The sequence below is a fragment of the Mastacembelus armatus genome, chromosome 19 (genome assembly GCF_900324485.2).
Source record: "Mastacembelus armatus chromosome 19, fMasArm1.2, whole genome shotgun sequence".
Classification (NCBI taxonomy): Eukaryota; Metazoa; Chordata; class Actinopteri; order Synbranchiformes; family Mastacembelidae; genus Mastacembelus; species Mastacembelus armatus.
Genome location: NC_046651.1, coordinates 7,195,396 through 7,256,343, shown reverse-complemented (window position 1 = coordinate 7,256,343; position 60,948 = coordinate 7,195,396). Strand labels below are relative to the sequence as shown.

Below are 60,948 nucleotides of genomic sequence, written 5' to 3'. Positions count from 1 at the left end.
TTATTAATCCTCCAAAGAAAAGTTAAAAAAAAATTAGATGTGAAAAAATGTAATCTCAATTTGTTCTCATTTTACCTTTGTTTGGGATTTTGGTGTTTTTGGTTCTTGCTCACGGCTCTCATCTGTAGAGCTGCTCTTTATGACACATTTTAGATTATACAAAGGCATTTAAGCTTTTGTTAACAATAAAAGTTTGAATCGTCCAGCTTTAAGAGCAAAGGCAGGTAGGCACTTATTACAGAGCAAAGATCTGTACTGTGGATGCATTTGATTTTCATGTTGGGTGTAATTTATTACATTCAGACAACAGTGCGCCAACTTACTGACCCTATAGTTATATGCAAGTTTCTACACACGCGTCCAAGTAGAAGTCACACACACACACAGACTGTCTGGTAGAAGCTTGGAAGTCAACCTTTATTGATACGAATAAAAAAGTAAAAGTAAATTAACAAAGAAAATCATATACGTCTTTCATATTTGCTTCAGTACTGCTGTTTATACTGGTTAACATAATGCATCTCAAAGAATGACAACCCTGACAGCAATAACAACTGTAGAAGTTCCCTTTCAAGCACTGATCTTGCAGCTATGCTGCATTTCTACTGCAATTCTTGCTTTGGTGTTAATAGAGTTGACCTGGATTAGGAAAGATGTTCTGCTGAGACCAAGGTAGCAGTGTACTGCGTCTCTAGCCAAATTTCCAAGTTGAACCTTTCTCATCTGCTTGGTGTCATGAATAAATCTCAGCTTGGCATCTGGTAAACAGTTTAGTTTTATGAGGCACAATCAAATTCGTGGTCGTACCACGTAAAAGGTCATTCTACGTTTTACTTTAAGTAAATGACTGTCAGCCTGTTGGTTTATGACACATGGCATTGACACTGGGAAATTCTCTCTGTTAGAAGTAATTACATGTATAGTAATTAAAACTTTGCTTATTGCTTATTATCTATATAATGTGAACAACATTGTACATTTTTTCCTCAATTTCAAAAGAAACAGTTGTAGATTCGTAAAAAAAAAAGTCATTTATCCTCTTTGGTAATGAAGACGTTGTTTTATGAGCAGACGTTGCAAAGATAATAAAATGTCATCAAATATGATGCTGGAAAGTTATTATTATCTAGCCCAGATGGAATTTTGTTTATGGCTATTATAATAATGCATCAACATTAATGTGACAATTGTTACACAAAGCACTCTGTTATTAAAAGTTATTTCAACTTCAACACGCTAATAAGAATTGTCAGTGTGATAAAAAGGCACTTTCAGTGAAGATGTGGAATATACACATTAGTGAAGCAAATGATGTATGTTCATTTCCTTTTTCTCTGGAGTGGAACCACTATTAACGTGCTGTGATAGATTACGAATGCATATAGTAACACAACGGTACAGGACATAACCGAATGACGTACATTAAAATAAAAGTATAAAAATATGAAAAAGAAATTCCAGAAGGGTCTGGATGTAGAAGGAATACCAACATTTTTCAGTCTCTTTTCTACACACTAAAACCAAAATGTTCCATTTTTTTTTTTGTTTTGTTTTAAGCACATAGTCGCAAATGGCAGATTTTCTCTTGCTAGAAAAGATCACAATGCATGCCACGGTTCACACAGTTTTTGTGTGTGTGTGTGTGTTTTTTCCCCCAATTTACACAACATAAAATGTCAACTGGATCACTTTCAGTTTCTACAAATGTTTTTTTCAGTGTAGCTGAGGAGTTGAGAAACAATGGTAAGCCTTGTATGACTTTTACCTGGCTAAATTCTGCACACAGTGTCCGTCTTGGTGATTGGACACCTTGTCAATATTCAAGTACTCTCCTCTATTTCTCTCGGGGAGTAAAATAAATTAGATGCTCTTTGAACTGCCCTGCAGTTGCAATGTGACTAGTGATGATAAAACTGAAGACATAAAACACATATAATGCTATCAAAGTACAGTATCAGGTCTTGTGTATAAAACAATGTGAGGAGAGACATTAACCTGATTTCTGGTTGCTCTATTTCATGAGTTTCCAATGTTTACAGAAACAAATACATACTCTAGTTGTCCAGCAGTCTATGTGCGCAGATACCCAAACTGCCCCCCCCCAAAAAAAATAAAAACCAAAAAAACAAAATATGCATTGCTGTAACTTAAATTCAACTACATGAAAATGTGTTTAAGGATAAAATCCAAAGCCTCAAAGATAATCAACCAACTTAGCATTCAAAAACGCATCTTAAACATGTACTGAAAAAACATACTTTTCATTAAACATCTGTACACTTCCATGTCCCTGAATAGTAGAAAGACTGGACAACTAAATTATAGAAGGGTTGGAATTTGTTGCTAGGCATGTTGCTAGAAAAAAGATCAAGAAAGACATTCCCTTTTGCACTCAGAACAAAAGTCCAGAAACGACATTTTTAGAAAATCTTCTGTTTTAGTTACTCGACAACAATAGCAACATGACTGATTAAAGGTGATTTGAAATCCAATTCCCAAAAGCTCACAACAATTTAGAAACAAACAAAGTAAGAATTTAATGCGGTTACTCAGATTTCCATGTGCGATCTACTTTTCACCCTAATTCTCAATGACAATGGCATAACTCAGTAGTTGATAAAGACAACAGAAAAAGTTCATCCATTGCAGTATCTTTCTGTGGACTTCCTGTCCCTACATGCTATGCTGTCCAGCAACAATCCTCCCTGATCTCACAAACGACAACGCTAAGTAAAATATCTCCCCAAACCACCGTGTTCGCTCTGTATGAGTCAGAACATCAAGTCAACCTGCAAGTCATTTTGTTGTTCGTCAGCAAATCCTCATAGCCTGTAGAAAATGACATTTTCCAATTTTGGCGTGTGTGTGTGTGTGTGGGGGGGTCCACTCTCTGTCATATAAACAATTACATCAAGAGCATTGAGGTCAGTAAGACTTCACTTTTCAAATAACTTCCTCTTGTTCTCCTGCAACTTTGACTTGACACTCTTTCACATACAAGAACAGAAACACAGGGCGACTGAGATTCAAAATACTGCTGATCTTTGGCTTATAGCAGGAGAGTTTTTGGCAGTGAGGACTACAGCTTTCAAACTGAAAGAGCTGGTCAACAGAGTAAGTCTTTGAGATCAAAGCGGATGCGTTAGGTGGTGTGGGGTGGGAGGGGTTCCTTCTGTGTGATTCAGGGTCGGAGGCTAGGTGGGGGACGCGATGGAGGGGGACAGGGAAGCCCCGGGGGCGTGCGGGATGGTGGCGGACCTGGGGGTGACTGGCTTGACGGGGGTGATTTGGCAGGAGGGCTGGTGGAAGTGGGAGACATGGAGGTGGTGCGGGTCACAGGACGGTAGTCCTGTGGCGGTGGCGAGGGTGTGTGGATTGGAGTGCGAGGTGGGGCCTTGGCTGCTGCTGACTCATCCTTCACTCTTGTAAAGTTGATGCATCGACCCTAAAGGAAAGGAAAGAGACACATGAGGTTATAAAAAAGGTTTTGGGCTCAAATCTGCAACTGATATGACTTTTTTAGCATTATGTTAGATTTTTTTAGAGTCAGTCAGCCTACACCTTTGATCCTATCTGAGATGTCTTACTATTTTATTGCATGTGTTTCTAATCACCTGCAGATTAAAAAAAACATTAAGTGGAATCACAGAAGATCAAAAAGTTAAGACTAAAAATCATGGCAGACAAAAACATCAGATCTGTGTCCAAAGAGACCAATATTTTCCACAGTTGATCTGGAGCTCTTTTCACTCTGTCATATTTTGAGTTCCAGGTATGTAATATAAGTTTGACATGAAAATGTAGCATACTATGCAATGTAACATGTACTGTATAGCATGTGAGACATAAATTGTTAATTTAACCTGGTTAATCTTAACAGCGGGGTTGCAGTTGTGTGGAAATGGGTTAGGTTTTAATCCAGTGACACACAGGTGTCATCGGTCAACCACAGGGTCAGGGTATAGTCACTGCTCTTGGTACAATATGTTTGTGTATCTGTGATTTTCTTTCTGTGACCGTCTGTCTATCTGTGTGGGTGTGTGCTCCCAGCTGGTGTTCCAGATTAATCCCCGCTTTCACACCCCCACTTCAGATGATCCCAATTAGTCCAATGTTCTGTCCCAAGACCTGTGGCTTGCTTACCCTGAGCTACTTGTGAAATATTACACTAACCACAAGCTACAATGGAGTTCACAGAGGTCGCTTTTACCATGGCATGTGGTTGGCAGCCAGAGCAGAGTGAAGTAATGTTAAGCTGCTAATAAGTAGTATCAGTGCTCGGAACCACAGGTCCATGGTTTTACAGAGTGGAAAATCAGGGAAAACGGGAATTGATGTCACTCATATTCAGAAGTGGTACGGGCAGAAAACAGTTCATTCGAGCTTTAAAAATAAAATCTTATACACAGCATTTTGAACCTGCATTTTTTCATACTTTTCAAAATGTTTCAATTTTTGTTGAAAGGACTGTGAAGAGTAAGCATGAATGAAACAGAGACATGCGTCCATGTGTTGGACGTATATATATAGTGAATGACTCATGCAAATAAACATTAAAAAGTACAACAAAAGCAAGACAGAGCTAGGAAAAAAAAACAATACCAGACAGAAGGAAATGCTAAAAAACCAAACCGAGCACTCTAAACCTTTGTCCTCTACACCATCCAACCACTCCCGTCCTCTTCCATTTAGCTGAACATCTCTACATCAACCGCAGACGTTTTTCAGACCCTAATGTCAAGCTTTAACTCGTCTCTCATCAGGTCAGGTGCAGATTAATACTAAGAAAGAAGTTGGTCGACATGTAAAACTCACAGTTGAACAAAAATTGAATAAAGGCATATGCATAGAACTGACTAAATGCTGAATAAGCATTTAGTCACGCAGAGACAACATTTCGCAGAAAACCAGTAAAAACAGTCAGAGAGGACACATTCCATTTATCCTGACTGGTCAATTAGCTGCTGACAGCAAACACATAAAAAAAAGCTGGATAAACAGTGGAGAAAAAGGACAAGAATTTAGCAGCGACCACTAGTTTCTGGTCTGTCACCACTTATCCAGTCTGGCATTCCTAGACGTTGATGAAAAAAAAGCCTGCGTGAGGATCTTCTCAAATTCTTGGAAATTGTTTTTCTGCCCTATGGAAATACCCATTGACAGGAAACTGAGTTAAAGAGAGACAAAAACAGGATTTGAACCAAGCTGATACTGAATGATAAAATAAGTACCACACATAGAAATGAGGAACTTTCATTTACATTGTTTTGTTAGTTGCAGCTTAAATCTCTGAACATTTTCCAGTATTTAAAAAAGCCGCACTTGCTGATTTTTTCTTGCTGACCTCCTCCACCGTCTACAGCCTTACCAGGGTCATAAAATTGTCTAGGCCTGAGCAAAGTGTGTGTGAGTGAGGCAGACATTGCTGGTTGGATGGTGGAGGCAGACATTGCTGGTTGGATGGTGGAGACAGCCCTGGCAGTCATCTGCCTTAGGTATTACCTCATGCAGCTAAATGCATCTCTGGGGAGGCTTGTGTTTATGTCAGTAAAGGTGTGTGCGTGTGTGCATGGGTGTGTGTGTGTGTGTGTGGACTACATCGAACTCACAATGTGCACATCAGTGTGGTTTTAACTCCTGTTTTTTTTAATTACATCCTATTACATCCATCCTAGTGATCTTAACTTTAGTATATCATTGGCGAGTTATGTGGTTATGTATGCATGTGTTTAAACACTACACACACACACACACACACAAGCTTAATCCACTGTACAAAAGCATAAACAAACACACACAGAGTACAGACATTATATGTGAGCCAAACCATGAGACTGACCTCTACAGTGAAACTCTCCTAGGCTCTGCCTGCATGGACACACACACACACACACACAGCCTCTCTGCTGTATATCACAGCACTGTCGAGAGTCTATGTCTGAAGTCTCACATCAAATCCAGATCCCACACTGTACAATTTTTATTCCTAAACCTTTCATTATGCACTCCTCATCAAATTTCATGTAACTTGGTTCTTTTGAGAGAAAAAAACAATCCACTCCCCAGTGTGTAGCGGTGCGTCTTTCTGCCAAGAGAGGATATGAAGCAATTCCAGGTTAAAGGTTTAGGACAGGCTAAAACCATTCACATCTGTCTGACTGGGTTGAAATATCTTAGGTCATCTGGATTTGGAACCAATGAACAACTTTAAAGTGAAAAATGTACAGTGTAGACTCTTGACTGGCACTGTACTCTGGCTGTGCTCACAGCCAAACGTCTCAGACAGGGAAATGTCCAGGTTACTGCACCAGACTTCTTTTAAATGCACATCAGATATCGTAAAATAATCACTAAGCAAACCATAGAAACCAACAGGCCAGAGACAAGAAGGTGCACTACGTTATCAAAAAGTTAATGTTGTGATGGAACACTTTTTGAGTCTTGGCTCTGACATTCTGTCTGATCTGTAGAGACTGGATGAAATGTGAGTTGGGAAACTCAAATTTATTCCAGAATTGGATAATTGATGCAAATTGACTATTTATGAACAATGTGACTGAACGGTAATCAGCTCCTTTCCAGGCAGAGTAAACTTTGTCTGACCAGGATTAAATCAGAGGTTTCAGGTAGGCCAAGTTTTCCTAATCTAATACTGAATTCTTGTTGCACAACTTAAATTTGCCAAAGCACTGGAATCGTCCGGCACCGTCTCAAGAAAATACTGTAGTTCCTGATTGAATAGGCCTGAGTTGGGCCATTGAAGGTTGGACTGTCTGGATTGATACTGCAATACTTCAATGTGCACTTTCTAAAATGGACACTGAGGTTTGAAACTATATAGGACTGTAAGTCAAACTGGTCTCAAGGATGACATTCAGCACAGGGAAGCAAAATAAAATATGGCAGCAGAATCCAGGCTGAACTCGACCAACTTGGCCTGAGGTAACATATCTGGCAGAGTTGGGGTGTGGGAGTTAGCTCTAAAAAGTCCACTGAGGGTGGGACTGTGGCAGAAAATTTTATCACCAAATAGCTTTTCAGGTAGGGTAACACTTATAGCAAATGAGGAGGTGCCCTGTACATGTTTTCACTCTTTCCTCTTCAAATTAAACCATTACAGTACCTGGAAATGAGTTGGCCTGCCTGCCTGGGAGTTGGCTCTTCAGCTTTGTAACAAGCCGCAAATAACAACTTAATTTAAGTAGGAAAGAAAGACACAATTTCTTCTATAAAATAGGCATTTCAGCATATTGACTGTATGCATATCCCATTGCTAAAAGCTTTTCTAGGTAGGAGAAATTTCATGATAAAGGAAATCTAATCTTTTTTTTTTGTGCAATTTGCTTCTAATGGTCACTTTTTTGCCAGCATTTGGAAGGTCTGAAAGCTTATCTGGCAACACATCCTGTCTCTACCTGTGGTGCCAAGAAAACACACTTTATTGTGGAATTTCTATTAAAAAAGGTAATTGGAAAATGCTCTGGTGGTAAAGCATAGTCTTAACTGGTGCTTGGGATCAGCAGGACAGTTGGCTGTAGACAGGAAGAAGAATAGAAAAGGTGTGGGGGGAAATTATATTCTGTGTATTTGATTATTTTAATTGTATTTAAATAAAAACCAGAGGCCTGCAGAAAGGTTGTAGTTATGTACCACTGCATTTCAAAGTACCCACTAGACAAATGAAGCTGGAAAAAGTTTTAAAGGATCAGCCGAACACACTGTAACACTAAGAGTTGCTTTGTAAAATGGGTCAGTGGGATTTAAACCATCCATCAAAAGCTCCTAAACTCAATGAACTCTCATCTTCTCACCGCATTCGAGCCAAACTCTTATCTGAGGCTTTTTGGTACACAGGATCTGGGTTTTAAAATGAAACCATGTGGCTGATGTGAGGAGAAGAGAGAATTTTTACCAGCTTATACACATGAACACATCAAAATGTGTCTTGAGTTCTGCTTTCTATCCAGTTTATAGTGTCTAATGTGAAGCAGGTGTGAGAAAGAGGCTGGATCAATGAAATGGGCCAGCAGAGGTGTTAGCCAGCACCAGGAGTGAGTGAGACAGAGAGGGGGATGGAGGAATGGAGGACAGGATGAGTAATCTGTACAGATGACTGAAGCAGTTTCAGGGTGTATAAAGCGCAGGGCTTTAACCCTTGAAAAACTTTGGACTTGGTAGCATTAGTTGTGTTTTTGCTGTACTGGACTGTAAGTCAATTGGTGCTATTCATTCTCTTAAACACTGAAAGCTCATTTTTAGTCCCATTGTGAACAACTTTGTCACAGAGTCGGTTCAGATGTTGAGATTCTAAACAAAAGGTGCTAATACAGAACTAATTTTCTCTTCCTTTTTTAAAAACAACGGGTGAAGAAAAAAGACAGGACATGAATTATAAAAGGTATATATGAAACATATGAGATGAAGATGGAGGGGAACATTGAAAAGAAGGTAATGCAGCTGTGAAACACTAAAAGCAAAAAATGTGGAAAAATGAAATATTTCCTGAAGTACTCACATGATCCCCGGGCTGGGGTCTCATCAGGGAAACCTGGTCATATCCACGGCGAAACAGAGCCCAGATAGCATCCAGTTTACCCTGAGTGGGAGAGAAGTGAGAGAGAGATTCAGCAGCTGACCACAACTGGACACTGAAGTCCTCCACATTTCACTCCATAGGTTAATAAAAATCTATCAATCAGTCTCTAATTATATTGTATCAACAAACATTTAGCCTGTGGTTCACAACAAAGGCTGGTTCCACTGATTAGTTCCTTCCTCTCTGGTTCAAGCTGTTGAGTCACTGATTAGTCACTACAGTTACATGAACACTTCGGCCTATGTTTTTGTTTATTACACATTAATGTAACACATGACTGCATGAAACTTTCATTACTTGTAAAGATTTAGCGACTGAACAGGAGCTTACTTCTAACACACAGGAAACATGATGATCTGTACCACCAAGAGTGATCCAGTGTATTTCAACTGTGAAGATGATACTGGAATTCAACAAACTTTTTGAACATCTCAAAAACAAAGGTTTTCACTCCAATCTGCTTGGTTAAATGGATTAGGATGGGCTTTTCCCTCCTATACATGAGGTGTTACATTACTCAAAGTAAGTTTTAAGAATGGTGGTGGCTTAGTGCTTGATGAATCAACCTATTTAGAGGAAGACCCATTTTTCCATCTTTAAAATAATCAGCATTATAGCAGTATTATAGTGTATGGTAAAAGCACAATCAGTACAGGCGCCAAGTCTAATATTGTCTGGAATATATACTTAATTACATTGGTTATATGTGCACATTGATACTTGGTGGATTTTGTGCTTATGCAACTAATTATGCACACACAGACTTTATTCCTCCCTGCTGTCTTGTGAAAACTTTGCAACTCCCACTCTTGGTGTTTTTCATGTTTTACCCTCAGCTGAAGGATTTCAGGCTCCTCTGTGGGTTGAGAAAATTCTGCCACACAGTAATTTGAGACTCGGTGGGCAAGAAGTCAATAACGCACAGTGGTCAAACAGTAAACAAGGCAGATTTTTGAGTTCCTGAAAAGCTCATATTTTGTTTCAAGACAGCAGGGTTGCACTTATGTCCCAAGTGAAAAGTTTGTATATTCGTGTGTCCCTCTGCAGCTTTTCTTGCCAACTAAGAAAACTAAAGGCTATTATTTTATGTACCTACTGGAAAAACAAAAGATCTGGGTAGTGGGTTGTTATTTTTTATATTACAGTGTGCCATTGTCTGCTGGCTATGAGGGAAACTGGGAGACTGCATTTACCCGGATGGGTGTGTACCACTTCCGGCTCTGAGGCGGCTTCTTGCTCTGAGGTTTCTTGGGTTTGGGCTCGTAGGGTTCATACTCCTGCTCTGGCATTTTCACCACAGCGTTCTTCGGCTTCTCCAGCTTAGCCCCCTCCTCAGTCGAACCCTTTCCTCCCCAGCGCACCTACACACGACAAAAAATACATCTATAATCCATCAGTTTTTGGGATGATAGGTTTAGTGATTGTCTCATTCCATTACCTCCATCCTCTTGATTCCTCCAATTCCTCTTCCTCCATAATAGGAAGCATCCACAGTGGGCCACTTCTTTTTGGGCAAGCCGTCTTCATCGTCTGACTCCTATATCACAACAGTGACACAAGAACTGACTCTTTTCCTCACTGATAGACTTTCAAATGCTGAGTCAGCAGATAAGTTGTTAGAGCCTACATCTGTACATTAATTGGAGTTATCCATTACCAGCCTTTATAATATTGATGTTTGATTGTATTACACATAGTTAGGAAACCAAATAAATTCATTTGTGTTTTTCATGGCCATTTGCCTATATTGTAATGACCTTGTATGGTAGTTTTGGATCTTATTTACATCTTAATAAAGTATTCATGGTTTTTGTTAAAGTGTCCTTCATTGTGGTGTATATTTCAACACCGGGTTAATGTGTTGATGTGTTTTGACTCACAGGCTCAGGGGGAGGAGGAGGAGGTGGTTCTTTGATCACCTGTTGAAGAATAACAGACATGACATGCTCACTGTTATGAGAACTGGAAACAATAAGTTTAATATATCACAAACACATTAATCTCATCATCTGTAGACAAGCAGCTTTCAAAGGAACTTTCAGGATCACAAATATTTATTTACATATATATGTTTTGGGGCCTTCTAAGGTGCTTATCGTTATTTAACCAACCTCTCCTGTTTCTTACCACAGTGCAGCAGAGAGGCCAGAACCACCACATGAAGAGCAGGGCCAGCAGGAGGAACAACACCAGCAGGGTGATCAGGAGAATGGTGCCATCAAACTGCAGAGCAAACACATATAGGTAAGTTTTTACATAACGGCCACTTATAAAGAACTACTGTATCGTATCTGTATACAGAAAGGCTGAATGTTTAAGTGTTACATCCTACACTCACTACCCCACTTTACACAGCTGAAAAGAGAAGTACAGATGTACTACTTGTTTTTACATTATGGTACTTCTACTTAATTGAAAAATATTAGTACTTCTCCACTGATAGAAAGAGGATTAATTGCTATAGCACCAAATGTAGTACTACCATTAGTCTGCATAATGGCAGCAGTAATGGTGACAATAAAATGAATAGAAATAATATTAGAAGTAGTTATGAAGTATTCGCACCAATAAAAGTATAATCATAGTTGTAATGGTATGGCTTTTTTTTTCCTTCTCAGTAATGTTGTTAATGTAAATAGTGTGATCCATGAATGAATCTTTCAGTTCTTCTTTGCTCACACTGAGCAAGGCAGACATCCATGAGCCAAACATGGTTCCCATTACAAACCACAGATGAGGATCACATGTGGTTAGACTTTCCCCTATATATCTTGTAGCAGAAACCTGGGGGAGGTATCTGAACTCAGCAGTGGGGTCTGTTGCAGAAAGCAGATCACTGGCACAAATCACTGGTTCTCAGAAACCTCCCAGTGGGCAAGTTTATGAATATCTATAACTTTTAACAATTGACAAGTTTATACATTTCGTGAGGTAATGGTTGAGCAAACAACTCGATGGCCACATCTGCATTTTGCAACTTTTGAGGTTTGTGCTTTTTCACTTTATATGGGCATAATTTGTGGGTGAACAACAAAGGCTGAAACCCCTCGATGTGGCACTTTAACAGAATTTGGGGAGGAGTTGCAGGGGTTTGTTGGGCTTATGAAGTTTATTTTCCTACCTAGATCGTTGTTTATGCCACCAGGGCTACCCATCTCGAGTTAGCAACTTGTCATGCCTGCGTAAGCCTGGTGTGAGTTCAGCCTATATGGTTTGGTCTAGTGGTGAGAAATAGCTATTTGCCATGTATGTTTAATTGAGCTCCGCATTTCATGAACCACAACACAGCCATTTGAATGCACAACATTTTCATGGATATGATGTCACATGTCCTAAAGGGGAACAACTTCAAAGAGCACGATTCTTTTTGGCTGAGTGGGAATCTGCTGTGGCCCAGGCCCATATGTTCCAGCATGCGTCTTTTATTTTCTTAAATTGCTTTAAATTGTCTTAAATTGCACCTTTTGTGGTCTTGGTTTTGAGAGAACTAAGCTGCGCCCTCCTTCACTGACACAGTTATATACATTCACAAACCAGGGACCTACAAAAGTGTCATGATGCTACAAATTTCACAACTGGTAAATGCTGAGCACAAAGCACCTCAGTCGCTCCTTCTTCCCTTTCCTTCCCTCTCCCCACTAAACCACTGAAATGGCAGCCATATTGTCATGAACTTCTGCGTCTAGCCTTTTGTCTCTGCCACCCCAAGGCATTCAAAAGACCTTTTGACTGGACTACAGACTCCTGTGATTTGACTCTCTAAAAACATTAAAACATAACAAAATTGAGAAGGGGACATAAACAGATGGGCTTATCAGGTTAACTGGGAGCAGGTCAGTAACATGATTGGGTTTTAAAGGAGCATCTTAGAGAGTCAGAGTCTCTCAGAAGTAAAGACGGGCAGAGGTTACTAATCTGTAAAAAGCTGCATCTACAAATTGTCAAACAATTTCAGAATAACCTCAACCTAAAATTGCAAAGACTTTAAATATACCATCTCTGGGGAAATATCTGTGCCCGATGGGGCAAGTCCAAAACACAATACTGGATGGTATCAGATGGCACTGCATTGAAAACAGGCATGGCTCTGTGATGTCTGTGAACACAGTTGGCTGTGCCATCCAAAAATGCAAGTTAGAGCTTTCTCATGGAAAGAAGAAGCCATACATGACTATGATCTAGAAAGGCTGCCATCTTCTTTGGGCCAATGTTTATGTAAAATGGTGTGTGGCAAAGTGGACAACTGTTCTGTTGTCAGACGAATCAAATTTTAACATTCTTTTTGGCAACCATGGGCGTCTTTCTCAAGAAAGGCCTTGTATATTTCAGCAATGCTAAACGTCATACTGCACCTATGGGTGCTGAACTGGCCTGTCTGCAGTCCAGGCCTTTCACCAACTGAAAATATTTGGATCACCTTGAAACAAAAAATACGATAAAGTAGACCCAGGACTGATGAGCAGTTAGAATTTTATATCTAACAAAACTCCTTTCCTCAGTTCCCAGATGTTGACAGACTGTTGTTAAATGAAGAAGGGATGCTACATTGTGGTAAACATGGGCTTGTCCAGACTTTGTTTGAGACATTTTGCTGCCATCAATTTCAAAAGGATCCTTATTTTTCTTAAAATGTTAGATTTGATCAGTTTAAACATTTGATGTTTCCTATGTTCTATTGTGACTTAAATATGGGTTTATGAGATTTGCAAATGTTTTGATGTAGATTTTACACAGCGTCCCAACTTTTTTGGAATTGGGGTTGTGTATGAAGAAACATACAGCATACTTTTGAAGCTGAAAAACCTCTTAAAAAAAAGGTCATTGGAAGATAATGCAACACTTTTCATTTTACTCCTTTTACTGTACTTTTTTTATTAGTGTTCAGAGGGAAGCAGATACGATCTGTCTTAGTATCATATTTTTCAAAGCACGTTGAAAAAGCCAGGAGTTCTCGTTCAATAACCAATTCAACTGTGTAACCACATACTAAATTCTAAATCGTTTTTGTGCTTATGCAGATTAAATGCCCGAATGAACAGGGACTGTACTTACACACTCTGTGGTAGTGATGTGTACGTTGCTGCTGATGAAGGACAGACCATCATTCATGCTCACTTGGAGATAAATCACCCTGAAACAAAACAATGGACAATGGACATAAAAGTCCACACTCAGCATGTTTGAAGCAGTGTATTTGGTCTGAGGCACTTCCTCTATAAGCTCTATTTGTTTGATCAAACGATGTCACTTGAACTCGGGTTCACACCAAATAACGTCACCAAACCGCCTGCACACCGTGAGGTCATCTGTTAGTAAGACTTAATGAGAATGTAATTTGAACCAAGAGGACACAACCACAAAAACACATGGGATTATGAGTAGAAGGAGACAGATTTTCTAGGTAAGAGCAGAGCCAGGTTTGGGCCGATGCTCACATTCAGCCTTTTTAAGTTTTGGCATCAGCCAAGATCTCCCGCAGTTGTTACCAAAACTCCAATAAATGAGCTGCTTCTTGAGTCGTGTGACAGTTGTTTACGAGCCCTGTTTAGCTCGTAACTGAGAAATTGAATCGCAAATGAAACAGAAACAAAAGTTTTCCACTGTTAAAAAAACAAAGTACAGGTGTGCTTGTACGACCCACTGCGCTGCATGGACAGGAGGTGAATTTGAAAAAATGGAAATGGAAAATACAAAACTTGCCAGTTCAGTCTGTGTTTTTTACTGCCATTGGCAGGTTGTGTGTTTTCCAAGACACCATTCTAACATTAGTTTCAGGAATGAGAACAATCTCTAACACTTAACTCTCTCTTACATATTATGATCTGTACATGGAGCTGAAAAATGATTTCCTTATGTGACACATGATTTGTGCAGTTTATTAGAAAACACAACCAGGATCTCCGCCTCATAAGGTTTATGGAACTGCAGGAGACTTTCTGTTCTCAGTCCATCTCTTCCCTTCCTCCTCTGACTAGTGAAAAACAATTCTGAGAATTTCACGTGACCTCCTGTCCTAATTCAGTTTTTAAAAACATGTGGATGAAAGGCAACACACACACACACCCACACACCCACACACACTTATTATTTAGTAGAGCACCAGGTGGCTGTCAGGCTGGAGACAGAGAAGAGCAGGGTTAGTGGGTGAAGTTTATAGCCAAAAGCGTACATACCTCACTGACAACAAACAGCTGGGTAGAATAGGACTGAAACTTTAGATCGGCCTCAAAGTTAAAGGAGCAGCGTGTCTGCATGTTTTTAAGGGATCTCTGTGTGGTTGGATGCAGTATGAGAGGATACCAGATATTGGCTCTATTGGATTTAAGTTTAGATAAATAAATAGAGTTTTATATAAATGGTATAAATCTACACAGGCATCCTTGCTGATCCAAGTGGAAGTCAATAAAGCTTTATACCTGTACAGCTACTTTTAAATGCCAGTGTTGATCAGATTAATATTACAGAAAAGGTTGATGCGTTTATGGCTACAGTGTAAAGGCTGGCCATTTTCCTGTAGTGGAATGATACAGCGATGGTCCTGTTGATAGTAGTTATGACAGGTGAGCATGGGAAATGAACCAGGTTTAAATCAGGCTTTAGGTGCACAGACAATACTTACTTAGTAGGATCAATCAAATGTTGATTTTGGTGGTTTTAATTTAAATTTTTTTTTACCAGTCTTATAATTTAATATTTTACTGGCAAGGCACTACTGAGAGTGATGTAAGTGATGAAGATGTGGAAGAAAAACAAAGTAGCAGGGAGGAAATGTTAAGTGCAGAGTACTGTGTTGAGCAAGGAAGTGAATCAGACAGGGCTGACAGTTCAAGCATGAGGACACACACACAGACACACACACACATGCGGGCCCAACTGAAAGAGACAAACGCAGACATTCATCTGCCCTTCATTAGGTGTTGTGGGTCATCCTGCCCTAAAAAAACCTACATTAAAACCCAAGTGGTGAGACATAGCCTGCATTTCCATGAACTTGTCTTGTTTTTGTCACACAAAAACATCCACATATGAGATGAGAGGATGTTTGCAGCTGGATATATTTAGACAATCCAAGACTAATCGCAAATGCCAGATTCTGCGACCGGTCTCTAGAAATAAGAGAATGGGTATATTCCTACAATTACTATTCAACAAAATAAAGAGGCAGAGAAGCTAAACCTTTACTCTGCAACTTTGAGTAAATAAAGTGCAATGAATCCATCCATTCTAAAAATCAGATTTTTCAGTAAAGTCACTATGAAATTTTCAAATTTTCTACCAAATATAAATCAGTTTCATGATATGAAAAAATCCAGTTTCACTAGTCTGTGTTTTAGTGGAGCAGTTTAAACATTTTCCCTGAGGCTTTTCCACCCTGCTGAGAGTCAGGCTGCATATAAACACACATGACCACACACTAGACCAGGCTAGGTGCTACATAGCTTTGATCAGCCAAAACTGGACAAAGACACAGTTGAAAGAGTGGAAAACTGACAGGAGATTAAAGAGGGAGTTTCTGCATGACAGCGAATTAAAGACGGATTACAGTGAGAAAGGTGAACAGTGCTGGCAGCATGGCTGGAAAGTCACAAGCAAGTTGGTGAAAAGAAGAAGATTAAGAACAAGCAGGAAGAAGATAAGTGTAGGAACGGAGAGCTGGGAGTGTATGTGTTGAGATCATAAGGAATGGAAAGTTTTAGGGAACTAAAGCAAGAACAGAAAAATACAAGGGCAGAAGTGAACTGAGGTAATGGGCAGTTTAAGAGAAGCAAAGGCACTCTCTCTCTTCACACCATTGCCTGCCCTATTATTATATTATTATAGCAAATATGATTTGTAACTTCTGCGGGAGAACAAAATAAAGGAATTTGTATCACTATTAAGGGATTATGCTATCACATAACATAACTACCATTAAAGGTCAGAAAAACATGCAAAGAAAGTGTAATATGACCTTATAGGCCCTCTCCTCCAGAGTTTCTCTGTTTGTGTTTCAAGCCTGTAACCACTGTCCACTAAACCGTATATTCTGTGGCCTGCATGTACTTTTCCTCCCGTAAAGACTTTGGTTAGAGAGGTTTGTAGATTGTTGATGTTGGACCATGGTCAGGTTCTAAAAGGAGAACACGGCCAGCTGATGAAGAGCGATTCCACTAGGGTTACACCAGAAAACTGTGTGACCGTCATGTGGTGACTGTTCGGGTACCGTAACCTCAATGCTCTGAATCTCAGTGATGTTCAACAGCTACAGTAGCTGCTAATGTTGTCTGCCGTTCGGTGCTGGGCAGGTAGATGTGAGCAGTGGGACTAAACTAAGATTCATTTCTAGTCTTGACATTCAAATTTCTATTTAGGTCAAGAAGGAGTTGTCTGCAAATGTTTTCCACTGTTCTGTTCTAATTCAGGACAGAAGCAGGTTTACCGCTGCATCTGCTGGCATGGCTACAGATACCCTTACATTTTCCTAATCTGTACTGGGATCTAGAAAAGAGGAATGTGGCCACAGACAGGAATCATAAAAAGGGCTAATGCATGGCAGGCTTATGATGGTCTGTCCACATACTGTACACAGGTGCTTGCATACACGTCTTTCTCTGTGTTTGAGGTAAAGAACGGGATCTAAGATGCATGTGGATGGCACGTAGCGTGAATAAGAACGTGACTTTGCCAGGTAGCTGAAAGACAAAATGAAATCAAAGTTTTGAAAAACAGCTACTTACTTCCCAACTTTATCAATGACAGGAGCTGGACACAGTAAGAATGTGTTTTGTACTTCAGCCGGCTTCTCATCTAGGACGTAAAGACAACGTTTTGGTAAATGTTGTTAGAGGTTAGCTTGGTTGACATTAAACAGAAAGAGAAACTAATAGTGTGGGTGTACTCACTGACTGTAGTGGTGTCATTGATTTTGAAGCTGCAGAGCACCTGGTTAATGTTTCTGGCATGCAGAAAACCATTTCCTCTCACCACCACTTGGAAAGACTCTAGTTACACAACACACATGGACAATGTTACATTAGCGGACACACTTTGCCAAGAAAATATATATTTCATGCTGCCAGTATTGTGCATGAAGCTCATTTTCATGTTTAACACACACACACACACACACCCTCACACACACACACACACACACACACACACATATATATATATATATATATATATATATACAGTATATGGAAAGATAAATTATCTGGAGATCTCTTTTTTCTTTGTCATCAGTTATTGTCACTGTTATAGAAAAGGAAAAGCCTAATATATTTTTGAAAAAATTACCAATGGACATGGAGATACAATCCAACATGCTGAGCTAGTTACAGTGAAAGGGAAACCCACAGTTTTTGGGCCAGGATTTCTTGTTTGGCAGGGCGACAGGTTGTCAGACGTTTGTATACTGAACATGCAAACTAGTTTGGCATGTGTCTTTAATTTATGTGCTGTGATGTACTTGTATTTGTGCAGACGTAACCTGCATGACTGAAATGAATAGCAGGGCACTTGCTGCAACAGTATGTTACTGAATACATTTTCATTTTAAGTGAAATAATTTCCCTTTAAAGGGTGAAATCAATCCACTGTTTAACAAAAGACTAAATTAGATGTGAGAAACAGTAAAAATCCTTCTGCTTCTGCCAAAAACATCTAATCAACCCCTACTTTACTTGTTCATTGGTGCCTTTTTTATGTCTGTTTAATGTTGCTTATAGTCTTTCTCTTGGCAGAGCACTAAAGGATGTTGTCTATCTTACATTTTAGTGGCAGCCAATATTGCCACCCTTATTCTCTCACAGTTAATCCTGTTAATAACACCCCTGTAATATTATTCCCACTTCAGTCCCAATAAATTCCCTATAAGTGACCTGGATGCCCATGTATGGTCTTTTCTGTCTGGTCTGGAATTGTCATTACCAAAGTGAAAGAAAGACGAGGCACCAAGTACTGAAATTAACACAGTTTAAAAAAAGGATGGGAGGCTGGCATCAGTGTTCATCAGTGTCACTGTGTGTGTTTCTAGCTCCTAACCTCCTGCGCACACACTGGAGGGCTCAGCTGCTAAAATTTCAATGCAGGATTTCTTGATGACCTGGAGGAGAAGTACAGAGAAAAGGCTGGTCATATTTGGTCTACTGGTAAAGTGTACCAACACTCATAATATGTAGAAATACAAGTGACTTCTGACATTTATCCCTGTTACAATATATGAGTGACACCTCCAAGTTAAGCACACAAATGTGTACAACTGCACTGCTGCTGTGTTTGTGAGCTTTAGCTACAGGACAGCATCCCTACCGAATCAATGACTCCCCGGAGAGCGTGGAAGCCTCCCAGCACAGGGAACACATGCTCGATAGTGTCTGCAATGGTTGCCAGCTATAGATATAGTGGCGTAGATCAAGGAAAGACAGGGATAAGAAAGTTAGTATATAAAAGAAGAATTTATACACAGAAAATGTAAGTATGAATAAGCAAACTAGAAAATTCAATTTTCCCACCATCATCGCTATTTTTCTGTAACTTTGGTTATAGTGGAACCTCCAACAAAAAGAAATGTTAGAAATTATAGACAGGAACGACTGTACAATGAGAATATGAACTCTCCTGTTCACATTAATATTTACACATTCACTGCAGTCCAGTAATGGGTCGATTGACAATCAGTGAAATGAGACTTGAACCAAGCTTGAGAGAGTTGGTTGAAGCCATGAATCAACCTCCTAAGCATGTTGAAGCTAATTGTTCAGATTATTCAAGTTACAGATATTTCTCCAGTCCAGTTTAGTATGTTGGCATCTGCGATGAATAAGGTTTAATAACAGTATGATTGGTTTTCAGGAAACTTTAAACTATTGGTTAGCCACATTGTATACAATCTGTACAACAAGGGGACTCCACATCTCTGGGTTCCTGAACACGCTTGGTAAACTGTAACTGCTCTAATGACTTTTAGGATAATTACAATAAAGCTTAGGGAATGATTTGTTGCATTGACATGGGTATTACCTGTGTCTCATTGAAGTCTTTGACACCAACACAGTATACAATAGCTCCTAGAGACCTGGCTCTCTCTGCCTGTTGTATGAAATAAGTACATGACATTCAGAAAAATGTAACTCCAGCAAATGCAATATTTGTGCCTTAGAAGCAGCCCTTTCAATTTAGCTTGCTCATTATCAGTGTGAAGTTGCTGCCGTACCTCCTGCTGTGCAGTGATGAGCTGATGTTCCTGTAGCTCTCCGTCTGTCAGGGCAATAATCACACTGGCTGTGCCTTGAAAAAGCATAGATCCAGGTTAAAACTACAAAATAATGCAACCTGCAAGTTTGAAGACAGTATGAACTTTTTATTTCATGCTTACCAAAGTTCTCCCGTTGAATCTGCTCATTTGCCTTCAAATAACACATTTTCATGGCCGGAAAGAGAGGAAATAATTTAAAATCATTTGATTTCTGAACTCTGATTTGATTTTGGCTACAAAAGGTTGATTATTAAATCAAGATATATAAAACACAACAAGCCTCACTCTTTGCAGTCCAAGGTGCATGAATGTGTCTCCACCAGGAATTTCTCTTTTCAGAGCGTTCAGCCCTTTTCTAATATCCACTCTGCAGAGAGGAAATACGTTTTGATGAATACACATTAAAACAGTTTTTTCTCTATTTATCATTATCATTTCTTTTGTATTATTAAGTATAGTTTAGATGTACTTGTCTTACATATGCATTATGTAGCATACCACTAGATCTCGCTAAGTCCTGATACAGTCACATTGTACATTAAGTAAAAGGTCTAAACACCTCTGTTGGAAATGGAAACAAAATTTGCATAAATGTGTTTAACAGTGAGTTTCATTGCTCACACACAAAACTCTCCTTCAGAATAGCCCTGATATTTATGCAGCAGAAGTCACATGGAAACATGGGCCAATTGTCAGTTTAAAGAGCATCTGCTTTCACCCACGCAGTGATATAAGTTAATTTCATGACTGCCTGTTTCTGTTGTGTAGTAGCACTTTGTGCTAGAAAAACATTTATTTACACCACAAATTCAGCCTTCAGTCAGTTGCACTTAATCAATGACATTAAATGACTATGATAATAAATGACAAATAATCGAGAGACTTCGTCAGCCATCATATAAGGTACCTGTTTTCCGTCAATTTCATGATGGTGGATGCTCTGGAGGAGAATGTTATGAAGGACATCCTCAGCATGGGACTGGAACAGAAAAATAAAGCATCATGATACCCATCATTTGACAGCTTACAATAGTTTTTAGGTTTTTAGAGAGTGTAACTAAGCCAAAACTCTCCAGAGATGAACATTAATTCTTCATCTGAGATTAATCAGAAACAATGTCAATATGTAATACTTTGAAAATGACATATTGTTTCCCTCAGAAACATAAAATGACTGCTTTAATTTCATGCCAGTTATAAAAAGAATGTAAGACTTTTTTTTTAAACAATGAATATTTCATTGAGGACAAACAGCTTCCTTTGAGCGCAGGCCATCAGCCTGTTTATGAATTGTTTGCTCACGCCATCAGCCTGTTTATGAATTGTTTTGTTGTGCTGAGTGCAGTCCAACACACCAAGACACCAAGTGACAGGATGCATGAATTTGTGTCAGTATTTCAACCCTGTGCGTGGCAGTGGCTTAGATGTTAATATTCAAACCATGTCATGGCATCCTCAGATGTGGAAATTCTTGTTTATTGGAGTTACATGCGTGTAAACATACACACATGGAGTGAAAAGCACATTGTTGAGAAACTGAGAAAGCAAGTCAAGCGAGATTTGTGCTGTTTAAAACTTTCCTGTGGTTTGTTTCAAACAGAAACTTTGGGTTGGTTCTTTGCTTTGACTGAACCAAAAAGCTCCAGGTGTTGTCGTGGCCTTCAAAGAAAGAAAACTATGAGCTGCCATTCTTTGAAATACTTAATTTTACTCACACTTTCTTTTCTAGTGCTCCACTGGATTAAACCAGTGCAACCAAGACTGCCCTTACAAGTGAAGTATATTTATTTAAAGTCTATTTTATTAAGAAAACTTATGTAAAGTTCAAGTACATATCCAAGGTATATTTTACATAGTAAGTATACTAATATTAATGTACAAGTAGTACAGGTGTACGATTTCAAAACCTCTTGGGACTACCTGGGCCCACTTTTAGTTTACAAAAGTATACTATAAGAGTTGTAAACACTGAATACACAAATAGTTCATATCTAAGTTAAATTTTGTACTTTACTGTATATTGAAGTTATAGGTACTAGTTTTACACTTCTAGCCCACTCTTTAGTTTATGAAAGTATACTTTCACGTACACTGCAAGTAAACTTCTATATATACTGTTGATTTGCTAGTCACATAGCACTCATCCCCTTTTTACTTTATTAAAGTATACCTTTAGTGTATTTCTTTTGCTATGAGACTTGTCAGTTTTGGCCTCTAAGTTTACCTCTAAGTTGCATTTTGCACTAAAACTATATGAAGAACTGGTCTGGAAAGAAAACTTTGACAATTTTTTACTTCTAACAGCTTCCTGTTGTTGATCAGCCCATAAAGATCTCACTACAATTAGAAAACAGTTCCACCGCACAACAAAAGGGCAGGACACGTATCACAACAGTGGTTTTATTTAGGGTGCAGGTAAAAATAACTGCCAGTCTAATTAAGAGGATGAAACAATAAGCACATACACTGCTACAGACACACAACAGAAAGAATGTAACCAAACTGTGAACACCAACAATGATAGTGGTCAAACACTGTTTCTATCCTTGGGGCAAACTAGTATACTGTGTAGACTGTGTACTGTTGCTGCCATCAATTTCAAAATGACTTTTTCTTAAAACATTTTCTCAGTTTAAACATTTGATATGTTTTTTATATTCTATTGTAAATAAAACTTGGGTTTATGAGATTTGCAAATCATTGCATTCTGTTGGAACTGGGGTTGTACGTAATTATACTAAGTGTATAAAAATACAGATATTCAGATACTTTTGTACTCTAGTCAGTATCGGCCAAGTATAGCTACTTAGGTATAATTTTGTTTAGTATATCTCTGATAGATTCATACAAAGTAAACTGACTGTATACTATTCTACTTTAAGTTTAAAAGAGGTTTACTAATAGCACACCTATACTTCTTCTTTGTACGGGTGGTCGTATATATAATGACCTGTGAGCCTGTAGTTGCCTGCAGTTACTGCTGCTAACCTCACCAGTTAGCAGATCATCTTAGCTCCTGCAGAGACTGAGAAAAACATCAGCCTGAATACAGAGTGACTTAGCATATGGCCGGTTGTAGCTGTAGGGGCAGGTTTTATTTTACTTTGCCAGGGTGACCGCTGTGTGAAATGCTGGTTTCATCTTAGTGATCTACATCCCAGGACTCCAGGAAGTCTGTACTGTTCACTGTATCTAGATAGTTGCACACTGGTTATGAAACCTTTCAAATGTTACAGTACACGGTCCACCTATGTGGTTCCGCTTTTTTCCAGTACTTTTGATTGGTTATTTATGTTAATGTATGTTTATGATGTGTCTGTTACCTTTTGAATTTCTCAGCTAAATTCTCCACAAAGTAGTAGATTTCCTCCCAGTGATTCTTCACACTGCCAGACCTAGAAAAAGGGAAAACCACAGAATTGAAACAGAAAATTGTGTCTGAAATGAATCCTAACTGAACTCCTATCTCTGCAATCCCTGAAACAACTTGAAAAAGCAAGAAATATACATCTTGTAGCTTAGTGTTTTCCACATTACACCATAAAAGCAGCAAAGACAGCCCTAGTTCATGGACGTTGGTGATTTGCTGCATGATAGAATTACAGATAACTTTAATAACTACTTGTAAAATTTCTGTATGTATCTCTGAATTAGAAAACATTTGTTCAGTACGAACAAAGAGGGATTGGCAAAACCCAACAGCTTAAGCAATTTTTCAGACACACACTGACATCCATATGGTAGAGCAGTCACAGAAGAAAAATATAGCTTTGTTTGCCAAAAAATGACAGGGGGTAAAATCATTATCTGAACAACATGAAGAACAAGTTTTTGTGTACTGGGCAAAACACAACTGTTTAACTTGTAATTTTAGTATTATAATTATTACTAACAAAAAATATAGTATAGTGTGCATAATGCCTGCACTATACATTATGGGCCACAAAGTGTATTGGTAAGATTAAAAGGGTTGGTGATATAGCCTGGTGTGTAAATTAGTACCCCCTGTATCCTAAACGAGCCCCAGAAGGCTGAGGAAATAGGTCATGTTCTCCCCAGAGGAACTTCCATAAAACTGGGCTTTTATCAACAACACTCCCCATGGAGGGGCATTCATTTCCTCTGGGTGGACTGTGTGCATGTGTACCTGTACCAGTTTATTAAGTTTGCAGCGTGATGTGTCATCCATTAGCTAACGAGCAGGTCACAGAGATGACACATGGGAAATGACCTAATTGACCACAGTAAAAATGGCAGGCTGTTTAGAGGATGAGGGTTACTTAGAATAAAGTGCAAGACATGGTGAATGTTATTTTAGGTGCTGGCTAACTGATGTAACAGCATTAGACACACTGACACTAGCCAGCATTGATGTGTTGTTGTTTCTCTCTATTGGGCGCAATATAAACACCAATTGAATTCAAAGGTTGAGGTTGAGTTAGTTGAGTTTATTAAACTGAGATTTTGTCATTCTTTTTAAATTATGTTTGTAACAATGTGTTTTGGAGAAAATGGAAACCAGACTAAACAGGGACTCTGTTATCCTGGTTTATCTTTTAGTTTGCCTAGATATAATACCGATAATGAACTTGGGTGAGGAAATGTTTGTTCGGTACATGGGATTACTATTACCAGTGGTTACTTTCTGAACAACGTATATTGATACTTCAACAAACAGGGACCAACCGTACCTCACTCACAAACTGCTCTGGAGATCAACAGCAACTAAATGGCCAAAACTTGGAATGACAATGATGAAATGTGACTAATGTTATTTGTCTGCAGTTGAGTGCCATGGAGGTTATACCCCATGGGGATTTTGTGTTATTGCTCAGCAGTGAAGGGGTAATTATTTGACCAGGCTGGGGAGAAGACACAGCCAGGGCATACCAGGGACTTTCCCATCATACTTCACTTATTCAAGGCTTTTTTCCCCTGCCGAACTGGACTCTGGAGCTTTATTAAAGGCTCTGTTTTGTAGAATGAATGCAAGTGGACAATGTTTTGTAACCTTGTAGACCTTGTAGAGGTTTATCTAGTTATTCCTCGGCAATTATTTGAGGATTTCTGGCTTTCAAAACTCATAAGAAACTCTTCAGCTAGAAGGCATCATAGAACAGTAGCCATCATAGCTGAAAAGAGAGCCAACTCAGATTTCATCTGTATAAAGTCCAAGGAAAACAAATAGACTGGTTGCTCAGAAGGTGAGCTGCTACAACAGAAGCAAGAACTTTACAGAAATGACTAGACTATTGCACTAAATACGTTATGTAACTTTCAATGTTTTCCCTCTAACATCCTGCGTAAGCATTTTCTGTTGTTGATCTGATGACGTGATTTGTTCCCCCACTTCAAAGCTTTACATTCCTATGAGGCTGACTGAGCAAAAAGGAGGACAAGACCTTACAAGCTAAACAAAAAATCCTCCCAAAATAAAAAAAAAAAGGTTGAGGTAGAGGTAGAGAGGTAGTTTAGCTTGGATGTCCAACAAAATGTGAATTGCAAACAGAAACAGTCTCACAAGGATTGCACAGACACACACACAGAGACCTGAAGGAACGGAGCCTATTTTTTGTGCAGATTGTTCTATGATAGTAGTGGAGGAGGGGGAAAGACTATATAGTCTAGTGAAGCTGTTGTGCATCTAACAGTGGTGTGGGACATCATTTCGGAGTGTTTATTTAACATCAGGGTGAATCCAAAGACTCCCACGTTTGGTTTTCAGCTGCTTATCTTCATTTCTGAACCACAATGGCTCTTGTTTGACTTGGAATAGTTTGATTGTCTGAGGTGGCTGCAATCGTGGGACCCGGGCTTAGCTTGCATTTTCACTCACCTGTGCAAACAGCATTAGTAAAGGAAGTGGGCTATTTTACTCTATGGTTCTTGACGAAAGCGTTTTATATTCCTTTGATCTATTTTTAATGGTCTGATTTAGGTTTTGAAGTCAGTGGTTTGGACCCTGGACACAGAAAATAAAGGTTTCAAGAGGAGAGGGGTTTTAAAATTTACAGACAAAGTGATTGAGCCCAACAGGAGCCTGAAGTTATGTCATAGCAAATTGTCAAATCTGAGTGACAGTGTTTTCCTCATTAGATCTGAGAACATGATAAAAAGCATATGTCTGGCTTTGTGCCGTTTGAGGGCTGAGAAAAAAGGAACAAAAGAAAATAAAGGAAAGTGCAAAGGAGATATGGAGAGCCTTATCGGTGAGGTTACAGTACATTCAGCTGAGTAGGACTGGGATAATGTGAAAAATCTGTTGGCTCAATGTGGCGCTCAGAAAGCGGAAACATGGCAGTCGATGAAAACTTCAACTTAAAGGCCAAGAGTCTCTCCAAACTGCTTTAATCTGTTGTAGTCATTGCAAATGGCCAAAAAATCCAAACAACCTGATGCCCTCAAGAAGTCCAGACAGCCAAGACAAAGTGAACTATTGATTAAATCATTGTGCCGCTACCATATTTTTGATTGCTATTTATTCATCTGTACACACTGAGCAGGTTTAGTGCTCATGTACCAGTATTGACAAATGTCTAGTTAGTCAGACTTGGAATTACCCATTAAAACAACATTATAAGTCATTTAAAAGCAAAGCACCAATTTGGCAGACAAAACACAAATATGAGCAAGCAAAGGAATAACACCAAGAAAAGAAATATTGTAGAAGAAAGGAGGAGACATTTAAGTATAGTTGCACCACCAGTTATCTGGTGCATATCTCCTCATCACATTCCTGAACTGTACAATGCTGCTATATTAAGATGCTATTTAATGAAGCAGTAAGTGGTCCCTGGCTTTATAATTGATTTCAGTGTCTATGTTGTTAAGGATATATGTATACATATGAAGTTAGGTTTGCGCATAGCTGTGATGCTACTATTTGCTTGATGATTTACATCTCCACCCTGTAGAATCTGACAAATATGATCACAGAGTAAACCAAAAGGTGTCCAAAAGTCAGGGATATGTGGGATCATTGACACAGTGTCCATGTTTCTGCAGACTTTCTGCTTATGTCACTAACTTCGGACTTAAAGTTAGTTCTTTTGTTGGCAGCACATCAGACATTCAGTGCAATTATTTTCTGTTTCCAAATAGCTGTGGACACATAATGAGCTAATATGCATCAATACTGTTCAGTGATGCTAAACAGACCATGTCTAGAGGATCCAGGAATTTGCTATCAGTTTTAAATAGTTCACAGTTCATCTTCTTAGTTTAGTGCAGTAACCTGCTAATATTTGCTAATTATTACTAAGCAGAAAGTACAGCTACGTTATTGAGATATTTCAGTCAGGACCAAGGAGATGGACCAACCGTCCGACCAAACTGACTGACAACCTGATATTGCCGACAGAGTCCCACTGCTAGCATGACTTAATATCACTGAAAAGCAGTAACTTCCTGGAGCAGTATAAATAGACTTCCACTGCTCTAAAATGTTAGCTGTTATGTAAGAAAGTGATTTCCAGTAAATAAGATAAAACATGCAAAGCCACTGGAATGTCTCTTTAGACAGTTTTCTTAATTTTTCTTTTGTTTTTTTTTTAGTTTTAGTTTTTTAATTTCCCAACCAGGTCCATTCTCGACCATGCAGCAGGCAAGTGCAACAAGATGACAACATATGGGAAAGAGATCTATTGGTCTGCAGGCTGTGTGACTCTGAGTTTCTTTCTCACGATTCAAAGTGTTGAAGAAGGAATAAAAAAAATCCCAACTCTGCTAAGGAGGCTGTCTGCCATTCCAGCTGGGCCTACCCACACCACCCCAGCCTGCAACCAATAGTGGTTCTCCAATTGAACTGACTGGGCACAAGGATTTGTTTGTTTAAAACCACTAACCTACTTTTACAGTCACTGCAGAAGTCAGAGCCCTTACTGCAAGATTGTTGAGCTAATGCTGTCTTCCAAAACCAAGAGGAATTGTTTGGAAAATACTACTGGATAACTAGCTGGTGGAGAGGCATTTGTCAGAAGATTCCAGATTTTCTTTTTGAACCTTTGTCTAAAAAATGTACTGAGTGCACTTTATTTCTTTCAACTGAGGCTGGATCATATATAAGGCATTAGATGGTAGTCATCCACTTAAAAACCCTCAGTGCCCGAAGCGCTGACAGTATGATATCATTTAACAAGACATTTGCTCTTGATGAAAACACCAAAGCAACATGCTGCAAGAGGCCCAATGACAAAACGCAGACTGGGCTCATTCCACAGCTAGAACGTATTCCACAAATAGACATATCGAAAATATTTATGGACTGCAGCTGCGCTTAGGGTTTGGAATCGGGCAGCATGACTGAACTCTCAACCAGAGTGCTAACTTGTGATACATCACCAGCATCAAAAATATTTTGCAGTCAGGATTAGTGTTCTCTAAAGAGACCACAGAATGGCTGTGATTTGATCAGGGCCTATCAGTGACACATTGTTGTTAGTAGAAGCTCTAAAATGCTGTGAGAACATCTAGAAACAATGAGCGCAGGGACACCAAGCAGGGACATGAGGAGTACAGGAGGGAAGAGATAGGTGTCTCCTGGAAAGAAGAGAGAGATGAATGTAAAAGAGAAGTCCTGAATTATGCAGTTGTCACATCCTGTGGAGACACTTTTGGTTGCTTATACATTTTTAGTCATATCAGAAACAGGCAATGTTGATTTCTCAACCTGCTCTTTGGTCCACTCCAACTACTAAATGGCTTGCTATTGAATTTTGTATAGACATTTATGGTATACATAATGAATCCAAATAGATTAGTGATGCTGTGACTTTACCTCTAGCACCATCATCAGGCCAAGTTGACCAAATTCAGTTTATCCCATAAACAACTTTACGAGCACATATCTGCAAACCAATGACTGTGCTTTGTGTTAAGTGCTAATTAGCCAAAGTTAGAATGCTAAACATCAGCATGTTAGCACTGTAAATGTTAGCATGCTGCAGCCTCACATCAGCATTAACATGTCACTGGATGTTGCTGTGCCTTATTCACCAACTCTGTTTTCCCTTCAGGTATCATTTAGGTTACAGTTTTCCAGGGAAATTAGCAGTAAAGAATAATGTGTCTTGTTAAGGCACAAACTTTCCAAACCCACTCCCATATGTCCTGGATTTAAACTGGCAACAGCAGCCAGGAGCCACCTTCTGTAGACTGCAGCTGCCAGCGTGACTCAGACAGCACCGTCCTACATGTTCGAACAATGACGTCATGTCAAATGTCCATGTCTGCAGTAGATGAGATTGGAGTCAACTTTATGAGTCGGTGCAGCCCTTCCTCATTCGACATCAACCCTATGAGCAGATATGATGTTGATTTGGGGTCATTTTGCAGAGTTCCACCTAATTTTCACTTATGATGCTTTTGAGGAATGATGTCGGGCTGTTGGTTGGTCTGTCCAGGACTGTGGTCTGGACTGAAATACTGTCCAGTAACACAAGTTGTCTCCAGTTTTAGGATTTGAAGTGGCTACAAGTTCAAAAACCTTTTTAAGTCCTTGCAGTAGTTGTTGGTGTGTTTGTGAAGGCCTAGTGATGGCCTCCAGGCATTTTAGTGGCCTACATCCTCTGTGCCTCTGCCTGTTGCAGCCTTCTCCCTCTGATCTTTACGCCTTTCACACGTATCAATCAGGGCACAGGACTTGGACTGTGCCTCATAAAGCCAGCTCAGTCCTCGGGGATGGGGTTGAGGGACACCTGTGGGAGGCCTGAGACTGGTCCCTAATGAACTTCCTCTTGCTTGAAGTACACAACTAATGTTAGTCACCCCCTACATGGGCGCCAACACACGCAGGAGAGCTAAGAAAAGCATCTGACACAATAAAAAAAAGTCAGTTCCCTAATTTGCAGCATGTGTCAGTGTTTACCGCACAGGACAAGCCAAGAGCAGACTTTCACATATGGGGAGCAGTTCTGCTATGTTTTTGTCCTTTTCTGTTTGAGAATCAAATATCAAGAAAAATATGAAAGCTTTTGTGAAGTTCAGAGAGTGCAGCAAAGCACTTAAGCTGTTTCTAGACACAGATTCCCACTGGGGACTGTAAAAGTTGTAATCAGTTTGGATAAAACCATCCACCCAGTTTCACAAGAGATGTTCCAATGGCTCTTGTGTTGCTCAAACAGGCCTTTAAAGGTGCTGCGTGCAACATTTAGCTCTCCAAATTAAGACCACATTTTCCATGGATGTTATTGCTTCCTGCCTTTTCTTCTTTCCCCTCCCTATTCCTGGCATTGCCCCATTAGTGCAAAAGGAAGAAGAGCTGACACAGCAATATAATATACACCAGAAATATACAGACAGATCCAATAGTAGATTTGTATTGTTCAGTGGTGATGGTTGAAGCAGTCTGGTGATATTTATTACTCTAAATTTAATGCAGCAGTGATTTACAGGGTCTTAATGTTTTGCGCCACATCTTCCTGAATAGGACCAGTGTGATGCCTGAAAAGATTCAGTAATTTACTCCAGTGTCTACAAACAGCACATAGAGAAGAGCAGGAACTCGAGAATTTTCTCCTGCTTTTCTCTGACATTTAACTTTTTTTCCTCCCCAGCAGTCTGAATCCAGCTGCTGAAGTCCAGCGCTAAGATGTCATACAACCACAACATTTTTCCTATGTGGGCGTACAGAGAGTTCAAATGAAGGAGTGAACCATGAGCAAAGAGCAGAAAAAAATCCCTCCAGTACTTCCCTCTAGCCGAAAAGCCCCATGGGGTTTTTTTTTTTCCTAATTTTATTTTTGTTTTGTTTTCTGGAAAACTAAAAACAGATAGTGTTTTTTTTTTTTTTTTACGGAAGAGGAGAGATATTATTATTACACTGTAACATTCACATAGTCACTCCGTTTTTTCTGCCTATTCAGCAAACTGTCTGCAGGTCAGCAGCGTCATCACGCACGCACACGCCCGCGCACAGATGCCGGGGCGCTAATCAGCCAAACCAAACTCTGCAGCCTATTTTCTCCTGCTTTTTTAAAGAAAGTACCGTAAGTTGAACTTTAGGTATCACACACACACACACACACACACACACACACACACCAGCAGCAGCACCAAAAGTAACATCAGATGCTTTTTTACAAATTAGTGCTTAGTACAGCACCAAGCGCCACTTACTTGTCAAGCACAAAGTAGAGGTCAAAAGCGCCCTGGCAGGAGCTCTCCTCCTCCTCCTCGTCTTGCAGCTCCGGCTCGGCTCTCGAAGATGGAGCGAGGAGCAAAAATAATCCGAACAAAACCAGAACAAGACGCATGTTCAACGAAAGTCTTATCCTGGGCAGGGGAGTCAAAGTTAATTCCTTTGCAGATGGAAATAAATAAAAAAAAAAAACGAGCCAAAAAATGTGTTAGTTGGCTTCTTACATCCCAGAGCCAGTTGTGAAAATAAAGTGGGGCAGAGATGAGACGGAGACAAAAGAGGATGCGGGCGGTGTTCCCACGTCTCGTTTGTTTTGAGCTCAGTTTACAGTGATGACCACCCTGCTCCAAATACCGGTGGAGATACTTAAAAAGTCAAAGTGTCAGATGAGCCAACTTGTATTTAGCAGCGGGAGAAATGCTCTTAAAAACAACCTGCACCGAAACAGATCCAAACCCTGGTCAAGTCAAGAAACGGGTACAATGATGGACCGGGTGGTTCGTTGGAAAGAATTGATAATAGTTTCCTGTCAAAGTGTCAACTGGTTTAAGTCTGCAAAAGCCAAATGCAGCTGGGTAATGCGCTGGAGGAACTGGGAGCCCGGGGGACAGCCTTGGCTAAAATGGACCAGGTTTCATGTTTCATCCTGAGGTGGAGAGAAAAAGAGGAAAATGGGTCATGATCCCATTTTGCGCGTCCCTCGCGTGGCAGGCGTGTATTTCGCGGGTAATCGGGGCAGGGCCAGATGGGACGATCCTTATATGTGAATTTACTGTCACTGCTTTACGCAGCACCTTAGCCAAGAGCAGCCTTTTCAGCCTGAACACATTTATGTGGATTTCATCCTCATTAAATCAGTGTTTGTTCGCTGTCTGATGCAGCAGGAGCCACGAGCAGCATCATTTCATAAAGCAGAGCCTGTACTGACAGTGAGGCAGATGTGAAATTACAAACATGTGTTTTGTTCTTGGAATTTAAGCAGAGGTCCCAGTTTTTTCAGTGCCGAGTCCACTGGGGAGTATACACACCCACAATAACACAATATCTGATAGTTTCAGCTTCTCCTTCAAGTGAAATTATATTTGTTTGAACTGGAAAGCAACTAGTTGTTGAACACGTGGATTTGGGAAACGTACGGGTGTTTTAGTTTAAAGTGGATATAAAGTGTTTGTATTTATTTTATGAAACTTTTATGACCTGAGCCAAGCTTTGTAAATCTAACAGCGGTGAAACACTTACATAGGATTTCTGACAGTGGTCCATCAAAAACACGTCTCCAAACCAAGACACGGTTTGACTAGCTCACATTAAGAGACGCCTAGTGCAGGTAAAATGACAAGTAACCTGACATGATGATAAGAAGGTGTGGTTTTTTATCTTTATTAGTTCTTTTCTGTCCTCCACAGAATTTGTTGCAATGATGGACAACAGAAAAAGTTTGTTGTATTTGGGTCCACTTACTCTTCTTCTGGGAAATCTTTATAAAACTGAAATAACTGAACTGAACTGTAATCTGCTGTCCTGTCACTTGTGACACAAACCAGGCAGACAAACTAGATTCCTAGAAACGATCAGCCTGGGCTGTTTCGTAGAGCGTTAAGCTTCAGGCCCTCTACTCCCTTCTGCACACATGCACTGTGCCCTCTAACCCCTCGGCCCCTGTTTAAAGTCTTAACTCATGTTGACTTATCCACATTTATCATTCTGATCCTTGTGGTTTACAAATAGATGTTCAGTGCTATCCACACCCCCATTCCTTGTCCTCAAATCCTCTAACATTTGTAAACTCAAGCCACTATATACAAACATATACACTAAATAAAAACAGTTCTAAGCTGTCTTTATGGTTCCTTAATTGTATTTTAGCAACAGGTTATTCCTCAGTCATTACCTGTTAATAGGAAATTGAATATATGAAATACAATAGAAATACAGACTGAAATAAATCAGTTTAAAGATTTAATAGATTAAGATTATTTGGTTACCTGTATGAAAGGGTCTCCAGTATGCACAGCAATTAATGAACTTCCCCTCTGTGGGACAAATAAAGGTTCTTCTTATCTTATCCTAAAAGTAGAGTTAGTTTGTGTCTATTATATTATTATCCACCAAAACTGTCACCTGTCCCTGGAGTTCTTGACATAATTACCATCAAACACAAATGTCCTGTCACTGACAAAGAACAGGGTTTGAAAAACCAGCACTGTAGCAGCCCTTACCGCAGATTGTGCTTGTGGTAAACTTCATTTTTAGTCTTAATAAAACCTTATATGCATTTTCTGTTGGATGATTCCTTCAAGACTTTGACCACAGCTTTGTCTATTCTGGTACAGATGTGGAAGTCCATATTTTTTCCATTGTTGGTGAACTAGTTTACACAATTTAGCAGCATCATGACGTTTTCTCTTTCTAGCTGTTGTTGGGGCTGAGAGTTGTATTCTAGGATACATGTATTTGTAAAATGTGAACAACACACAGTCAGTTGTGTATTTACATTACATTTACATTGTCTTTTACTGTGTCACCTGAAATTAATACAACTGAACTGCATAAAGGACATAAAGCATTTCTCATAAACAATAAGTACATGGATGTAATTATTTTCTTATATGAGTGTCAAGTAGATTATTTTATTGAGGTCCCGTTTCCAAATATCTCACATTATAAATGAATAGCCACCTCGTCTGAAAAGCATTTTTTTGTGTGTTTATTGAATTTGTTTCTTGAAATCTCAAAAATGCAATTTTTGAACTTTATTTTGTTTTACAACTCATGTTTGACACAAACATGTACACGCCCACTTCACAAATGAATTGCGTTGGCTAACAGCACCATTCATGTCAAACCCTTTGACAGCTTAAGTATCATTTGACAGAAATAAAAGCTACAAGGAAATCCTGTTGAACCTTTGCTCTACAGTACAAATTGGCTAAAATGGCTTAGGTTTTGAGAGAATTAATAACAGATTACGTTTTGTAATGCCTACATTCTTCACCTCTTAAACAAGTCTATATTCTCAAATTTGATACCATGTGGCTGCCAAAGCAGAAGGTATCGACCCCCCTGGATTTGTTCGGGAAGTTATTTACTTCTGGCCTGCAAAGTGCTTGTTTAAGATGCCCTTAGCTGTCTCAAGGGCAGCGTCAGCTGAGACAGGTATGTGAGGCGTGATGCCAGCTCTCTCCCAGGCAGGTCCAGCAGTAGTGTCAGAGTGGACGGTGGGGATGCTGAGGAAGATGTCAGTATCACCAACACGGAAGGTCTTGGGTGGGTGAGAGGTCCCGGCGGTTGTCTCTCCAATGATCATAGCACGGCCGAGCTTCTTCATGATGTAAACGAACTCCTCCGCGGCGCCTGCAGTTGCACTGCTGGTGAGGATGATGAGGCTCTTCTTGGAGCCATATCTTGTGCCTGAGGCCAAGTTTGACATGAAGGCAGAGTAAGATTACAAATGTGACATGGGTAAGGTAGAGTTAGTGCTACAGTGAAATGGGTTTGTTTGTTAGGAGGATAGAGTAAACTGCTCTACTGTGTTCTCCAGACAGCCTCTCGCTTTGTTAGCTAGGAGTCTGTGGCAGTTTGCATAGTAAGTAAAATATTGTAAGTAACCTGTGAGATCAGGCAGGGTCCGGAGCTCTGTGATGGTGCCAGATGGTCTGTCGTACAGCTTGTCCAACAAAATCTCCTTACCAGCATCAAAGAAGTAAGAGCAGAAGCCTGCAATAGCTGTTGTCGGGCCTCCAAGGTTGTTCCTGTAAATACAGTTAAAGAACAATCATACAAAAGGTAGACTCTATAAGCTCCATTTATACAGGTGTCTTGGCTGGTGTGGCAGGTGGATTTTGGATGGTTGTTACACTTTTAAACAACTACAACCTCTGTATTTGTGCTTAGCAGCTTAGCCAATGATTTGGATACCAAAATAGCCACAAAAAGTTTAGAATAGATCTGGCCTACTCTGTAAGTGTGATTATTTACCTGAGATCAACAATCATGGCATCGCTATTGACAACTTTGTTCCACACATGCTCAACAATAATCTGGGCGATGGCCTTGACCTCTTCAAAGTCTCCAAACATGTCAAAACGCAGATAGCCAATGTTGTTCTCAAATATGTTGGTGTGAAAAGAAACTTTGATCAGCTCAATGTACATCTCTGGAGAATAATTCTGGGGAGAAAGATGCAGAAAATGAAGATAACATTTGCATTAAAAGTATGTTTCGTACATTATTATGAGGAGTAAACATTGTTTACACTGTTTGAACTTTGGCAATAACATTTTCTTTAACAACTGGAAACCAATAATCTTATAAAAAGGTTTTCACCATAGGTGGCAGGGGTGGGGTGTCGCTGGTAGTTTTCAGGCTCTTGTCTCCAGAAAGAGTCCTTAAGTCATTGGACAGCTTCACCTCCAGATTGTTCTTGGAGACAACCATGCTGTATTCGTCATTTGCCAGGAGCCCTTTCAACCTTTCTGCAACATCAGCCCCAATATCTTCAAAGGCGTAGTTGTTAGCAATCAAGGTTGCTGATCCCTCAATGATGTCTGGAACTTCGGCACGGAGGTTGACAATCTTGATGGCAGTAGCTAGTGCATCCTCAGCATTGACCTCCACATCAGGAGTCACACCTGTAACTTCCCAAGTTGAGCCAGTGATGGGGTTGATGGACTTTGCAGTTGGCACAGTAACATAGAAGTCAGTGTCTGCTACTTTAATTTTACTGATTTTCACTGAACCCCCAGCAGTTTTCTCGCCCACAATGGTGGCCCTCTTCAGGTTCTGGAGACAGTAGGCAACATCCTCAGCAATGCCTTTGGTGTTTTTGCTTGTGAGGACAATTAGGGGTTTGGACATGTCATATCTATCTCCCAGCAGTGTGGACATAGAAAACAGCTTAGTGGTGGTGTTTGATGGACGGTCATACACGCTGTCAATATGAATCGGAGGCTCAGCTTCAGTGAAATAAGACACTATGTAGGGGATTCCCGTGATGTCCCCGCTGCCAGTGTAGCGCAAGTCAAAGATCAGAGCGGAAGTTGGTAGGATTTTATTCCAGACTAGGTCTATGAGCAACTGGCCAATCTTTTCAGCAACCTCCTCTCCAAGAATGTGATCGATCCTTAGATAACCAGTGTTGCCCTCCAGGATGTCGAGCTTGATGGAGGTTTGGAGAACAGCAATGAGCTGCTCAGGGGGCAAGGGAGGCATCTCTGGGGGAACCACAGGGACGTAGTTTGGCTCATAGGACACCTTCAGACGTGGGTCACTGATTGTGGTCTGGACACCAGTGCTGAGGACATTAGCCAGGGTTTCAGCGTCTGGGATGTTGAGAACGTCCGTGTTGCTGCTGGCTGCTTCAATTGCCTCCTTCATTCCAAGTAGCTTCTCCGGTGAGCAATAATTGTTCATGATGATGTTTGCCATATCAACAATGAGACTGGGGGCAAATGAAGCATTGGTAAAGAAAACATTTCCCCACACTAAGATTGATGCCACCAGGAACAGAACCTTTGCCATCGTCTTCAGTTTGGTTGAACAAAAAAATATAAATGAGTAAAGTGGCTGCTGACAAGCTGAACGTCCTTCTGAGACAAGCTTCTTTGTCAAATGGCACTGTTTGCACTGCAGGGCTTCTGTTAAGGTACACAGAAGAGGATTTAGCCCCACAGTAAACCTCTAATCGTATTATCTTGATTGCTTCTGTAAGGCAAGAACAACCAAGCCAAGTAGGTGTAGTAACAAGCAGGTGTTGCCAAAGATACTAATCTTCCATTTACATAAAGAATTCTGAGCACTGGTTAAAGCTATTGGTGAGGGCAAAATATCTAAAAACAGTGGTGAAAATATACATCCTATTTGAATATAAGTACATATACATGAAAATAATGTGTGGATTTTTTTTTTCAAATGAATACAAAAGAAAAATTTGAAATATGTCATTGTAGTGGATTGATAATTCAGCGCAGATCTATATGTGGCCAGTTTTTTGTATTCAAAGTGCAAAGTGCCTCTTAAATTGTGGAAAGTTAAGTACAAATAATTCATAACCAGTGACTTCTTTATTATTTTTTAACAATGGTTTAAATTTGATGGTAATTGTTCAGTTGGTAGTAGTCTCTGATGTAAAAGTAAATAGCAAATTTAGGTTTGCTTGGTACTTGCTCCCTCTGCTGGTTTTGGAGAGAAACAACAGAAAAGCAGAGACCTTGTTACGACAGGCTCAAAAACACAGGGCAAAGGAAAAAAAAGCAAATAATGATTCAAAAACAGTAGGTATACCGCATGACAATCACAAAGGTCTTAAGTAATTATTCAGAAGTAAATATGTTCCCTTAATTTATGCATCCATTTTTAAATTCTTGGCATTCTTTGCTACACCACATGTCTGGAGGGCTTGATTGATGGTAATGTATTTAGAAAACAAGAAAATGTTGTCTCTGTGTGTGTGTTAACAGTTGAACGTTTGTTTTCTTTTCCAGAACAGTAAGGACAACCAGGTGACCACAGTAAACAGTCCTGGGTCTTTGCCACAAAGGAGGTAGGTGTTGAATGCACAGATGATGTGCACGATGTTGGAGTAATTGTCACTATGTGTGAAAATGAAATGCTTCACAAGCTTAATCATGTTCCAGATGCCTGAGCCACGTGGTTTGGCCTCATGAACTCATTGGCGTTTAGATACCAGCTCCCCCCACCAACAAAGTTCCCATTTGAGCATCTATGAAAAGTTGACAATGAAACTTGAAGGGAAACACCACAACAATGGCTTAAGTGATAAAAATAGACTGAGTCAACAATGCGTTAATGAAAAAGGCCAACTGAGCCAATAATTTTCATGGCATTTCAAAGACAATAAGATGGGATTGCTTTGCTCATTACTGGGGCTGTTTTAAGACATTTCATCTCGAAGAATGTGTCAGGGTCTGTTGCAACATATTCCCTCATTAGTCTTGTCACAGACGTTTCAGCTCTGATAAGGACATGTCACTGACTTCAAGTGTTTACAAAACTGACACACTGCAGTGAGAAAAAAGACTTGGTCTGAATGGCAATTTTCTTTTCTTTTTTTTTCTTTATATTTTACCAGGACAAATATATAAATATAGAAAGACCGATTTACACCTATGGGAAAAATAAAGCCCACAGTAATCTCAAAGTGTAAGGAATTGTACTAAAGCTTTTGCCGGAAACAAAGAAGAGAATGGTGAACGCATGTTTGATCACACACCCAAATGCAAATTTCCCAGCTGGCAATCCTAGAGCTGCAAATATCCACAATCTGAAAGTGACACTTTCAAATGTATCATTGTTTAACAGCTATTTCGTATGGAGAGGGGACTATGCCTGCTGGCCACATATAGAGTGTATCAGCACCAGATAAAAAATATGTTACACTCAGTTGTAATCTTGATAACTGAGAGCAAATTAAACCAAATATTTTACTCATCCAGTCCTAGCAGGTGTTGTCCCTTTAACAAGCTTTATAAAAATGTTACTTGTTTTCGTGAAGTTGCTGTGCATGTCTTGAAGTTAGTCACTCACATTACTCTTAAACTTAACTGCACTTGTGCTGTGGTTTGCTCAGTACTGCCCAGACTGTCATACAGGTTTCTAGGCTGAAATACTCATATTCAACTCACATTTCATTTGCAAATGAAAAAGTTGTCTGCACAACATTCAATGAATTCTGAGGAGACTTTTAATTGAGAGCTGTTTGCTGTTTGATTTTTGTGTCAAATATGGTTGGGAAAGACCTAGAGACATCATGCGACACACAGTAGAGTAAAAACTTGCTTGATTATTCCTACACACAGACAGAAGCAAACTTACTTATAGATTTGGCAGATTGCAACTGTTTTAGAAATTCTGTATAATTTGTCAGATCAATCAAACAAACGTCAGCCCCTCATACAAACCTTATAGTCATGCTTACTTTGTCAATGAATGTAGCACTAAAGGCGATGATTGTTCAATTATTTATTTATTTATATAAAATTACAGATTATCCTTTGGCTTCTTATGCTATTAACAAACAAGAAATTGTAGTTTTCAAAACCAATTTTTTATGTTTACTACAGTACTTTTGTTGATAATATTTATTAGGTAAGACAAAGACAGACAGTGACATAATTAAGTTTGTATGTACATATAACCACTTTTAAATACAAAATTTAAAGATGTCTGTGCCCTGGTCTTCATAGTGGCGATAACATTAAACAAAAAAACCCCAAAACATAATCTTACCAATAGTCATGCAGGGTGCAGGTTCCTATAAGGGTCCAGTGCAGCACAGGTATGTACTATGGAAAATAGAAGTATAATAACACATTTACACATTTACCTGTTGGTGTTTCTACTATCACGATGCATTGGCAACGCAGTTTTTGAGTTTCAGCCTCTCTGTTAGCATTACATTTAAATGGAGTAACATAAACTGTAGATGGTGCACCGTTTTAATGCTCCAGAACAGTAACAGAACAGTAACTTTTATTTTATGCATTGCATGACCAACATTTTATTTTTTTATATTAGTGATGTGACATTCTGTACGCTGTTACATGAGAATGGTTATTTGGCAACGGTGGGTGTTATTACGACCAATCACCTGTGAACATCTGAATGACTTGAATGAAAAGCAGCATTTTTATCACCTGTGCTACCACTCACCACCACTCAGCCTAACTACCTACAGCCACACTCTGCCACCTTCATCTCTTCATACAGGTATCTTATAGTGAGACGTCCGTTCTCCTGATACATAACTGTGATGGGGTCCAGCTTAATGGGAACACAGCATGCCATGTTGGCCTTCTTGGGGTCCCTGATATTGATCAGCGTCTGGATGAGGGCGTGTTTGGATGGGGTTGATTCGTCTGTCAGAGGGTGATAGCAGAGGCCCCGACATTCAAAGGCGTCATATTCTGGAGGTGCTACTATCCAGCTGTCCCAGCCAATGTCTTTAAAGATGACCTTGAGAGAGGTCCGCCGGCAGTATTCCCTCTCTGCTTTTCTTTTCTTTCTCCGTGGATGCTGAGCTTCCAGGATCTCGTTTGGAAGCTGCTGTCCTCTGATCCAGTCGGCACCTGAGTGTAAGATGGCTTCTTCTTCATGGAGGATCATCTCTCTTAGCTCTTTTTTTGCCTCCTTTCTTCTGTTACCAAGATCATTTGAGAAGACAATTAAAGCTGCTGATGTGTTATCTCCAATAGACGTGCTCATATTAAAACAACCTGTTTCTTCTTCTCGACTATCAGAAGCCCCACAGTCCTTTCTATCCACCAAAATATCAAAAACCAATGTTCCTTGGCCTGACTTGATCCAGTTCTGAATAGCTGTGGTCACATCAAATGTCTCCCACAGGTCCTGCGAGCCTGTCACATCTTTACCAAGTAGTAGTTGGGTCCTGAAAGTCAAATCATTGTAATCCACTTCATAGACTTTAACGGTAGCCATAAAACTATGGGATGTGACCTTTGACCCAGCATCTGGGAAAAAGAAGAGCTGTAGTTCAGCAGTGGTGATTTTCTCGTGGTTAGGAATGCTGACGTTAAACTGCAGCCTGTGTTTTGATTTTGTCTCATTTGTCCCAGAGAGAGTGATATCTGTTGGAGAGATACAAAATCATATTATTTTTCTAAAACAGCAGCTGAGATGCACTGACATGGAAGCACATAGATTAAAGTGGAACTTTAACACTTGGGAATGTCTTATTCCCATGAATGATCTTACTTTGTCATGTCAAAATAAATTCTGTTCACATACCTTGGACAGTGAAGCTTCGTATGACATCAGACTGAGGGATTGCCAAGCTGTCCGAGGCATACTTGTTGTAGAGCTCCATCATGAACTGAGGAGGGTAGATCTTGCTGTGCTCCTGAGGGACATCTGACAGGTTGAGTTTCCTTAAAAACCCCTCCTTCATGGTTCCCAAGAGGTTTTCCATCCTCGAGTCCATGTCTTCTTCCTCCAGAAGGTCCTCCTCTGACAGCTCAGAGTAGAATCCCTCACTTTGGATGTCATTATTGAGAGGTTTGCAGGTGCAGGAGCCAGTAGAAATGACCAGACTCAAGCACACTTGAAAGAGAAATGCTCTAGTGCTCTGCATTTTAAAATCAAATCCTTTCTAATTCACTGAATTGGTACTAACTTTACCTCTTTCCCAGCTTGAAAACAGACTTTGCGGTGGCAAGGTTTGAAAATGAAGATCCCCCGTACAAGGACCACAGTCCTGATGTCCGCTCTCATGCTCCCAGTGTAAACAGGGAGACTTGTGTCAACCAAAATAGTGGCTTGGCCATGCTTATCATGTCATTGATGCCATTTTTAAGCTTTGTTATCATCAGGGCTAGCTGCTAATGAAGACACTGTAAACACTTGGTGATAATGAGGGTGATGCTGGAAACTGCGAGGTTACTGACAAGCAGAAATTGCCATAAAACGGCTTTTCCCAGCTTGAGGGTGAAACTGTTGAGGCCAGTGGAAACAAAACGACTTAAAGAAACAAAACAGAACATTGCATCCATTGCACCAAGATTATTGTTGTTTTTATTTGGCAGCCAACCGCTCTACTGTGGAGATCACACATCCTGCAAATACCGAGTTATGGTCAAAATGGATGACTAATCCCTACTGATAAGGAAGATAATTTATTTGACAGACCCCTCAGTTACAAATGCAACAAGTGTGTGGCCTGAGTTATGCCTACAGTTTTTGCGTCAGCCTACTGCTGTTAACCACTGCTTTAAGCTTAATGATGGATGAAGAACTAATTACTTGTAGACTGTTTTTCCTCTGTAATAGGAATATATGTTAACTTACCTTACACCTTTCACATCATTATAATAAATTATTTCTGGAGAATCAGTTGGACACTTTACACAAGTATAATCTTATTAAACAGGTAAATACAGCCAGTTATGGCTTAAACTACAGTAAGTGACACTATTATTATAGCACATTTCTCTAACTACAGTCAGCTCTGTCTATATATTGTCCCAGATGAAAAATCACAATGAAGCTGATAATGTTCACTCATGATTTGATTAAGCTGCTGTAGTGGAAGAGAGTAATGATCCAGGGAAATCACAAAGCACTGTATTGTTTACCTCACTGTAGTTTCTGTGGTTGTCATGACATGTGGTAAACTTAAGAAGCTGAATCACCATAGACTGTGAGTACAGCAGCAGCGCTGTCAACTAAGACAAGAGTGGCAGCTCTTCTCCTGCAGTCAAAGCAATAGAGCGAACTGCTGAAACCAGTTGCTGTGCGAAAGCAACTTTAATGCCAACATCAACATATGACCATGCTCATGATGCTCCACCTCTACATCCTGTAAGTCCTAGATGGATAATGGGATAGCAGGACTCTCTCTGCGTTCCTGTGAGGGTTTGGGACCAAACCATAAGCCAGTGTATCTTGGGACATTGGCCCGATTCGGCCTATCTTGGAATTTCTGTCTTCCACTCATGCAGTCGCTTAGTTGTTGGTTCATGCCGGGTTTCATGAAAATGCCTTCATTATGACCCTTTCAAGCTTTGAAGAGTTCCTCTTTATGGAGTCAATCAATGATGAAAGACTGCGACAAAATCTACTGGCGTGGATACAGCAAATAATGTAGGCATGCAGGACAAAAACAAACACAGCAGGGGAAACCAGACTGAGAAAGTTCTTTTAAGTACTTTACTCCTCTCATTACTGGGTTGAAAATATGTGGTAAAAACCTAATATAATATAATGTAATAATAAATGTTGGGGCTTGGCCAACAGCCTTTGCTGTTTGATCAGTAATGCTGGTATTTTTTTTTTCACACTGGCCAGTGTGCCAGTTGTTTTGTCCCTATAGTCAAAGCTCTTTTACTTTCAAGGCAAGAAGTTCAGAATTTACTGGTTATCATGATGTGGACGGCTCTGAAACATTTAGAACATGTTGTTCTCAAAACAGCTTTAATTATTGCTGCAAACACAACACTTTCACTATTATTACCATGTAAAGTTTATGTGCTAACAAATATTTGGCTACGTGTCCAGTAGACATGGAGCAACCATTTGCTTGAGGTCAAGCTTCTTTCAAAGTGACTAACTCCTTGTAATTTTGTTTTGATTTCCAACTTCTGAGGGAAATACCTGACTATTTAGCTGCTAAATGCTTCACTATGGTCACCAGCTAGATGATAGCTTTGTGCCTCTGTTGTTTGTAAGAGTAAAAAGTTGCAGGGCATTAAAACCAAAACAAGGAGCTGAAAGGTGCTAAAAAAAAACTTCATATAGCTGAGGGGAACAACAGAGTTAGTGATAATATATATACCACTATTGCATTGATTTAAATGTAACTCCCTGTCAGCACTGTAGTAATGCTAAACTAAACAAAAATGAACATGAATTAAATCTAATATATTGAAATGTAAATACAGATTTTTCAGACTTTGATACAATTGGCTGTCATTTCTTTAAAATAGCAAAACTAGCATTATTGACCATTTGACTAATATCAGCTGAATGTTGAATAAAATACAACTAATGTGTAAAATCAGATTATTATGTAAAATACATATATGGTATACATATATACAACAATCTTTTACTTTATGTACAATCCAGTTTATTTCCAAACCAAGCAATACATAATGTCTGTGTTTTGTTAAAGCACATATCATATTATTATTTAATAACATTTAAGCCATGTGTATTTATACAAGGGCTGATACATACATATCCCCTTTATAGATGCAATGGAGATCTACCATTATTACTGTACATATTATAAACTGTACATATAATTTTAGATACACAATATTTATATAATAAGGTGAAATTCTGGAGAGTCATAGGAAGTACTTCAACTTTTTGATTTAAACATTTTATGTCTGTTCAACTTTCCCAAAATGCACAGCAGGTGGCAGCAACGCACCATTTGTTTACTCTTCATTTCTCTTACTTTAAACAGTTGATGACAAAATCCGCTCCTTTTATATAAGTTATAAACAAATGACTACTGAAATATATTTGAAAGAAGATATTACCTCTTATGCACGAATAACATTTCTTGCTAACATATAAGGAGGCTTTAAATTTTAACTAAATAGTTTCTCACAAAAGTACCATTTAGTTTGCATTAGTAACTACAGTATTTACAGGACAAAGGTTGGTTAATTTGGTGGACTGTAAATATGCTGCCATGCAGGGTCTGTGTCCAGAATCCTGTCATTCTATGTGTCCAAAACTCAATTCTGAAGTCTGATAGCCAGCAGCAATCAGCAGAAGATGTTCATGCCACAAGAGTTCAGAAATTATTGAGCTAAATCAGGTACAATACAATTCCAAAACAAGGCTCAGAACAGAGAAAATCAAGTCTTATCCATTACTGAAACAGGGAGAGATCTCTCCAGATGTGCACATGTGATAACAAAGGACTGGGAAATAATGACTTTTGTAGTCAAGTACACTTCTTTAAGTTTTAGATAAGATGAGAAAAATTATTAACCTGGGCCACGTGGAGAAAAATGCATTAATGAAATCTGTTTCACAAAACAAGCAGGAAAGAGTTGAGTCAGTGTCCATTCATGACAGAGACTAGTCCAGGAAATCGGAAAATAGTTCTCAAACTGAGGCACAACTACAGCCATTGCTGGTATAGTTTATTCTCAGCCGTCCTCTTGTGTTGGCACTCTTAGATAAATCATCTGAAATACCCTCCCGCTATGTGCTGAGTCTACATTAATGTCCTCTTCACTGTCTTTGATTGCATTGATTGCAGTTTCAGTGGCTCCAGTCCTATCGACAGGCACAGGTATCCACGGACATGCCAGGATAAACCTTAAGCACCATATTCCTGTTTGGATCGAGGAAAAGTACACTGAGAGGACTCATTTTTTCTGGAACGCAGCACGGTTCAGGAACACCCGGTATGATCCCCACAGCTCTGACGATGCTCTGGATGGTGGCGTGATTGGAGGGCCGTAGCACCTGAGAAAATATGTGACGGCAGAATGGATTTTTATTAAAACAACACAAATCCATGATAATTGTTAAATTAAAGACAGAAATTTTAACCACTTGGAAAAAAAAAAAAACAACTTATTGATGCTCATAGAAGTGAAAACTTAAAACCTGATCTATGATGCAGCATTTGAGTAGTGTGGAGAATTTTGAATCTGATTGTTGGCCATGCTGTACATATATCGATCCGTGTTTGCTTTTGGAAGTACGGCTAGCACTTTGCATAGTAGCTCACTTACGTGTGTGTGTGCTTGTGTGTGTGAGTGTGTGAAAAGGTGGATGAGAGGCACACTGTAAAGTGCTTGTTTTAATGTCAAAATCTTCAGCAGTTATAGTTAATGTAAGTCCAGTAAGATGAGTTTCTTACTTTAGGGATGGGGAATCCACAAGTCCCGGCACAGTAGTAGGCATCAAATGACTTTGGCGCCAAAACCCACTCGCTCCAGCCAATATCAGCAAAGTCCACCCTGAGGTACCTTCTAGCACAAACCCTGGGCTCACTCCATTGTCGTCTCCTGGCCTTCTTCATCGTCCTCTCGTCGAAGCTCAGCACCTGGGGCTTACTCAGGCCCTCGCTGTTCTCCTGGCCCTGCTTTCTTCCCGATTTGACTGCTGCTTTAGCTTTCGCAGGGAAATATGTGTTCTGCCACAGTTCATGATTCTTCAAGGTGTTGAACTGAACCTCTGGGATGTCATTAGTTTGGATCTGGAGGTGAAGTTCCCTCCGGATCCTTGAGGCTGAGGCAGAGGAGGATGCGTCGTCTCCTACAGGGAAGGGCCCATACCGCTGAAGTGACATAGCCACACTGTTTGGCTCATCTATAGCTTGATCATCTGCGTATACCAAGATATATGGTAGGTTGGCTGGAGAGAGGCGTTCTTGTCCCTGAGGGCTCCTCTGATTTACCCGAGCCACTCCAAACCCTATATCAAACTCCACTGTTACCACAAGCTCTTTGACATCCCTGGCATGTTTCACCACTGCTGTTATGTCCCTTGTTTGCCAAGAGCCTTTCTTGAATGGAGCCAGAGTTATGTTTCCCAGTAGTGTTGCAAAAGCTGAGTTTGTGGATGATCCATGGAAGAGGAGCTGTGTGGAGGGAGAATGGGGGTGCTGGAAGCTGCCAGATGGGTGGCGAGGCCTTCGGGAACGCCACGGTCGCTGGTGGTGACGCTTGTGGAGGAAGTGAAAAGAGGCAAAGAGGATGATCTCTGAATCTTGGATGGATGACAAGTTGAACTGGAACATTTCTTTGCCGTGCAGAACTCCTTTGGAATATGAAAAGAGATTAGAAGAAGAAAAGACCAGTAAAACAAGTTTTTCAAGTCAAGATACTTGGGGAAAAACAGGGGAAAAACAATCTTATTTTCATCTTGTCTTCCATGTTTTTCTAATTTTTGTAAAAGCTTCAAATATGGATTCATAAACACTAATGTGCTTACTAGTTCAACCACACAGATGTTTTATTAAACAGATGCAGCCCTGAGGGAGCATCTCTCTCTGAAATGAACAATAAAGACGACTGAAGCGATCAAGTTCCTGCCTTGAACCTTTTCCCCCTCTCTTCTTTTCTCTGCTTTATCATTCTCAGTCTGGCCTGTGTGGCTGACATGAATAAAAGCATCCAATATATCTTCTGCACAGTGTTTCTCAACACATCTGACTGACACAAGCAGCAGCATGGAAAATATTAAGCACAGCACGATCAAGTGCCTGCCTCACGCATGACCAAAAACCTCATCTAGATCGTTCTATACTCTTGAAGTTGAACCTCACCTCCCACACTTCCACCACAGCCTGAAAGACAAACATTGGACCGGTCCAGTAAGTCTATCATAGGCATATGGAAATGCTTATAGGAGAAAGAGTTCCTCTGAGGCTTTTCGCTGTGCAGCTAGTGTCTGGGTGTGATAATAGGCTCTTGTCTTCTACCTAGACTCTTACACCTTCTGGGGAATGACAGCGCTTAAGACTTTAAAAAGTTCAGTAAATCCCAACACAGACGGAGCATGGAGGTGAGGATATTTAGCGCAAAACCAAAGCAAAGGCTTCTGTGTAACTGACAAAACACCTGCGCTGATAGGATGTTTTGGGACGTCCTGCAGATGAGAAACTGGTATTATTTCTCAAGTTCAACTTTCTGCATTTTGTTATTCATTTTCAGTTTGTGAAAATCTGTAATGAAATGTGAAACAAAAACACATTAGATTACAGTAATCTAGAGTTTCATTCAAGTAGCCTAAATAATATATATATATATATATATATATTAAATATATATACATTCAATGTTATGGGGTAAATTAGGTAAAACGCTGTTATGCTGATTCATTTGGATCATATTTAAACTGCTTATAGACACAAAAATGTCATTTTTAATGCTTGTGTTCAGTTATTATGAACTTGGCAACACATAATTATACTTAAAAATTACTTAAAACAGCTGTGAAATATAGCAATGTCTTTTTATTTATTTATTCCCATTCAATTTTAGTTGATAAAAAACAAAAATGTAAGTAAATATATCTGAGGGACGTTTAATCTGATTGTTAAGCAAAAAATAATAAAACCGTAAAACATTCGACTTTTGTAGCTGCGTGCAAAGATGTACGTATTATTGTATTTTGGCTGGATAAACCGATTCTGTTCAGCATGATAACGTCATATTTATGGAAACAATAAAGCCGTGTGGTCACTCACTCGGTACGGCTTTAAAACTTCTCACAGTGTTTCCGTCTCTCTGGCTCTGCGGCTCTTTGCTGTACTTCTCGTACACTTTGAACATGCTGATGGAGACCATGTCCCGGTTTGCGCTGTCGTGCGCAAAGACGCGCTGCTCTACAGCCGGAGCAGCTTCTGCACCTTGACGCACGGCTCTAATCAGATCCTCCGACACGAGTTTACCCCAGATGGACTCCAGAATCAGAAATAGATGCAGAATGTGAAAAACCCGGTTGATCATGGCTGGTGTTAAAAAAAAAACAACACTCCCAATCAAAATAAACTTTTGTATGTTTTGTGTAAAAAAATAGAATGAAACAATAGTTCCTTTCTTATTTTTCTCCAGTATCCAGGTAATCCGTGTCAGACTCGCACTAAACGGTTCATGGTCTACAGCTGTTTCCACAATGGGAGGAGACCGGGGATGGACGCATACATGAAGCGCTGCTGCTGAATGACAGATGGTGACGTCCCGGAGCGCACAGCCAACGAGAGTCACGCAGCCTTTTAGGTGAGCTGCTTTACTGTATTGATTTGCACCAAAGTTTAGAAAAGAAGAGCTTCCCAAGAGACTAATTACTGTGAATATATTTACAGTAAATGTTATACAATTAAAGTCTGCAGCATCATTCAACCCTATTACTAAATTCTAATCCTAAAGCCATAGGCAGACGTAGAGATGTTATCAGAGGCTTTAAAGTGTGCCATAAAATTTACAAGAAATACACATGATTGGTGTGATGTGTTCATGCCCAAATTATCCAGAAGTTGGCTTTCTAAGGAATAGGATTTATTTATTTATTGACTTGGCTGACAAAGTGAGGCTGGTGATGGGAGTAGAAGATGTGTAAAAAGATGAATCTATGGACTAAGTCGAAAAAAAGGGAGATTTACTCAAGACATCATGGTTAAACACTTATCTCTTCTATGCAGTTTACATCTATCTGTTTCTCGTGGGTTTGTCTACAATTTCAAAAATAAAAGTTTTATCTTTTGTGGTAGACAAGCAGGTAGTTTTGTTTTTATTTGTTTTAAGATTTTCAATCCCTTCAATACTAGTTCCCCATCAACTGATTGAAAAATGAAAAAGCATAATCTTATTGATGAATTGATGAATATTGTAGCCAGTGTAGCATGTATAGAAATTTGGTAGCGCAGAAACAAGGGTTATCACAGCTCCATTGTTTTCTCTGTACTGTGGATTTTAGTCCATCTGGAAGTTTATTCTCTAACAAAGGAGGTAAATAAACGCCCATGGTGGAACCATAGATTATTTATTATCTATGGGTGCAGAACAGCACCCACAGAAGCCTACATTGGCTTTCTCTTTTTGGACTTTGCTTGGCCAAAAGTACAGATCAATGTGTTAGTGTTCACCTGAGTTGAGCACCGTGCATAAAAATTGCAAAACTTTCTGTAATTTGAGTGAAACCATCCATAAACACAAAGTGGCATACCAACACTGTGCTTTTATGTACACTAGTTGAAGTGAACTGTTTTTGGAAAGCTGTGATCCAAAAAGTTGGCAGCTAACACGGCCATACATTCTGCAGTATGTGGAGACTTCGATGAAGATGATTATTTCAGACTCTGGGTAGCAGACAGCTTGTCAAAATGAAAGACAGGTGTTAGGGCGAGAACCTGACTGACTGGTAGGCACCAGTAGTCCTAACATGTAGTCCTGACTAAAGGTGAAGCATTGTCATTTTCTTTCCTGACAGCTTCATTTAGAAAGAACTAAGCCCACCACAGCATGAAAAGATCTGTCTTACATCTTTCAAGGGTCTCCTCTGCTTACTGCATTTCTCTTGCTGCACAATGGTTTCCCTGTGAGGGAGATGGCAGCAGGCAAGAGCCACCACAGGTCAGACAGTTTTTAAAATACCTCCTACTGCTCTTGAAGGGGATCACAAGGGTCTCTTTGACACCACCATGTCCTACATTAAAGATAAAGGACTCTGTTGGGACTCTGATCCCCTTCAGTGAAACAGTGGTGTGTTTAAAGGTCGTGGTACTTCAATGAAAGAGCCAGATAGCATCTGTCTCCACCCAGGGAGTAATCAAATGCTGTTATCATCAGCATGGGGTTGTCTAATTGCTTTTCACAGGGTTGGAAAAACTAATGTTACCCTTGTGAATTTCTCTTTGATGGTGTAATGTTTTTCTGTGTGCAGATTCAAAATAAATTGATATAGAATTGGGGAAGATGAGTTAGACTGAAATGAAAAGTCAGTCACTTTTTCTGTCCTATCCAGAAAACAACAGGACCATTTTATCAGACACTTACTTTGACCAGTTCTATGTTTTCTTGATAGGCAGCCTCCTGTAGATTGTGAATAATGATTGACTCTTGAAGGCAAATGTAGAAAAGGCTGGATTACCAATCTGTCCTTTGTCATCTGGGACCCTGAAAGTAGCCTCCTTCTGTGGCTGTCAAAGTGCCACAGAAGGAAGAGAACAGGGAATTTGATTGGGGGCATTAAGGGTGAGACTTTAATATTGGAAGTCATGGTTTGGATTCCAGTCTGCTACCAGTATAGTAGTTTTAGTTTCCAAAGCTCATACTTAATACGCTAATATCTTTAATTTTGTTAGTAACGACAAACCCATGTTGTTATTTAGGTATGTTTTAGTTATAGCTACAGTGTATGAAATAAGTTAAGCAGTAATCTCATGATCAGATACATCTACACATAGAGGTATACGATCTAGATCCTTTACAGACTGAGCTTATATTCACCCTTGAGACAGGGCAGGGAAGTTGCCCTTGAAATGACAAGTTCTTGTCATCTCATTCATTTATGCTTTGGTAGAAGAAAATACAAATTCAGGTGACAATAAATCATTGCAGAAGAAGAGAGTGCAACCAGATGATGTAATTAAACAAGTGTCAATCAAACCATAAACAGTGGCAAACAAAATCTCCTTTAAAACCGGGGGATAAAAATGGGCCACAGAGGCCAGTCATTCGCTGCCCATTGCCTCTGTGGTAATGATGTATGCAGTGACTCCTGGCTTTGCACACTGTCATCATTGTACTCACCTTTCTATTCATTACTGAATAGTTCAAGGTGTTGGCTCTACAGAAAAAACCCTTGTACTCGTTTCTTCTGGGGAACATTCATCATTAATGTTTTGACATTTTCTGCTATTGTCGTCCATTGTGCCACCCTGCCCTGTGGAAATATGTCATCCAAAAAGCTCCAGCTCAATATCGACTCCTCTGGCAAACCAGCTGGAGCTGCTGAGCAGAACTGCTTCATTACGGTTATTAGCTGCCACTTCAAAGGTAATTTAAAACCTTATGAGTGTTTGTCACACCCACAGCAAACTGCATGCCTGCCATATGAAAAGTTGAAGAAATGTTGGACCTGTGCTCTAGAAAGACATGGGTCATAATTTGTTGAATTGAAAACTGTTATCCAATGAGTGTAAATCCTCAATGATCGTAAAGTCACCTCATTATCGTGGATTTGCTGCCAGAGATCAAAGCAGCGTGTCCCCGGCTCTGTGTCCCACACACGTCACCCTTGTTACCAATGTACGCTGTAGCTCCTGAAACAAAATAGAGAGTGTAGAGAGCGAATGAGCACAGAAAAATAGTCATTAGCTTTTTAACCACCAATATAAAAGCAAGCTTTAAACTTTATGTTCCATGTGGCATTTTTAAACTTGTTATATGAATAAAGTGGTCGAATAAAGCTTTTGTTACCTTCTCTCTGCTGTGATTTGTCAAGTAAACTACATTTTGAGAAATACGTTCTTTCTCTTTCTTGCTGAGCTTTAGTTAGAAAACTAAATGAACAGTAATATGTCTAGAGAATCAAATGAATTTATAGAGAACTGAGGTTTGATTTCATTTCTCATGCACCACAGTTGTTTGAGCATTGTTAAAGACCTTATGGAAGAATTTTCTTTGACCTTGCAAACAAGCAAAGTGAAGTTGACCAGGGCAGTGAGCGAGCACTGCTGAGAACCACAAGCGTTGTACCATACTAGCAGTCAGTAATAGACGTACCAGACCAGGAAGCAGGCCAAGATTCACCTCCTCTTTTGTACATTGAGACTCAATTTAAATTGTTCGTCTCATATGACATCATGGGTGAGTCACCTCTCCATCACCTCCTCCTTCTCATTCGCAGGGTGAAATGGAAGCGTAGCTCCGCAAAATATGCTCTCATTCACAGAATATTTGCCTGGGGTGCTCATCAGGACAGAGTGGAGGACAGACGAGCCCACCATGTTTCTTTTGGCCCAAGACCCCATCCTTTATCTTCCCCCTTTTTCCTCCTCCTCTTCCTCCTTTTGACTTGTTTTCATACTGCTGGCTGGAGCTGAATGACCATTCATGCTCGCTGCTGTTGGATATGGATGTTTGTGTTTGTGTGTGTGTGTGTGTGTGTGTGAGAGAGAGTCTGAAGGCCATGACATCCTCTCGTCTGCCAAGCCAATCCACACACACATACACTCACCATGCCCTGCTCTAGTCTGGATTCTGTGCCATACCTCCCCCATAGAGAGCAACAGTCATGCCACTTCAGCTCACATCAACATCGCTCAAGCAAGAATGACAAGTCCACACAAACACACACACACCCCCTTGGCTCCCTCCAGGAGATATCCGGTTGTCTCATGCATTAGCATCGCGAGTGGCCGTAGCAGTGCCAGCTGAAAGAGGAATGTCTGCTGGAGTCAGAGGGGAAACTTGTGGATGACAAATTTATGCCACAAATCGCTGCAATTTGCCACAACTTGAAGAAACAACAAGTCACATATATGGAAAATTAAACCACATTTATCCATCCATGCAGCACCTGGGCAGCCTGCTGCCAGAAGAGTTGTCATTGTCTCGTGGGTGACACACAGACAGTGTGTGTATATGTCTGGTGATGACATGTTCTCCTGGGCTGAGATACAGAGATAGGAGGGAAATGGTGAGACCCGGGGCAAACAACAGAAAGAAGGTATCTGTTCTGTGAGCTGTGTTCAGTCAGAGATTAAAGTGAGACAAAAATAGAAACACTATCACACACGGTCACATCCAGAAGACTCCAAATTGCTAGAAAGATCAATTGCTGGATTAGCTATGTACAAAGTAAAAAATAAAACGAGACTTGCTAACTTGCCAAATCTTAGCTTTTTCTCTGCACTCTGCACTTTTTAAGAAACTCGGCACAGGTTTGTTTAAACAGATTGTCTGTAGCTAAAAACGTCTCCACTAAGAAATTTAAAAATAAAAATGGGGCAAAATGTGAATGAATTACACGGCACATTGACCTGAAGCTCTTAACATAAAAAAGAAATATGTATATATATATATATATATATATATATATTGTAAATACAGAATATTTTCACAGCTGAATATATTTGTAGATTTCTCATTTTCAGCTTGAAAAAAGGGCGACATTGTTACAAATAAAGACAATTTGCAAGGCTAGTTAGTACTTTTGAGTGAGTTGCTAATTTAATTTGTACAACAAAACTCTGGACACATCTGAGCCATGTATTTTAGGTAGTTTTCTGCTTACAGTTAGTTGGATCATTTATTTTGACACTGAGTTTCTTTAAAACAGTTTGTTTACAACCTGTAAGATCAACTTTTTTTTTAGCAATAAAATAAAAATAATTAGACCTCAGTATTATCTTAACAGAGTATTAACCAGACTTGGACTATCAGTTGCAAGGTGATCAATTCTCAGGGTAAAACAGAAATTGAGCATAACTGTTTGAGATGGATGTTATGTTGCCAGAGAAGACCCCTGAACGGTGCGTTTAAATTGCCAAAAAGCCCTCACAGGTTCTCTGAAGTGTGGCTGCTTCTTGCTTAGCCTCCCTGCTGTCTGCGCCTCCCGACAGATGTCAGCTTGACCCAGTGCCACGGGCCTGTCAGAGCCACACATGAGGACCTGCTCATTTATCATCCTGCTGCAGACAGTGGGGCTGATGACTAACCGAGGTAATGAGCTGGTCTCGGCCGCGCGAGGGCTTCCCTCCTGAGATCCAACTAGCATGTGCAGAATCCAAAACCACAAACCAACAAACCCCATGCTGCACAACCCCCATGTAGCTCCACGCAGACACGGCCAGCAATCAGCGTGATGGATTTCAGCCCTGACACGCTTTTTCTCAAGCGGCCCAATTAGGAAAATACTTTTGTGGGTTGTTTTTTTTCTTTCTTTAACAAAGCTATGTTCTCATTGTGTTATATTGTCTGATCCAGTGGGTGATGTACTGTGCTTCAGGCCAGAAGATAGATTGACTTTAAAGAAGAAATTTTGTTTCATTATAGTTAGGAACAAGGAGTCTGGGAAATCCCTTTGCACAAAAGGAAAGTGAGAAACCAGATCTAAAGACTGAGGCTGTAGGTGATGAAGTCAAAAACCAAAATACAGGCAGATGCAAAAGGCTTGAAATTGTGCAGGCAGACCAACATGCAATTTTGAAAAACAAGTTTACTGTGCCATCAGCTTGAAGGACTCTCTTAGATTTTACACTCTCCAATCAGAACATGTTGTAGGAAGCTTTGTAGCAGAGACTGAAACCATACAAACTCTCTCTAAAACAAGTGTCAGTCTGTGACCGTGTGACGGATGAGCCTGAATGTCTCCCATGAGAAGAGCATTAGTAAATGGCGGTCACTCTCCTCGAGTGTTTTCAACCGCAATTTTCTCTAAGAGAGCTGTTTTGGCAATTCCTCCTCAAAGGCCCCCGTCTGAGAACAATCATCCACGACGTGTTTGTCAGTTATTTGAAAAATTGATAACGATCTCAAATTGCACCTATTATTCACATCTCAGGCTTCTGGAACAGCTGCATTTGAAAGCCAGCCATGATTGCATATCTTTCTTTGCCAATAGGAATGGGCGCTCCAGTTAATTTCAAACTCCAGGGGCAGAAGTTGTACTTTGTCCGGCTTATTAACTACCTCCAGACTATGGTGTTGTATTGTTAGAAGAGAGGACTAAGCTGCTACTCTGAAAAGGCATGCCATTTTAAAAAAAATAATATTCTCGTATTTGTTTCCATATTTCATAATAACTAGTCTGAGGTGGTTTGATTTTATACATATTTGCTTTAAATTATTTCTTAACAGCACTTTGTACAAACTTCTTCACATTATTATACAAACAGACGTTTACTATGTTCTGTCAGTGTTTTTTATCTTTGTGCCCACTATGATTTTATTTGCAACTGCTTTTCTCCCTTTTTGAATAGCTGCTAGCCTTCTAATCTTGACAGCTGTAACCAGCTCATTGCCAACCACAACCATGTAACATAAGCAGAGTCCTCAACCTGACACCCAAACACCATAAAAAAAACGCTTTTTTCTCAGAATTAGATTAGAAAATACTACAGGCTGCCACTTTCATGTCTGTAAGCTTAAGTACAGTGTGGAGCAGCACTGGGGAGGTGATTAACCAACATAGGTTAGCATAAAGCCTGAAAGTAGAGACAAAGTTCAAAGTTCAACAATGCACCTACACGCACATCTAAAGCTCATTAAATCGATAAACGACACTCTCAAATGAATCATTTGTGCACACAGACTTAATTCTCTTACGGCCAAAGTAACGTGTGTGTGAAGTACACATTAGTAGTTAATGATTCATGCACAGGAATTAAGAAACATAGTCTGTTATATGTTTAAGGAATGCTTTATTTTGCATTTCATTAATGTATGACTGAATATTGTTTGTTAGCATGTACTGGAACTAGAGCAGTAGAAGGTCCAGTTAGAGGTTGTTTGACTTATGCTTAGGATTAGGATCATTTCTAATGTTGCTTTCTCTTGAATATATTTTGCACACTTATTTGGTGCAGTTGACTGTTGACAGTATGAGGTGTTTGTTGTCGTGTTGCTGTTTTGCAGTTTTGAATTTTGTATAGTTTTATAAAGAGTTGTGGAAGTTGATGCTGAGCCTTTAGTGTGGTCACATTGTGCTACAGAACTGGTTTAAAGATATCATGTTAAAACTGTTTACACATCTCAGTTAGGCTCTGTGTTACAGTGAAGGCCCCCCCCCTGTTGTTTATGACTGTGGTTAACTGAGGAAGGAAAAATCTGCCATTGAGCGCCATGCTCTGTCCTCGCGACTATATATCACTTCAAGGGCTACCCTACAGGAAAGCCGTTTTCCCATCATCCCTCAGTCACTGAGGCTGTTACTTTCTACATTAATAGACCAGATGGACTGACGACTGGCACCAACTAACTTTATTACACTCTCTATGTATACTGTAATTTTTCCTCTCTTCCTTCCCTACGCCACTTTCCTGTCTTCATGTCTTTACTCTCTCTCACGTTTTGTCTCAATCCTGTTTTTAGCATTTTGCCACTGCTGTCCATAAATCACTTGTCATATCACTCTTACGTGCCCTGGACCTGCTAGGACAGCCTGCGGCGTGTTTTAGCCTCAAGTTGATTTTCAGGCCGGGTGATACTTTGTATATCAGTGCCTCTGTCACTCGCACACAATTCGGACACAGTTTTCCAGCCAGCCCTCAAGTTCTCCTTTCATGCGAGAGAATGGAATTAAGTCAGTGCATTACAGACTTCAGTTTTTTTGGCCAGGCACATTGTTTTCCTTGGCCGCCACACTTAAAGTCTGTTGAAACAAGCCTTTTTTTCATGTCTATAAATGGGTTCTTTTCATGAATCCATGAGGGAATGGTTGCTTCTTGAGGGGATTTAAGAGGATACTGCACCATACACAGTCAGGGGCCCTAGATTTGTGCACCATATTGACATACTCCATCAAAATGAGGCTAATATGGTATGGCTGGTCTCACTGCGTACGAAGTGTCATGGTATTTGTCAAAATGGCTTGCCAAAGTGCTGGAGACATGAACAACTGTAGTGGTGTTGAGAGGAGTTAGTGAATTGCTTCCTGTCTCTGAGAGCTGATTATTGAGGGAGAGAAAGAGGCAGCAGCCGCTCCCAGCACAGGGAGCCGGAGAAGGAACAAAACTTTTGACTTGAAATGGCATGTGTAACCAATGCAATGAGTGCCTTAAAAAGAATCAGTTAAATCAGTTGCAGCAGCTAAATGCTGAATATGTGTTATTTAATTTTAGTAGAGTGGCATATTAGTTTAGTTTTCGTTCTTCCAGCTCAGTCTGGCTGTGGACTTTCCCCTGGGAGAAACTAAGTTAATACTTGATAACTGCTGGGACTGCTCAAACTGAAAAACTTCATTCTCATGGAGCTGAAGTTCTCTACACAAACATCAACTAAACTGATCTTATTTTAAGGCTGTTGAACAATAGGCCAACCAGCTTTTTGACTTTTTTGTGGTTTTTGAGGTTTTGGGGGTTTCTTGCCCTCCAGTTCTGAGGAGATATTATGTTACCCAGCCGTTCTGTTTTCAGCCCACAGGCATTTAACATAAGCATCTCCGATTATTCCAGCCTCCAGAAATGTTTGCAAAACTATTAATTTTTTTATTTCTATTATTTTTGTTTTTTGTGTTATAGTGGAACTGAATTTTATGTCAAACCACAACGATACACAATGATCATCTGCCCCATTTGTGCCCTAGATTTGGTTATAAAGATCTATAAATGTGTGTATTTCAGCTGTAGTTGTCCCTCTTTGTACCTTCTGTAAATACAACAGTAACATCATATCATCCAGTTTTAATTTTTATTTCTGGTGTTGTTTGGAGCAAAGCACTGTCTGCATGATCAGGTTTTCCGTGGTCTTCTGGCAGTATATTTTTCGCCCTTCTAATTAAATTTCATAATCAGTTTGAAGCTTAGATTTGACAGAATCTTTGACAAAAAGGATTTGGATTTTTCAGAAGACCTGCTTCTACTGAAATTGTGTGTCCTGTTGAATGACCAGAAAACAGAGATTATTATTTAAAGCATTGTCAATAGACGGATTTATTTACTCTAATTTATCAGGTGTCATAAGGTTGAATCTAGTTACCTTTTAATAAATGTATAAGTATTTCGGCCTTTGATTTAAAAAGAAAGTGGAAAAGAAAATGGTTAAAACTGCCGTATTTAATATTATTCTCACAACAGCACAAATGACAGTGTAATCTGGAAGAGGACTTGGTGGTGGTGAACCTATGGATGATTATTACAACTTTGTATTTAATTATTCAGTTTATGTATGTGCGATCTGTGACTGAATTATTAAAGTAACTGACCCCAAGTGACCCACTCCTAAATCAGTGGAAATGGCCTGCAGATCCTTGCATATAAATACACATAGAAAATGTGATGACCTTTTTACGAGCCTTTGGCAGTGGTGCTCAGGATGAATGTGGCCAGCGCTAGGCAGTCCGACAAGGTTGTACAGTACAGCTGATGTTGCTCCACTTATGTCTGGTGTCTCGCTTGGTTTGTATTTAGTTGGTGATTCTTCAGAGTTTTCTTTGTTGGTTATGTTTCAGTCTACAGTAAAAAAACCAAATGCTTCCAACCACTGCTTCAATGCCATGATATTTCTTTAATTTATTAGTGACTGATATGACAATAAAAACAAAGTAGTTCATGCTGATAGTGAATTTTAAATATCCACACTCTGTTGAACCACATGGCAAACTACTTCACACTCTGTTGCACTTTTACAGTACAGTGCAGTAGTTAATTTTGGATTCAAACATATCATTACAATTTCCCCTTGGGAGTTTGATCTTTTGATTAAAAATTGACAGCTCTAGTACTTGAAGGTTAACACATGTAATAGTTCATGTGGCCAGATATTTCCCTCAGAAGTTGGTAAGAGCTAACAGAAGCGTGAGTATTGGACTTTTACTCAACAGGTAGACAGAAACATGAGTTCAAATTAATGCTAATGTTGCTCCATATCTGCTGGATGTGTAAATAGGCAACTTGCCAACATGTGTCCTATATCACTGAGAAATGTGATAATATGTATGATTATGTGTTTCCACTGTCCCCAAGAGGCTAAAAGTCTATATCACACTAAATTAATCATAATCATAATCCTATTAAAAATCCCCAGCCTCTAGTCTCAGTCTCGATTCAGTTTCTGTGCTGCTGTGAGTAGACAGATTATGTTGTAACTCAGCAAACCAACTGTAGCGATCCAGAAAATTCAATGTTTTGATTTTAATCAGCTTTTTAACATGCATTACTAAACATTTTTACAATAAAATGCCCTTGATTATACTTTTCCCCTTCATTAAGGTGCACAGCTGTGCCTCTTATCCACTGACACTGACAAATACCAGAGTCAGTTTACTGTAATGCTGTTATGTCAGCCACTGCAATGTCTTTTGATTGTAAAATTACAGTTGTAAAGCCTCCAATTTTGCTGACACTAATTAACATTTATTTCTATTGTTACAGACTAAAAACAAACTAAGGACGAACACACAAACTTCACACACACATTACTTTGTCCGTAAGCCACCAGTGAGTTGAGTTCATTTCTGGTTCTGAATGAATTTGTTTTGTAATTAGTCTTCCACCACACACCAAGTTTACTACAGGCCCTCTAAGCCCGATGATCATGTGACCCAGTCCTGAACCTTTGACATCAAATGCTTCAAATGTAGCGTGATGTGATTGTTCAGCTTTGTCCGCTGCATTTATCAAACTGCAGTGAATTTTCCCCGCGTCTGTTTCCTCTCCCTTTCCTCCCCTACCTTAAATGACAGAGGAATTCCCAGCTCGCAGCTCACTTTCTTTTCTTTCACGCTCCCCGTCAGTCAGCCGTTTTTCTGTGCGTCAGAAATGAGTTTAGAAGTGAAGTCAGCCTGCTGCTTTCTGCCAAACACCTCTTGGTAAGATATTTGATAGTGCTGCTGCTTCACAGTACTGTGGGAGAGGGGAGACTTGGTTTAATGTGTCATTTCACAATTAACCTCGGAGCCCCTGCTGTCACAGGTTCAGTGCTTCAAGGAGTAAACAATGCCAGTTAAATTATAAAACCTAAAGTGTATGCCTTGTGGGCATAGAGGTAAAATACGATGATAAATACAAATATGAAAAGTGAAGACAGATATGTCACATTTTCCCATGTTGCATCAATAAAATATCTCAGGACATAGAGAGCCTGTCTGCACCCAAAACGTGATACTGTGGTGAGAACCACTTACCATTGAACATAACCACAAACCACGATTATTCTCTCAAAATACAAAGTCAGTATATTTCTAATAAGACAAAATTAGCAGCTATCTGGTGAACGTATAATAGAGCCTTTAGCAGCTCAGAAGTATCACACTGAGTCAGTGAAGAAGAAGAGAAAAAGGATAAGAGTCATGACTCTAAATGAAAACTAATGCTGCCCAGAGGTTGTAGAAATATGCAAATGTGTGCTACCATAGGCCACTATAACAACGTAACAGAGATAATATGCCACCCTTATGTTTACTGGTGTTTTCACTGCCCTCTAGTGGTCAAGACAATAAGCAAACATTTTAAAAAGCTATTGCTACTTTAGGAACATTAAGTTAAGTAGGGACTTAATAAAATGGTGCTAGTGCCTAAATAAAATTGAAGTCTTAGTCTTCTTTAAAAGACACTTCAAAATCTAATCTTTTAGTCCTACTATCTCTTTCTCTGTTTAAATAAATGTTCTGTATTCAGGGGGCACAAGTTCAGTACTCACATCATAAAACATGAAAGTGAATTACAAAGCTAAAGATATGTGAGATAAATGGGGTGTCAGACACACCAGCAGCCATCAGTGTCTGGTGCTGCCCCATTAAATCCACAGCTTATCCTTATTTATGAGAACAGGTAGAAGAAGGCTTAGAAAAATATCAGAGATGACAGAATATGAATATCAGATATCAATGTTAAGGCAACTCTCTGTGAGCAAAACCAACATCCGTGTGGAAATGACCCAGACACGCTTTTTCATCAGACAACCAGACTGAATCCCAAAGTCCAACATCTGAGGAAACCTGAGCCTGTGTGTGTGTCTGTGTGTGTGTGTGAGTGTGTGTGTGGTGGGGGGAAGATGAGAAAGAGAATCATACTGATAACAGCATTGTTTGTCATTTGTCATTGAGATTTATTTTCAGGCTTGCTTACCAATAAAAAGGTTTGGTAATTGACTTAAAATGAATTGGAGAAGAAATGGAGAAAATGAGATGGAGGCAAGGTTACCCCAGAAAAGAGATGAGAGGAAAACAGGAGTCAGCCTAGGAAAAAGAGACAGATGGGAATGAGCCAAAGATACAGAGGTAGACGCAGAGGGAAAAAAACAGCCAAAAAGGCTGGCAGATAGATAGAAAGATAGAAAGCCGGCTCAGCTTCATATCATTGGA

At 39.7% G+C, this 60,948-nt stretch overlaps 4 protein-coding genes across 4 annotated transcripts; all 4 read right to left on the bottom strand.

Moving 5' to 3' along the window:
• Positions 1-840: 840 nt before the first annotated feature.
• antxr1c (ANTXR cell adhesion molecule 1c) lies at positions 841-31,607 on the bottom strand. The gene is made up of 18 exons (XM_026316137.1): positions 30,948-31,607; positions 23,156-23,227; positions 20,740-20,811; positions 20,118-20,199; positions 19,953-19,983; positions 19,791-19,864; positions 19,598-19,666; positions 18,887-18,967; positions 18,620-18,680; positions 17,479-17,577; positions 17,314-17,383; positions 13,649-13,727; positions 10,724-10,819; positions 10,477-10,515; positions 10,035-10,133; positions 9,790-9,957; positions 8,516-8,596; positions 841-3,445 (listed from the first exon to the last, which is right to left on the bottom strand). The coding sequence occupies exons 1-18, from the start codon at positions 31,082-31,084 to the stop codon at positions 3,182-3,184; spliced, it is 1,674 nt and encodes a 557-aa protein (XP_026171922.1). The 5' UTR covers positions 31,085-31,607; the 3' UTR covers positions 841-3,181.
• A 2,447-nt stretch (positions 31,608-34,054) lies between these two features.
• On the bottom strand, positions 34,055-36,489 carry rbp3 (retinol binding protein 3). Its single transcript, XM_026316359.1, has 4 exons — positions 35,296-36,489; positions 34,948-35,138; positions 34,579-34,721; positions 34,055-34,380 (listed from the first exon to the last, which is right to left on the bottom strand). The coding sequence occupies exons 1-4, from the start codon at positions 36,487-36,489 to the stop codon at positions 34,055-34,057; spliced, it is 1,854 nt and encodes a 617-aa protein (XP_026172144.1).
• Positions 36,490-39,654: 3,165 nt separating this feature from the next.
• gdf2 (growth differentiation factor 2) lies at positions 39,655-41,182 on the bottom strand. The gene is made up of 2 exons (XM_026316020.1): positions 40,735-41,182; positions 39,655-40,574 (listed from the first exon to the last, which is right to left on the bottom strand). The coding sequence occupies exons 1-2, from the start codon at positions 41,075-41,077 to the stop codon at positions 39,655-39,657; spliced, it is 1,263 nt and encodes a 420-aa protein (XP_026171805.1). The 5' UTR covers positions 41,078-41,182.
• A 2,402-nt stretch (positions 41,183-43,584) lies between these two features.
• On the bottom strand, positions 43,585-48,080 carry gdf10b (growth differentiation factor 10b). The gene is made up of 3 exons (XM_026314766.1): positions 47,669-48,080; positions 45,335-46,236; positions 43,585-44,934 (listed from the first exon to the last, which is right to left on the bottom strand). The coding sequence occupies exons 1-3, from the start codon at positions 47,928-47,930 to the stop codon at positions 44,743-44,745; spliced, it is 1,356 nt and encodes a 451-aa protein (XP_026170551.1). The 5' UTR covers positions 47,931-48,080; the 3' UTR covers positions 43,585-44,742.
• Between the last annotated feature and the right edge of the window lie 12,868 nt (positions 48,081-60,948).

Coding starts and splice junctions, on each gene's coding strand:
- antxr1c (XM_026316137.1), bottom strand. CDS start 31,084: ATGCGTCTTGTTCTGGTTTTGTTCGGATTATTTTTGCTCCTCGCTCCA. Junction 13,728..17,313: donor GTCATTGATAAAGTTGGGAA/GTAAGTAGCTGT, acceptor GTTTTGTTTCAG/GGTGATTTATCTCCAAGTGA. Junction 8,597..9,789: donor AGTGGTACACACCCATCCGG/GTAAATGCAGTC, acceptor TCTCCCACTCAG/GGTAAACTGGATGCTATCTG.
- gdf10b (XM_026314766.1), bottom strand. CDS start 47,930: ATGATCAACCGGGTTTTTCACATTCTGCATCTATTTCTGATTCTGGAG. Junction 46,237..47,668: donor AAGTTTTAAAGCCGTACCGA/GTGAGTGACCAC, acceptor CATATTCCAAAG/GAGTTCTGCACGGCAAAGAA. Junction 44,935..45,334: donor GTGGATTCCCCATCCCTAAA/GTAAGAAACTCA, acceptor ATATTTTCTCAG/GTGCTACGGCCCTCCAATCA.
- gdf2 (XM_026316020.1), bottom strand. CDS start 41,077: ATGCAGAGCACTAGAGCATTTCTCTTTCAAGTGTGCTTGAGTCTGGTC. Junction 40,575..40,734: donor ACGAAGCTTCACTGTCCAAG/GTATGTGAACAG, acceptor TCTCTCCAACAG/ATATCACTCTCTCTGGGACA.
- rbp3 (XM_026316359.1), bottom strand. CDS start 36,489: ATGGCAAAGGTTCTGTTCCTGGTGGCATCAATCTTAGTGTGGGGAAAT. Junction 34,722..34,947: donor GCCATGATTGTTGATCTCAG/GTAAATAATCAC, acceptor CTGTATTTACAG/GAACAACCTTGGAGGCCCGA. Junction 34,381..34,578: donor GACCCTGCCTGATCTCACAG/GTTACTTACAAT, acceptor ACTTGGCCTCAG/GCACAAGATATGGCTCCAAG.